We start from the raw sequence: 72089 nt of genomic DNA, 5'->3' as shown, positions 1-72089 counted from the left end.
AATTTCTACCCCATTTTAACAGCTATAAGCTTAAAATTTCACCGATTGCTTACGTATAAAGTATGTATTGTTGTGTCAAAAAATCATAGAGATAGGTGGTATATATATTATATACTTCATATAAACTGTCATTTTTGCCCCTTTTTTACGGCTAGAAGCTTCAAAATTCATCAAATTTCATCAAATAGTTACGTTTGCGTCATATATTTTTGAAAGACGTGATTCGTAGTCATAGTTTTTACATGCAGACCACAAAAAACGTGAAGCTGTGCATCCTCACACAGATTACCTACCTATTTTTATACCTTTCATGAAAATGAAATGGTATATTAATTTCGTCAGGAAACCGAAAATTGTAAGTCCTTAAAGGAAAATAGATAGAACCACCATTAAGTATACCGAAATAATCAGGTTGAAGAGCTGAGTTGATTTAGCCTTGTCCGTCTGTCCGTCTGTCTGTTTGTATGCAAACTAGTCCCTCAATTTTTGAGATATCTTGATAAAATTTGATGAGCGGGTGTATTTGGGTGTCCGATTAGACATTTGTCGGAACCGACTGGATCGGACCACTATAGCATATATCCTCCATACAACCGATTTTTCAGAAAAAGAGGATTTTTGTAATATCTTACCCAATTTAACAGATTGAAACTTCAAACTTCCCCATATACTTTCGTATATTGCACTTATTGTTGCCTGAAAAAATCGATGCGATCGGTCGTATATATAGTATATATCCCCCACAACCGGTTGTTCAGATAAGGAACTTTTCGTAATTACTGCCCTATTTTAAGAGCTAGAGGCTTCCAATTTCAACGAATGCTTACGTATATAGCATATATTGTTGTCTGAAAAAATCATAAAGATCGGTGGTATATATAGTATATATATGGTGGTATATATAGTATATATATAGGAAATATATATATATATATATTCGCAAATTTTAGCCCCATTTTAACAGCTAGAAGCTTAAAATTTCACAGAATACTTACGTATATAGCATATATTGTTGTCTGAAAAAATCATAGAGATCGGTTGTATATATAGTATATATCTCATACAACCGATTGTTCAGATAAGAAACTTTTCGCAATTTCTACCCCATTTTAACAGCTATAAGCTTAAAATTTCACCGATTGCTTACGTATAAAGTATGTATTGTTGTGTCAAAAAATCATAGAGATAGGTGGTATATATATTATATACTTCATATAAACTGTCATTTTTGCCCCTTTTTTACGGCTAGAAGCTTCAAAATTCATCAAATTTCATCAAATAGTTACGTTTGCGTCATATATTTTTGAAAGACGTGATTCGTAGTCATAGTTTTTACATGCAGACCACAAAAAACGTGAAGCTGTGCATCCTCACACAGATTACCTACCTATTTTTATACCTTTCATGAAAATGAAATGGTATATTAATTTCGTCACGAAACCGAAAATTGTAAGTCCTTAAAGGAAAATAGATAGAACCACCATTAAGTATACCGAAATAATCAGGTTGAAGAGCTGAGTTGATTTAGCCTTGTTCGTCTGTCCGTCTGTCCGTCTGTCTGTTTGTATGCAAACTGAGAACGGTGGTATACATAGTATATATCTCATACAACCGATTGTTCAGATAAGAAACTTTGCGCAATTTCTGCCCCGTTTTAACAGCTGGGAGCTTCAAATTTCACCAAATGCTTACGTGTATAGCATATATTGTTGTCTGAGAAAATCATAGAGATCGGTGGTATATATATTATATACCCCATATAAACTCTAATTTTTGCCCCCTTTTTACGGCTAGAAGCTTCAAAATTCATCAAATTTCATCAAATAGTTACGTTTACGTCATATGTTGTTGAAATACGTGATTCGTAGTCATAGTTTTTACACGCAGACCACAAAAAACCTGAAACTTTGCATCCTCACACAATGTACCTACCTTTTTTTTATTTTATATTTATCTTAAAAATCGTTAAGGTATGTAGATCTGTTCACTATATATTTCTTATCTTATACATCCGGTTATTCGGAGATTACGAGCGGGATAAGATTATTGTTCAGCCCCATTCATGAAAGGTATGAAGTCTTCGGCACAGTCGAAGACAGTCCCATTTTTACTTGTTATGATAGCTATTGTGCTCCCTTTGACAACCGAAATAATTTCGAGCCTTTAGCTTGCCAGGAATTTACAGTAAATCTATTGGTAAAATCCCAAATAATTTAGAATTATCTCGATATAAACGCTAGCTAGCGGTATTTCTTCTTCTTTTGATTCATTTTACCGGTGTATTGATCTAAGTGTAGGGTTTCAATTTTCCAGCCCAATGAGAACTGACTTAAAAATCGATCACCCCGATCTGTTAATATCTTGATCCTGCCCCATCTAGTAGAATGTTTTACCATAAGTATTGCAACTACAAGCTTTGTCTGAATTTTAAGGAGAGTTAATTAAAAGTCCTTTGCGTTCCTTGTGCTACCGAGCGAAGGTTGGTTTCCCTGTTTGCGCTGTCATCGCGCTCTGAAGTATGTTGCAAATATTTGGCTTTAGCTCTTGTATTTAAAGTGGATTCATATGATAACTTTAAAAATCCCTGTTGGAAAGTAAGTACAATTTTAACTACTAAAAAGTTTATGATTTACTACGACTTCGCTTTTCCGAAGTACCAACCCTGCCAGCTACTACCGATGCTACTATGCAGATATGTTACTATTTCCTTATATATACAAACTTTAGCTCATTCAACGCTCATTGGATTGCAATCAAATACGATTTAACTACAATTTTGTGCCATTACAGCATTGGTTAAACAGAGTTGGGGTTGGGAGGGACGTTCATACAATAAAGCATACAAAGTTAAGGCAATAATACAAGGCTATTGACAAAAAATTGCAGCAAATGAAAAAGAAGAAAAAAAAGAAAAGACATACACATATATGAATATTTACTTACATGCTTTGCCATTTGAAAACTGAAGGTCGTATACAACAACAATAATGGCAATAAAAGAAATTCCATCTAGGTAAGTACTAAGATTCATTCAATATGAATTTTAGTTATTTTCTGGAGGTTGATGTAAGATATTTCTTTACAAGTTTTCTTAAGAAGAGGTGAGTTTACACACCTACCTACAAATATACGATATGCTTAGATATCAAGATGTACATATGTATGCGTGCGAATATTTTATACACGCAAATATTCATATTCAAACGTATTTTGCATTTATATACATATGTAGGTATAACAACTTCAAATAAGACTTACAAAAACAAGATGATGCAAGAATGAATCCTTCATCTCTTAGTTTTCTTTATACTTATACTTTGATGGGCTTCTTTGGTGTTGATATCAGTTCAATATACATAGATGTATTGGCATGTGTGCTTGTACATAGCTATTTGATATGCATGAAAAGTAGATTCGTTCATACTAGAGAATATTGGTCCTATCCGAAGTATCTAGTATACGCTATTTTTCTTGCTATGATATATTAAAGATTATCGATATTTTAAGGCTGCTCTTCCAGTAATTGGATAACGGTAACGCGAAGTAGCATAAAAAAATCGAGTCAGATATAGACTTCCTTATACGAAAACATATTTTTAAAGAACCATGTCCGTCAGTTCGTCCGTTAAGAAAAGATTAGGATTGAAAATAAGCGAAATCGAACGATAGGTTAGGTTAGGTTGAACTGGCCGGTCCATGAGGACTTCACATATTATGAATAAGTCCGTAGTGTTACCAGAAGTTTGTTTTAACGACCAAACTGAAAAACCAGGACCTATGTTATAAAATAACTCCGTCCTCTTGACAAATACTAGAAGCTTCCTAAGGTTTAAGCCACTTGTTGCTTCTAGATCTGACAGCTGTATCACTCCTAAAAGCTGGAGTCTTAGCCTGGCAAGCGCAGGGCAAGAGCACAGAACGTGCCCGATCGTTTCCTCCTCCAGCCCGGACTTCCTACATCTTCTGTCACTGACCAAGCCTAATTTAAAGGCATGTGACGCCAGAAGCCAGTGTCCAGTCAGAATACCCGTCATGCGTCTACAGTCCTCTCTTTTTAATGATGGAAGCAGCTTTGTTAGTCTAAGATTGTAAGACCTGCACATAATCTTCGACACTTTACAGCCCCGCGCTTGAACCCAGGCCTTTCCTGCTTGGTCGATCATGTGCACATCTCCGCTTCGCTTAATCTCGCCCAGTCTAATTGGGACGTCTACGGAGCAAGCTTTAAGGGATGTACCCTTTTTAGCTATTTCATTCGCTTTTTAATTCCCATCTAATCCCATACGCCCTGGGACCCAATATAGATGTATGCTTCTCTATGAAATCGAACGGTAACCACGCCCAAATACCGAAAGATAAAACTTCATACGTGGGTTAACTTTATAACGAGAAATACAAATGTTACCGCGCGAAGAAACAAATTTAAAAGTTTTGCAATCCGTAAATTAAACGCCATTGAAGATATCGTGTGGAAATTTGGAAAAGAGGTTTTCCTTGCTGTTGGTATCGAAATTTGTGGTAAAAACACGATAATTCATTACCAACGTTGCATAAAATCACGAAACTTGACATGTAAGTTCACTTTATGACAAAACATGTAAATTTGGCGAAATTTTGAAAAATGGGTGGCACCACGCACTTTTACGAGAATAAAATTTAAAAGTTGTGCAGGCCGTGTATAAAACGGCATTGAAGATACATATTTGCTTAAATTTAGCATTGATGTGATCTATGCTATTGTGGCGATCATTAGAGAGATTTCACATACACGCATGTAGTTATCACATAAGAGCAGAAGTAATTACCCGCCCATACACACGCATATAACTAGAACAAAAGCGAACACCAGATACATAAAGGAGAAATAAATAACGCGCAGCTCGAAAGGAATGTTCGCGAAAATTCCAGACGTTAGGAGAAATGGGCGAACGAGATAACAGAGAGTGTAAAAGCATAGCAAGCTGTGAAATAATGAATCAGTTTGATCTTAACACGCTATCATTGAAGTACCCGAGTATTGTAATCGTGAAGTACTAGTATCAAAGTAGTGTAAATAAAGAACATCTTTCAACACTGAATATTTCAGTTATTTATTCAACAATTCAGTTCAAACCTATAACAGCAGATGCAGGACAAACAAGAGCCCCCTGATATTCGTTACACTTTTTTATATTCCCTATGTGAAAACTAGCAATATCGGTTTGCAAACCACGCCCAATTTAAAAACATTTTTCAAAACTAATGGTAACAAAAAATTCAATATATTTTCGGTAAATTGCTATACTATACCTTAGTAGTGTAACAGAAGTAGTGCAACAGTGTTGAAAAGTATGACGATCAAAAAAGGATTTTTGGCTTAATAACATAAGTGTCATCAATCGAAATATTCATTAAACTAGTTAAAAATTTTTTCTGAAGCAATTTCTTGAAATTGCAATATCTTAAATAATGCTGTTCCTGTCCTTCATGTTATGGGAGTATATACAAGTAGGCTTAATGAATAAAGCCCTAATGGTTAGGTTGCCAGATCATGTTATGCGGACGAACGAATGACGCTTCGGCCTTGTTCTTTCAATAACCTCCGGTATTTTTAAGCAGAGGAAGGAGAAAACTCCGCTGAGTTGTAAGATGCAGGTGGAAAAGACTTGACGTCCATTGCTTTTCTCAAATATGGTTAGCTGGCGTGGCTTGTTACGAAACAGCCAAAATCGCTTAGGCGATTAAGAGCCAATTAATGAATGATAAATGCTTCACCGTAGTACTAAAACGATATGTTCTAAGGTTCCCGGTTCGAATATCGGTTAAACCTATGATAACATTACGAAATTGCCTGATGATGATTACGTGGCGGTTTTCGAAATGGTACCATCGCAATATGTCAGTAAATGTTTCTTTCTTTTCAGTTTCTCTTAAACAAACATAATAATTGAATATTGTTATTGCTGGTGTTAAGCTCATGAATTCTTAGATGTTAAGTCTAAGAACCCTATAACTTTCATTTTTTTTGGTCACCTTGGGGTGCAGTGATCTCGTACATAGTGTTGCAGAGCAGTAAATAGAGGACAGGCCGCGGCGAAACCTCATCTGTAAGATGGAGCTTTTGAGCTACAGCTAATGTCTTGTATTCTGCCAACTGGCTTTCAAAGTAAATTGGAAGAGAAACTTCACCTTAACCTCTTTTCTATTTCATTTTCGGAATCAAAACCATTCAATGTTCCAGATTAAGTCTCAGCTTATTGACTATTGAATTGTCTCATTTGTTAAAATTTACGACAACGAAGTAATATCAGTAGCAAAGAAGCTTAGCTGCTAATTCATTCACAAGCGCATTTATGTATATATGTACTTATATCTATAATTGCAATTTCAAATCGCAATCTATTATTAATTACTTATTAAGTACAATCTTTAATTCTGAGAGAAATTCAAAAGCAGTGCAAACGGGAAAGACAATTACTTTATATTTGCAAATGCAGCAGCTAATTAGTTCTGCCAATAAGAACACAAATTGACTTTTAAGAAAACAGCACCAAGGCTTTAATTATAAGAAAATGTCAACTACTAGTGGAAAGCATCTTATGCTGGTTTGTTAAGAAACTTAATTGGCAAATGAGAGAGGATTATGCGGGCAGGTTGAAAAATTGTATAAATAAAACTGGACTCATTTCAATGCTGGTGTACTGCAAATTTACTAGTTTTGAATTGCTCGAAGTGCAAACTAATGACATTTCACCGAGTGAAGCCAAATTTGACATCGTATACGTTAAACAGCACGCCTTTGGAGCGTGTATCTGTCGTAAGTCATCTAGGCGTTCATATTGGTCCTAAACTGACTTTTAGTACGCATATTTCATCAATGGCAAGCAAAGCAACGGGTATACTCGGTTCTGTGAAGCGATGGGCTAAGGAGTTTAATGATCCGTATCTGACTAAGACCCTCTACACATCGTTGGTTCGACCAATCTTACAGTATTTTTCGTGTGTATGGTGCTCAGGGTATCAAAACTTTATAAAGCGTATTGAGTCAGTACAGAAACAATTCATTATAATTGCACTACGTGGACTTAACTGGGATTCTAGTTTGCATTTTCCACCATATACCAATAGGCTTCTCCTTATAAATCTGCCAACTTTAGAAGAACTTTAATCGGGGTAATGTTTATTCACAAGCTCATTATGGGCAATATCGACTCATCTGATCTTGTTAGTCGACTAAATTTTGCTGTTTCTGGTAGAACGTCTAGGCACTTTGTGCCTTTTAATTTATCATTTTACCAGCAAAATTTTGCCAAAAATGATCCACTGCGAAGCTGGTGTTCGCACTACAACAACTTGTATAACTGCATCAGTTTTGAATGTTCGTTTTCCGCGTTGCATAATTCAATACTGTCACGTCTGGCCTGATATTTTGTACTTTCTTTCATATGTATTAATTTAATTATTTTTAATTGTAACATTAACTTGAATTTAATTATTTTTAATTTTAACATTAATTTTATATATCTTAGTAGTCGACCGCATTGTGTCTGTGTCAACTTTAATTCAAATAAATAAATAAATAAATATGTGGGCGCAAGTAATGGGACGGAACCTCCAATTTGTAGAAAAAAAAGAAAAAAATATATCACCCGCTTTCTAAAATGAGTGTTGTCCACTTACTCACTTCCATAATTGGTGCTTAAACGTTTAAATGGTTTTGTCCGTCCAACAAACCGCGCCAGTTGCTTTTCACTATACTAACTGCTTCCGTTGGCAGAGAGAGAGGATTATGTGGGCAGGTTGAAAAATTGTATAACCATATGTAGGCGCAAGTCGTGGGACGGGACCTCCAATTTGTAGAAAAAAAAATAAAAAATATATCATCCCCTTTCAAAAATGAGTGTTATACACTTACTCACTTCCATAATTGGTGCTTAAACGTTTAAATAGGTTTGTCCGTCCAACAAACTGCACCAGTTGCTTTTCGCTATACTAACTGCTTCCGTTGGCGGGCTCCCATTCAAATACCTTCTTGGCTGAAGCATCACCTTTCATTTGCATAACATAGCCAAGCTGGCGTAGACATTGTTCATGTCTGCATAAAATTCGTATAGATCATATTTTAGATGCCCGTAATATTTTGAAGAACTTTTTTATCGAACACTTCCAATTCCGAACTTTTTCCATTCTATCATCATTTAAATAAAAATTCCAAAAAAAAAGTATAAATTTATACCTCATTTCGGAAATTCAGAGGCAAGAAGACGTGCAATTGTGCATAAAAATCGCAAAAATCGATCGATCGAAATTGAGAACACGTCGGTTTCCTTTAGGCCAGAATCGCTTTGTTTGGCTTGGAAAATATTTGACTGGAATTTTCAAATTAAGGTTTGTTATACTAAATAAACAAATAGCCCAGCAAAAGTTGTTATAAATCTTGCAAATAAAATGAATAATTTAATAAAATTTATTTGTGGAAAAAATAATGAAATTATCTGTGCTAAATAGGCTAATTACTTTCGATTCCGAGTGCTCAGAGGCAAAACTTTTAAAATTGACCAAGTCTGGTCGGAATTGATATTCAGAACATCAATCCATTTCGATTCCGAATAAATTGGTCAGAATCGAAATCCAGAACAGACACGGTAGTATTATATGGACATGAGGAATAATCGCCTTACGTGAAAGTGTAGCAGTTAGCCTGTTGTTCGTTGTGATCCTATGGTACTAAGTGTTGCATACTTCCCTGCAACTTGATACTGTTCCTGTTCCTTTTCTATTTCTGGCCATTGAGTTTTAAGATTAGCGAAAGTTTGAATTTGGGGCGGCGCAACTAAAAATTAAGTGCATTTATTCTTTGTTTCAATTCTCTTATTAATATATACAAGAGAACATTACATGTGAAACACTCCGAAAATGTCCTTAAACAAATAAATGCGACTTTTCTTTGTTACCTTAACCAAACGATTCAACTTTAACCAGAATTTTGTTTTAATATTTCAGCTCACTCGCTGCAGATATCATGAATTTTGAATGAATTCCATAAACAGTAAAATTCAAATTTAATGTGAGCTCAATGCCGAATTCGGTAAAAATGGTTCAAATTTACGTACAGTCGCATTAACTTTGTGCTCTGACGCTATGACAGTTCACAGTCGTGTGCAGTAATGGTTTGTGATGTGTTGTCGTTGGGTTTAGCGTACGTGCAAACACGTAAACATTTTACACAGCAATACTACTATTTTGTTTAGTAATATAATTTTGACAGCATACAATGTTGTAGTTTATAATATATTTTACTTGAGCTTTTAGCGCGTGCACTACTTTTCAACTTAGCATCCTTTTAGGAGTTAAACATTTACGCTGCCATAAAAAAATTCGTGTGGAACTAAATCAAAACAAAAATTTGGCGCATTTCCTACATCAATTTTTCTTTGGTTTTAAGTGAAGTTGGCTGTAATTCCATTTGTCAAAGTATGTCGCTTTTATAATTAAAGATCTCATTTACCTTTATTATCATCTTCCAGCACTACGTCCTAAGTCGCGTATTTGTGTTGTTGCTTTGAAGGTAACTTGGTAATACTTTATTTATAATGAATAATTTCATTAATTGTTTTTTATTCTAAGCTACTCCTTCCATGGCACTTACACTTTTGACTTGTGTGCCCGGCTGACTGTCCTTCCGGAATATTGGTTAACCTACATTTCAAACGTGAGCCTCGCTTGCCCTCTTCTCACTTTATACCTAAATTAACCTCGATTTTACTTCTTATTCTGGCCTATCCCTTATTCCATTGTTCTCCCTCAATCCAACTCTCCCAACCTGTCGCACTCCTATTCCCGCTCTAACTCTCACTCCCACCCAAAATCTCCCTCCCACTTTTAGTCCCACTCAAAATCTCACTTACATTAACACGTTTACTCCCACTTTTCCTCTTACTACCACTCCCACTCCCTGTCTCACTCCTTCTCGCACTCGCAGTTTAATTTTCTCTTGCACTTTCACTTCCACTCTCACTCCCACTCCCAATCTCGCTGACACTCGCACTTCCATTATCACTCTTACGTACACTCCCGCTCTCACTGTCATTCCCACTCCCACTTTTACTCACAATGCAACTTTTACTCCCACCCTCGCTTTCACTACCACTGCCACTCTCATTTCGACTCCCGATTTCGCTGCCACTCCCACTCTCATTCCCAATCCAACTCTCACTCCCACTCATATATTTAATCCCTTTATAAATTTGGGAATGGTTATGGAAATAAAGCGTTACAGTTATCAAATTAATTATAATTTGCAAATATACAAAGATATTATGACTTTTTTACAAACCATAATAATTGATTGTTAAGTGTCTCAGCCGATCTATTAGAAGCATAAGTCACCAGTTAGTTTTATCAGAATGCTTGAACAAGGTGGAAATATGGCGCATAATTGTCTCACTCGTGTCGATGGAACATCCTCCTATAGAAATCAGCAAAAAATAAATAGTAGGTACTTCATCAGCAAATTGTTAGAAGTTTTATTTTTCCGTTTGCCAAGAACTTTAAAGTTATTATTGTTGTCGTTGTTTCCAAACTGACCGCTTCATATTTTTAGTTCACAAGAATTTCATTTTTCCGTATTTCAATTTAGTTGAGTGTTGCTCTGCAATTTATTAAACAAACTGCATTGCGTAAATTCTTTCAAGTTTTTCGAACATGAAAAAAACACTGTTCAGTTCTTTACAGGTGTCTACACATACGCAATAAGCTTTCTACATTGTACTGACAAAGAACGATTTCAGCAAAAGTAAAGATACTTACATACGTATGTACATGCATACTTACATACTTACATACAAGCAAACAAACATTTTCGATTGTAACAATATTTGAGTTAGTTTTGTGTTATTTTTTTATATATCTAGAGGATTTTAACCATTTTACCAAATTCATTTCAATAAAGCAAGTACGAATGGCGAATAAAAGCAACCAGAGGAAGAATATAAAAAAAGAAAAAAAAATATATCTCCGCACAGGAAAGAAGTATTTTGTGGCAGTTGCTTTGCAAGAATTTTTGCAACATCTCATGCACTCAGGCATAAAAATATAATTAATAACATTTAGTTTTAAAATAAAATACGAATCGCTCTTTATTTCTATTCCCCGTTACACATTGTATATTTCCTTAACCCTTTTTGTTATATGAAAAAATAAATAAAAATGAAAAGAACATAAACAATTTTTAAATACTTCCTTTATACAAAAGGACCAAAAAAAAGAAAAATATGATTTTAAACTAAGACATGAACTTGTTGAACTTTGATATTCAAATTTTTACTTAACCACTGTAAAAATGTTTATGAGAAACACAAATGTTAAGGTCGAGCGCACATTGCTGGACTTAGGTAAAGATTATATCGAAAGCCTGTTTATTGCACCTTACCTTTATAGTTTTGTTCCTCATAGAAATTTTTACTGTGGTTATTTAAAATCCTGAATATCAAAGTTCAACAAGATTATGTTTTTTTTTAAACAGATATTTTTCGTTTCTTTTGGTCCATTTATATAAAGGAAGTACTTAAAACTTTGTTATCGTCATTTTATTTTTTCCCCTTATTGTATAGTCAAGTTGACCTGAACATGAAACCTTACACCCTGTTTCTAACTCAATAAAAAGTTACTTAAAAATTACTCGCAAAATTACAGAATTCTAAATAGCCTTTTTAATAAGTCTAAATATCTCAATCCCTTTCCAGTCTAGAAAGCTCTTTTATCCTTAATTAAAAACCTTATAAAGCCCAAAGTTTTGTTCAAAGTTTCAGGTCTCTGGGCTAACAGAAAGTTCCTTAAGACTCGAAAGCAAAATTTCTAGGCTAAGAAAATTTTTTGAATTTTCACGATCCCTGCAACACCTAGCGAAAATTTTGTACCTATGTTGCGTTGTTATGGAGTTCTGAATTAGATTCTAATTTTCAAGAATCTAGCTCTACGGTAAGATACTCAAATACCTTAAATAGCAAAATTACACATATTGTAAATGGACTTTCTAAATACCTCTAAATATCTCGATCCCTGTCCCATATAGAGAACCCTTTATTCCTTAGTATTGCTATGTAATAGAGCCCAAATCTTCGTTGAAGGTTTAAGATTTATGAGTTATCGGTAAGTTCCTTAAAACTCGAAAGCGAAATTTCAAAGTTCGGACGTTTTTTAGAATTTTCACGATCCCTGGACCTATGCAATGTTTTTTCCACTTAAGTTAAATTGCCACAGTGTTTCGATATGTGTTTCAAGTTTCAAGGCTCTAGCTCTCCAGAAAGTTACTCCGAAATTGATTGCACGAGTCTCCAATTTTGTATGGAAATTGACGAAAAAACATCAAACGAAACTAATATAAAGAAAGTAAAAGCGAAACTTTTGTAAATACATAAGAACACATTCACCTACAGGCGGAAAAGGGTAAGTATATTTCTCTTACTACAGAATATATTTAAAAATAAATGTGTACACATTAACAATGAATTGCGGAAAGATTACTTATGTATCAGAAAAACTCCATTTTTTATTTATTTTTTTTTTTTTTACAAAGGAACTAAAGAGAACTCCAAAATACTAAGATTTCTTTTGTTAGTGTAACGTGATTTATTAAGGAAATGTTTGATACCTATACGTCAAATGTCTAGATCGAAAAGCAGTTATGTAGGTTATCGCGGTTTTCGAAATCGCGCATACTACCGACTTCCTTAGTTCAAGAAAAATTTATCTCTAAACAAATACAAGGTTCAACTGCTCGGTCAATAACATAGACTAAGTGTATCCATAGCATTGTGCAACTTTCCCGCTGTATTCTATGGACTAATTTGGACGCATAAGCTTTCCGCTTATTGTACTGAATTGGATATCCTCGTACTAACTAAAAGGTAGAACACAAAAGGTGATTTTCAAGGACTGCTTATCTCACTAAATAAATATTAAGTTTGGTGTGCCGCGCCAGCCCTAATAGCTATCGCAGCCCCTTAATGTAGTGTAAATTCTTCACATGCAACTAAGACTTCCCACAAACACTTACAGTGACAAACAAATTTTTTTCAAAAAGCAAACTCGGCGTATCTTAAATCTGAGTCAAACACAACAAATTAACTTTCATAGATTTTTGACCATGATAAAAGCTTCACTTAAAGGACACATTAACATAAACCGAGCACTTTATTAGCGTAAGTGTAACATAGTGAAAGTGTTGTTGTCACTCAGGTTTACTTTTTTATAAAGACTGACATACTTAAATATTTGTATTTTGGCAAATGTGTGCACATACATATATATGTACATTCATTAATGTTAGTGAGAACTTATTTTACACATGTACGCACTTTCTCCCATAATGGCTGACGAATCTACCTACGTATGTATATGTATATGTTCTCGTATTTATAGCTTTTGTACAATTGTACCTTCTTTTTTTCTTTTTTGGGAGTTTTTTTATAATATACATATGTAGTACCTTAGAGCGGCCGCCGTGGTGTGGTGGTAGCGTGCTCCGCCTATCATGGCCCCGAGCAACATCAAATTTTAGGAACAAGTTTTTCAATTGAAAACTCATCTACCTTACAGATGCTGTTCAGAGTTGGCATAAAGCCTATTGGTCTCCTCCCGCTGGTTTGTAGGAAAAATTAAAGGGTAAATGGCGCAAATTGGCCAAAAATCTTTTTGGAGGCTGTCGCGCTTTGCATTTATTCGAATTGCCGAGGAAAGGGAGCCGCCGTTTTGCTCTGCTAGTTCCTATAAGAATAATTTTGTAGCCGCTGCATCATGGGTCATTCGCATAACATGACCTAGCCAGGGTAGACGCTGTGTTTGAATTCGCTGGACTTTGTTGGTGTCTGCATAAAGCTCCTACAGCTCATCACTAAATCTTCTTCGGTTTTTGTTGTTGTTCCCCGAAGGCTTTGGGGAGTGTTATCGATGTTGATGGTCCTTTGCCGGATGCAGATCTGGTACGTTCTGGTACCAAGCCCGATCATCTCAGGAACGATTTGTTATGACCACATGCGTCCTTCTTGGCCATGATCCGCTCTCCCACCTCCTAGATCCACGAGGAGTTCGGGGTCGCCAGAGCCTCCGCTGTTAATGAAACAGGATTCGACACGGATAGGTGAGGTTGACAATTGGGTTTGGAGAAGCTATATATTATGCTGGCAACCTGAGAGGGTTGCGCTACACAACCCCTTGATTCTGGTATTTTAGTGGCCTCTTACGATAGGAATACCTACCGCGGGTATATTCTGACACCCTAACCCGCTGGAGGAATCTTCTGCGGTAGTCGCCGTCGCTGGCCCGTAGAAACCCATTAATCTTTCGATTAACTTTTCTCTTAAACACCTTTAGAGCCGCCTCATCGGATGGTCCATGCTGCTGCATCATATAGCAGGACGGGTAACATAATGGACTTGAAGAGCATGATTTTCGTTTTCCGAGCGAGGACCTTACTTTTCAACTGCCTGCCTGGTCTAAAGTAGCATTAATTGGCAAGAGCTATAATTCGGTGGGATTCGATGCTGATGTTGTTTGTGTTAATGCTGGTTCTCAAATTAACGAATTCTTTTACTATTTCGAAATTACAGCTACCAACAATGGCGTGGTTGCCTAGGCAAAAATGCGCTCGATATCAGCAGGTGCTTCGATTTGTTCTCATTCACCATGAAACCCACCTTTTCCGCTTCATTTTTTAATTAAGATTGAGCAGGAGTTACGGTGCGTGTGTTCAAACCGTTGATATCAATATCTTCAGCATACGCCAGTAATTGCACAATTTTATAAAATATTGTTCTAGAGCAGTTAAGATCTGCAGCTTTTATAATTTTCTCCAGCATAAAATTACAAAAATCTCACCTGTCTGAAACCGTGTTTAGTGTCGAAGGGCTCGGAGCGGTGCTTCCCAATTTTACAGAGCTGATGGTGTTGCTCAACGTCATTTCGCACAGCCGTATAAGTTTTCCGGGGAAACCAAATTCAGACATAGTGGCATATAGGCAGCTCCTATTCGTGCTGTGGAAGGCGACTTTAAAATCAATGAAGGGGTGATGTGTGTCAATTAAATTTCGCAATACGCTGGACAGGACCTTATATGCAGAAAGTTGATTCCGCAGCAGTTGGCGTAGTTTGCCGGATTCTCCTTCTTTAAAACTGGGCAAAGAACATTTAGATTCCAATCGTCTAGCATTTACTCGTTCGATCATATTTTGCAAAAAAGCAGATGCATGCTTCTTACCAACACCTCGACACCGTATTTTCATGGCACAATAGGCAATGCGTCAGCGCACGTAGTGTTGTTGATTTTTCTAATCTGGTTATTGATATTCTGGCTTCGTCATAACCGGGTGGGGGACACTAATTCCATCATCATTAATTGCAGAATCAGCTTCATCACTCCTGGGCAGTACATCGCTGTCTCCATTAAGGAGAGCTGTTCCCTGTATAATCTGTGTACTCACTGGACGTCGGTTACAAGGTCACCATTTTCGTTCTTACAGGAGCTTGGCGCAGATTTAAAACCTTCCGTCTGTCCCTAAATTTTTCGATAAAACTTCAGGCATTTTTCCTGGTGGCTAGCCACCCATGCTCCTCTCACTTACGCCTTTCTGCTGTATAAATTTACCTTAATTATATATTTAGTTCAAATTTTATAATGATACCTCATCCCCGGAGGAGTTTAACTTCAAAGATATTGATAAATTTTATTCTAGATCGACACATTCGGTTTAAGAAATTTGTGTTTTTAAATTTTCAGTATCGAAAGAGTTTACATATTTACGATTGGATTTTGGCTATTCGAAATAAAGGGCCTGCTTTTTTTTACATATGTATACATCTACATTTGCGACTGGAAAAAAAATCCCATCGAAAATAACAAATAGTAGCACCAAAATCGAGAGTGAAGAATAGTGAAGACACACACTTTTAGTACTTCTTTTATGCGCAACAATTTCATAGGTGTAAATAAAGTATCACACTTAACAGTCCATATAAAGTCTAAGTGCATATGTATATACATGTTAAAAAAAACACAGCTAATATCTATGCGGGAAGCACGTAACCAGATGGACAAACAACCAGACATTTTAAAATCTTAAAATATTCGAACTGGGGAAAAAAAAGTACAATACATACACACCAGCCATGCTCCAAGTACTCGTACAAGTGAGTATAATAATTTGTTTAACTCAAAAACCTTAAATGATGTTTAAACACTTCATTGTTCCTTTTTATCGCTATTTATTTTTCAACTTAAATTTCCATAATTTTTTTGACATCTTAGAAAATAAATTTCAATGAAATGCAAGTCGCTGCCACAAATATTCCTTATTTGTTGTTGGAAAAAATGTCGATGAAGTGTCAATTCAATATACGAATGCATTAAATGAAAAAGTTTGGTGGTAAACTTTTAATGGTTGCTAAGAACGTGGCCCATTCACAATTCCCACAACGTAAACACAAATTTGTGTAGGCATCGAAGTGCAAATATTTACAAACCACATATCAATTGTATTGTATAGCAATTTTATGTTCAATTTTCACTTTTCAACTTTCCAAGTTCTTAACTTGAATATTGTTGTTTTTCTTAACTTTTTTATAATATTGGTTTTTATTTTATTTTATTTTTTTTTTTATAAAAGTTAAATAAACTGTTGGCAATTACTTTATTATTTGCATTCGGGGATTTCTTACTTGACTTGTCAAATTGTATGCCTTGAAACTTTTGCACACCGGCGGTCGAATCGGCCAATTTCCTACGCAACAATTGAGAAATGGTGGCAAATGTCAAGTGGCGGTAACTTTTATAAAACTTAATGGTTCGCAATAGTGTAGGTGTGGAAAGCTGTTACTCGAAAACTTTTGAAATTTGGGTGCGATTTGGTTTTGAATTAATTGATTGGAACACTGGTGGAACCGAAGGTCACTACTGTAATGTGTTTAGTGACATATGGCATGCAATAGACAATTTTTAAAAAGTTATTATTATTATTATTATGTATTTAGGCCTAAAAAAATAAATTTTAAGACTAACAAAAGAGAGCACTAGCTGCTATGGCTATCAGCTCATGAATATTTTTTTAAAAAAGTTTATAAACAGTTTTTGAGAGAATTTTGAATTTTCGTTATAGAATGTTTTGAATAAGAAAATGCTTCAATGTTTCGACATAGCGAGCATAAGTAGTGCACCGAGAAAGGATTCACCACACATGAAGCTGTCGAAATATGGAGCCGAATATTTAGTAAAGCAGCCATGAACTCTAACGGAAAATAGGGTTCAACGAATGCCGGTCTTCAGATAAGAGCTTAGGTGTGAACTGCCCAATCCAGAAGAAAAGCGATTTCGCAAAGCCTCACAAAACACCAAGGAATCAATCTGCTTAATATCTTGTATAACGTTTTATATAATTTATTGGGCGTTAAAATGAAGACCGGCGTTAACAAACTGATTTGGACTTATGAGTACAGCTTCTCATATCAAAATAATTGTCACGATAGACGCAATACTAGAGCAGACCCATGGTAAAAAAAAACTGTAAATGCACTATCTATTTATCCACTTCAAATCAGCTTTGGTTGGCGTGAAAAGTAACTGTCTGTATGAATTTGAGTTCCTCGCAAAACTTATACAACTCCTCCAAATGACATATAGCAACACCATGTGCTCCGTCAGGTTTGGAGATGGCAATTACTTTATATTCATATTCTTGGCCTTAGAAATATCATACTGAGTTCTGTCTTCGAAACTGTATGCGTTATAATTCTGTCGACATACCTGTTTGTACCAGCTGTAATATATGCAAACATCGTTGCACACAATATGAAGGGTTTAGATTGTAGGCGTAAGGTAATTGTAAGCGAATGTTTAGAAGTGGAATACTGTAGGTGGGAATACAGAATGTAAGCGTAGCCTTAATGTTTGGGAGTTACAACGATTGGAAAAATAAAAGGAGTGCAGAGGAAAAGTAAAGTCAGAAATCAAACCCGAAACCGAATGGCAAGTTATCGAAATGTGGGAAATTTGTAGTTGTGAACACCCGTTATCGACGAGTTATATGATTTTAATCGACATGTGTTTGGCGTGATATAAATTTATTTTCGGCAAGTTTTCGGCTTGTTATCCATTTGTTATTGATTCATTTTAGGAGTGTTATCGATTAAATACAGATGAGCTATCAATTTGGTATAGCAGTTTTTAAATTGTTTTATTGATAACAAACGTCACGAAAGATTTATTGAATTTTATAGACGAGTTATAATTTAATTTATTATATAATTATACTTTAATATATTATTATCGGTTTGTTATCAAACATCAAAATTAAAGTAGTAAAGTAATCAATTTATAACAAGCGTGTAAGAAATCAATAAGAATCCACCGACTCAGTAACTAGGAAATAATTACGCTATCGGTAATAAACGGATAACATGAAAATAACTCGACGATATAAAATGTTCTCTTAATTAAACCCTAATGTCTCTAGAATATTCCCTCCAGAATAGCTGAGCCATGAAATAGTCTCAAAATAATTCAGAAACCAATTCCGAAATGACCCCAAAGATACCAAAATGATGTCACAGTAAATTTCAATCCAGAAAGATCGAATACCAGGATGAGTTTATTTCGCAAACATTTTAAACTGACCCTTCAAAGATCCATACCATGTTCTTAAAAGTAATATACCATAGTAATATACCATACATTGCCTGCTTTTCATAATTCAATAAACAATTCCCTCAAACATTCTCGGAGCATTCACAATCTAGGAATCCGATAGCCAAAAAAGATCTAGCCAGTCCTAACCCCTATTACAATATAAAAATAAATGTAAGGCGCAATAACCTCTGAAGAGATTTAAGGCCGAGCTTCTCTTCCAATCTGCGTCGTGCTCCTTTTAATTTTTCCTACAAAATGGCGAGACGGGACCTATTTGTTTTTATGCCGACTCCGAACGGCATCTGCAAGGCAGATGAGTTTTTTTCACTTGGGAAGCTTTTCATGGCAGAAATACGCTCGGAGTGCTTTGCCAAACACTGCCGAGGGGCGACACCGCTTAGAAAATGTTTCTTCTAATTGAAAAAACTTGTTTCAAAAATTTTGGTATTGCATTTAGAATCACACGTATATACAATTGCTGGTGCCGCAAATTTGCAATTATATTGTGAAAGAAGTTCCCTAACGAAAATTTTTCCAGATTTGCAGACAATTTTTATTATCTCTGGGCACGTATACTCGTACCCCAAAAGTGCCATAGGTGATCCCGGAAATGATTTTGTCACAAAAACCCAAAAAATTCGCATCTTTAGTTCGCACTCAAAATGTTCAAATGCCCCTTGCCGGTCTATCGGCGTTTGGTCGATTATTGTAGCCAATTGCTGTTTGAATAGTTTCAGTCCCTTTGTCAAATTTATTCTTTTTTTTTTTTTTTGTTTCATATTATTTTCATTTATTTTATTATTTTGCTGCTTTGTTATGCAGTTTTGTCACTTTGTACAATTGTAACACGTTTTATAAGTTTTAAGTGCGCTTTTAACACTTTTTAAGTTTGAATTATTTCCCATTTTTCTACAACGGCTCGTAGATTGCCACAGTTTTGTTTGTTTATTTATTTGTATATTTAATCATTTTTTTTTTAGAATTCATGTTTGTGTTGTTATTGTTTTCTCGTGCAATAAATGTCTGCAATAACTTTTTTCAATAAGTCTGAAAACTTTTTGCGATTTTACAGCAAAGAAATACTCAGACAAATAAAATATATTGCATGATCAAGAGAAAGACGTACCTACATATTTATGGACCAGGCGATATTCGAAAAACTCATCAACATCGAAAGAAACTTTGATTAGGCCATTTCCGTCCTTTCGTCCGACTATCCTTTAACACGATAACAATCAAACTTGTTACACTGAATAATCAGAATGTATGAGACGATATAAGACATACATAGATATAACCATTACCACACTTTCGATATCAAAGCAAAAACGGAGCTAATTTGTACCAGGGGTTGTAAGGAGCCAAATACTCTGTAGTATTCCTGTGTGGCAACAGGCGCAAAGTTTTTGTCATAATTTTCCGACATATTGACAATTGAAGCAGTGATGCTTTCTAAGAAGAAAAATACACGCTCCGTAACAGTAGAAATCATCACACAAAACAAACAGCTTACATGGACCGACTCAACAAAAGGGAGCTAGACCGCTGAATTACTGTACTAAAGTGATGGCTGACACGAAAGCACGGTAACATAGCTCAGTTCTTAACCGGCTACGGATGTTTAAGGAATACCTTCACTGGTTCAAACATAGAGATAATAACATATGCGACCACTGCGGAGGCGAAACAAGGTCCAAGGTCTTTTAACTTAAATTAAAACTAATATAGTGGTGAAACTTGGCGAGAGAATTTATTTTATGACGCAAAAATTTTGTGAAATTTTGGTAAATGGGCATGACACAGACCACATTTAATAAACGCAAATATAAACCGTCAATCAGAACCCATTGACATCATGTGAAAATTTTGAAGATGTATTTTTTTTGGTATTATATATAGACAGATAGAGAAAATTCGATTGGCGAATACACAACAAGTATTTAAAAAAAAAAAGCTGCGCCGGGTTCTCATCTTAAAAATTCTCAACACTTTTCATCTTTATGTTTCTGTAGAGGTCGAGATCGATCTTAACCATTTTGGCGATTTAAGACCGTTTCCTAACAAGTCACGGCAGCTATTTCTGTTTAACGCCAATAGCTTAGCAGAGGTCTCCCTTGATCTGCTTCCAAACTGCGATGTCGACTTTTTTAGCAAGCGAAGCCTTTGGAATTTTATTCTCTACACTATCTTCATATCTATGTATAGCTCATAAAGCTCATAATTATACTACAGGCAGGACCAGAACTATTCCGGAGAACTTTTCTTTGGAACACTCCACTCTCTAGAAACCGACTTTGCTTTGTCTGAAATCTCGTTTGGTATCGAATGGATTTGAGAGCTAAAGACTAATTTCACATTCTCGTAGTGGGATACACATTTTTTATAGCGCCTTTCAACGTCACAGCACGTAAACATTTTTTTTAGTTTCCTTATTTCATATCATTGTTGATATTGTGGCGAATATTATCATGACTAAGCTGCTACTAAATAAATGTACAAGAACAATAACGCAGTCACTCTTATGTAGCAGGCGATGAAGAAATATCTCACACACACAAATACGTAGTCATCAGACGAAGTACATGCTCACACATGCACACGCATATGGCTATGGGAGAAGCGTGGACTACAGATATACATGAATATAGCTGGTAACGAACCACACATGAATACAACTGTTGCGAAATTAATAGACCTTTGGAGAAATATGCGAACGAATCAACAGAGAGTATAAAAGCAGCGCAAGCTGAGTTCTTAGTAATCAGTTTGATTTAAACACGCTATCAGTTGCGAAGTGAAGTATAATTGTGAAGTATGATTGTACTACTACCAAAGTAGTCTAATAAAGACCATTTTGCAATAAAGAATATTGGAGTGATTTATTCAACAGTTTAGCGATGCGAACGTTAGCAGAAGGTCTCAAATAAGCGGAATTTCCCTAAATTCGTTACAAGCTGCTACAGCTGAACCAACATCATGACATCGCATAAGCTACCTTCTCATAGACCGGGTCACATATAGTATATGTGCCCGTATGTCTAAGTAAAACAAGTCTTAAATTGTTCTTCTTCTTAATCTCGACAGCCTATGTAAACAAAACTTTCCAACATATGTAAGTATGGATGTGCCTCGGCGTTGGTTGGATATGTTAAGCCATCAATTTTAATTGTCACTCGCTTGAATCATCAAAAAGTTGTCACGGGCGCAAACAAATAAGCAAATTATCACCTGTTACTACACGTAAACTTCACAACATCAATTAATATAGGCAGTGTGCATATGTATATGTAGATATGTATTTTGTAAAATGTATTGCAAACGGCTTTTACCTAATAGTCAAATACCAAAAACAAAAAAGGGAAGCAAATAATTGAATAAATATTTGCTCAGAAGCGCGAGTTTAAATTCTAAATGACTTTCACACACACTACTTTATAGATATGTGTTCGTAGGTTTGTATATTAGGCTGGGCGATTTGCAATCCCTGCCCTGCCATTGAAATGAAGATTTCTTTTGTTGTTACTAACAAAAATGTTTCTTTGATATAAGTTTACAAACGTAGCAGTTTTCACTTTGGCATAATGCAAATATAAAGTACGAGTTTGGATAACTCGCCCGTGGTAGAATAGAAACACGTAACTCTTACCTACGCGCTTTTGTCTTGCTATGGAATTTCGGTATCCCGAGGAAAAATCTCTTGTGACATGAAAACTTATTCTATATGAAATACTAAAAATATGTCCTTTTCTAGGCGCTTAACTTTACGTGAGCCACTTATACATAAAAAACTTTAGAGTTTAGGCTATCCAAAAGTATAAAAATCTTTGAAATAACTTTATGTTCGAGGGAGATATGGACTCAAAGCTTAATATCTTACAATGTTCAAAAAAATAGTTATGTGTTTTTGTTCTATCACAGGAGAACTGTTATAGTTTTGAAGATATGGCTTAGGGTGTTTTGGTTTATTTCTAAACGTTTAAGTGACGTATCAAATTTTTCTTGAATATTGCTAAAGCCAATCAAATTTCCAAAATTTATGTGGGCAACATTCTCTGGACGTATGCAGACGATGTCAGTTGAAATATCTTACTCCTATGCTATTCAAAACAAACGAGATTATTAATTTTTTTTTCCAAAAATATCGTAATTTCGCCAGCGGTATATGTATGCTTGCTAATGTTTTCGAAATCACCACAGTCTAATGTATTGTTGTGAACTCCTTAAATTTTGTAGTGCATTAGCAAAGGTGGTGGCAACACCATTATCAGCAACAACAACCAGAAAAATGTAATCAAACGCAGCTGTTATATCCCTGCAAACAATTCGATTAGTCGTGAATAATATTTGATCGTTTTATATGTTTTGTTTGCTATGACAAATATGAAATACAAAAATTTATATCCTAAGAGGCTCCACTAAACATAACGGTGAAGGAAGTGTTTGAAAAGTATGATGACACATTGAAAGTTCAATCAAAGTAATTGTGTAAACACTGAATTCGACCATTGACGGCCTGCTCGAGCTTTATGATATTTGTACTATACCCCAGCTGTTAGAGAACCCATTAATATATAGTCGACCGAAATAACTTTTCTACCGATTTCAAAACACCTTTATTCGGTGGGAAAATGAACTTTAAGTGTTTTTTAAACTGGGGATTGAGAACTAAGGCTCTCATTCGACGAAATAATGCACTAACAAATATGTTTGACATCTTGCCGTACGTAAAGCTCGACGTGCATCGAAGAAAATTTAACAATGACCGTGTGAAGCCTGTGTTTACAAAGCACTTCGCACTGTTAGTGCTAGTCACGAGATGTATTATAGATGATACATACAAACAGCATACGCCTTAACATTGCAATGAAACAAAATTATGACCGTGGAGGTCTTTCGCCTTAATTTAGGTTTCCAGCACTTATTAAGGTGGAAGGTTCCGGGTTCATATCCTGGGCAAAACAGCGTCGAAAATTTGGAAGTAAGTTTTTTTTTTTAATTAGAAACAATTTTCTCGAAGCGGGTTCGTACCTCAGCAGTGATTTGGCTAATACTCCGAGTGTACTTTTGTCATGAAAAGCTTCTCGGTGAAGACCCGGTTCTGCCAATTTGTAGGAAAAATTAAAAGAAGCATGACGCAAATGGGAACAGAAATTTAGCCTAAATTTCTTCAGAGGTAAAACGTGTGATAGATATTATTTTATGAACACGTATGCTGCGAACTAAAGATGTTAAGGTTTAGTATATATATCCACAATTTGTTAGACAAGGTGCAGACGAGGCTACGCGTCATAGACGCGTACAAGATATTTCATGTAGCTAAAATTCCTCTACGCTTCAAGATCTGCATACGTAGCTACTTCCAAGCGTCGCTACAAAAAGAAAAATATTTCTAAAAAAAATTTAACAAATTAATTTATGCTGTATAATCGCAATTGTAGAAAAGTTTATTGTGTATAAAAGTAAAAAGGAAAGTTTTCACCACCACTCATAAGTGAAAAAAAGAAATTTCAGCAAACGAAAGCACATCACACAAGCTTGCACACGAAAAATTGTAAACAAACATCTTTTTCTTGCTCTTTTCTAGGCATATTTACGCCTTCCGACCAACATTTCTGTACGCCTTGCTACATGAAACTTGCCGCTTTCATACAGCTGACGCCTTATACGCAGCTCTCCATTCAAGTGCATGTGTTTGACACCAAAACGTACAGATTTCGCCTGCATCGTCTAATACGCGTCTTTGATGCGTAGCCTCGTTCGCACCTTGCCCTTTGATTATCTAAATTTCCTGCACTTTTCCTCGAATATCAGCAACATCCAAAGTGGGGAAAAAATACTATGCCCTCATCAAATAAACTTTTCTTCATCTCTTACAGATTCTGGTTATTTTTAACTTTCCTTTCTTTCTCTACCCCCTTTTACATATCCTGAAACCTTTCCATCCATACTGTAAGCGTAAGGCAACTGTCAGTTTAGACGGAATGATATGCTGTATGGAGAAAAAGCATTCTATAAAGGTGGCGTGTAGAACGGCATGTTTTCGAACTTTTATCGAACTGCTTCTTTGCATTTATTTCTCTCGATTTTACGGCGTGATGAAAACAGAATTAAAGTTTTGAATTTTTTTTAGTTTCTTAATTTTTTTCAGTAGTGTATTTTCTTCGTTCAGGGAGAACAAAAATGTATGAAGTAGGAGCAGGTATGGCCGGCGTGCCTTGTTAAAATCAACCAACTAGACTAGGCGGTTAAGCGCTAGCTATGAAAAAGTGTACACAAAATTTCGATGGGTTCAATACCAATAGAGCCTGTAAACAAAGAAGCTTATGTTTGACTAAACTGGACAGCAATAAACAACAGGACTTGTAATATAAAATATTTTTGTACTCTTGACAAACACAAGAAGTTCTCTAGGGCCCACAATCCTTGTTCCTTTTATATATCAGATATAACTGGTACCTCTTATAGCATGAGACTTGACCAGGAATTTGCAGTTAACAAACTATGTGATCAACACTTACAACTGTTGTCACCATCGAGGTCTGTTTCAAATAATTGTGAAGGCAGTGGCGAGTAAGAACGCCCGTTATGAGCCTACAGTTACTTTTTTACGACTACGAAAGAACTACATATGTAGAAAATTGTGGAAATGAACTACTTCAAATTGTCGAAACAATTTTATTCGAACTATAGTATTATGATTATTTGTGTAAAAAAAACACATAATTATGTCGAACTAATAGAAATTCTAAATGCATTAAAAGCTCGCTCGTTTAAAACTAGTAATTTTTCCTACAGGGAGTAGTTTGTCAGTCCTCATAGTTAGTAAATATGTTTGTTTTGGAACAGCTCTGACGCCAATAGCTTACTGTAAAAGGGTGCCAAATTGTTGTTAACCAGAAGAGAGAGATTTTATTTACCCTGTTGCTTGTTGTATTTATTTGCTTAGTAAATTTCTTTTATGCAATTGCGCCGCTGGTTTGACGCTGTCTCGTTTTACATTTGTGTTTGCACATTTACATGTGTATGTGTGTATGTACACATGTGTGTCGGTATATTAAAGCGTTGATATTTGATTTTACTTTAGTTTTAAACGTGTAAACAGAACAAATACTGATTCACATACATACGTGCAAATTTTTTTTGTCTTGTACATTTATTTGCAAATCTCTTTTACTCGCTATCCTCGCATCTCTTTACTTTGTGAAAATGGTTAATGTGAGTATCTACAAAATTGTTACATTGCAATACTTGACACAAGGGATAGATCTGTTGCATGTGAATAGTTCTTTAATGTGAATTTTGCATTCATTTAAGCTAAAAGCTGAAAATGAGGAGCATTTAAATAATGTTTATTAAATTTACGCCAATTCATTTTACTTGGTTTGAAGAAACTGAACGGCTTATACATGTACGTACATATGCGTTTTGATGCGTCTTATACTAATTTTACACAGACGGCTTATTGAATAATAAAGGCAATTTTCTACATTAAGACGCTTATTGAGCTCAATCTTCCCTACAAAATTCGAATCTATTATTATTTCATTAGTAGCTAATCGAATGCCTAATGAAGTCAAAAGCACAATGCAACTCTGTTGGCAGCGTTCCGCTTCCGTTTCCGCTTCTTAGTTTTCAAAGCAAATGTCATTGTCTGCATGGCGGAACGATACAAGGTGGCCGCATCGAACAGCTGATTATAACCTTTTTTATTTGATTTGATACATTAACTACTGGCGCAGTACGATTTTGACATTTGTCCATCGAATTTACAAGTACATGGAATTTTTTTTGTTTGTAGGTATGTCACCATGCTCCCACCTTGTATCGTTCCGCCATGATTGTCTGTCTCATCCTTCATACTAATCGAGCAGTTACTTCTGTGTGAAAGCAAAAAATTTACGATTTCATTAGCAGGTGAAATGAGATCATTAAGTTTCTGTGTGAAAACAGTATTAAATGCTTAAGCTTAAAAATGTTACTCATACGCCGTGTTATACGATTTTGTTTATGATGGAATCTCCAGAAATTTCATTGGACCTAACTAGCTAGAAATAGCACGACTAGTATATTAACGACAATGTCTTTGTTCTTTCGCCAAGTACTGCGATCAACTGACTTAAACATATTCGGGATTCTTGTCCAATAATGTTTGCTCTGAAGTTGAAGGAATAGTGAGCCTTTCTTTCCAGCAGCCTGCGTAGGCATTGTTAAGTATTTAAATTTCTTGCCAATAAAATATTAAATACGGACATCGTTGCATAAAAATGTGCTTTTATTGTTGTAGTATCAGTAATCCCTGCCTAGCGAAGACGTTCATCCTAGAGTTATCTTCGACATCATGTAACGAGAGTCCCAGGAAATCTGGCGCTGGTTTTAGGTCAGTTTCTTTAAAGCAGTGGAAGAGGTGCTCAACATTCATTCAAATACAGGATATAATTCTGAATAGGCTACTTTTCCGTCTCTGCGAATCATTTTCTATCACAATACATTTTCATATAAACGGGAAATTCGTAATAGGGCGCTTTTTCTTCTGAGGATTCGAAATCTTTTCTGCTGGCTTGAAAAAAAATTTCAATCGAAAAGCAAATACAAATTTAACAAAGCGCTTAATTTGTTTTTGTTTTCCAATTGAAATTTTTCTAAGCAAGCTGAAAAATTTTAAAGCTCTAGAAAAAAAAGCGCCGCATATAACTAATGACAAAACTCACAGTATGGATGTGCAAGGCGAATTTTCGGCCGGTTGTAACATACGGAGAACTTGTTTGGGTTAACGTCATCGATAAAGAGAAAAAAATGCATGGAAAGTTCAAAGATTTGTTAGTGTGCGATCAAAGGCGCGTTTAGGTCATGCCCCTCAAATGCTTCAAACGTGATATGCAATCAATCAAAAAAATGTGCCATTAATGTTTGGCAGCATGATCTCTGGAAACATAGTTAATAGGAGCACGGATGTATCCTGCTCAATGTAATGACTCCTCTATTACAGCCAAAGCGAAATATCTATGTACTATTACAGGCTTCAATCCTCATACCAATGAAAAAAACTTCTTTAGAACATGGAAAATTGAATTGATTTTTCGCATCTTTTCTCAATAGGATATGTAGGTTTCCTTGTTCTTTTGAAAAATTTAATTATTTCGAGCAAGAAGTGTTTATGTCTGAAATTCATTCCCATTGCTGAAAAGAAAAAGTTTTTTGCGTGTATACTATCCTCTTTCCTATAGATGGCTTGGAGAGATGAAGTTCTCACTCACTCAGCTTACTCGGACATTCAGCAGAAATTTGTAACATTCCCAAAAACAAATGTACCGGTTGCATAGTAGCCATCTTCCTCGTTAGCCAGTTTTCGTAGAGACGGTAGTTGATATAGCAGAAGCAAGTGAACATCTCAGACTAAGAACAGCTGGAACATTTGCAGTGTTTGGGAGTTTTAAAGAGCTTGAGGCCATCATATTTAAAACGAAAAAGGATAAAGACCTGTAAAGATAAATTAAAAGGCGTTATTCATTTTAGTGCGATATGAATAGGATGGGAATAAAATACTTTATGACGTAACTGCCACTTTTATGGGAAGGAAGATATGCTGATGCACCTATTGTGACTGTCCAGCGCGAGAAAGCCTACTTTTGTGAACCCACCAGAACTCAAATCTCGAGTGTATTTAGTTAGCTATTTGAATATAGTGAAACGGGGTTCACGTCGGGGCTTTTGAATGCTTTTCAGTCTTCTTGTAATGTTTCTAATTAGATAGTACACGAGCTGTGGTGATACCATGAGGGGGCTTTTGCACAAATTTTAGTCAAAATTTTCATAAATAAAGATATCTCAGTCAGAAAGTATTCACAACTGTTAACAACAGCATATGAAAGGTTAAGTTTTGTATGACTTTATGCCTTAGCTACAGCAAAATACAAATAATGAACGCTTTGGTGGACCGGATCAGAATAATCATCCCATTGATAGAAGTTAAATCCCTGTAACCTTTAAATCTACTTTAAGCTGTATCTTGTTGTCTATCTGAGTTACATGCAGACATCGGCATAGCTCAACGTACAAAAACGTTCCTCTCTGGGATAGTTAAAAAATGCAGTGCGAAATAACCTCCGAAGAGTGTATAAGCCGAACTTATCTTCCAATTTTCCTCGTGTTCCTTTTAACTCCGAGCAGAATCTGCGAAGCAGATGAGTTTTCACTAAGAAGCTTTTCAAGGGAGTAATACATTCGGCGTGTTTTCCAAATCACTGTCACAGCTAATACTTAGTTAAAACTCATCCCAAACATCTTCAACCCTCTTGAAGAGAATACATTAAAAATGCTTTTAAGTATCCAAAAACCAGCTCTAGAACTCGCGTCCCACATTTTTATGATTTGCGGAACATTTTTGAGCCAAAACATGCTTCTCCAACTAATCAACATTTGTCTCCATCAACAAAATCCCACCGAATACCTTCTTACATACCTTCTTATTTAATTGGCGCTTAACCATTAAAACGGTTACGGCCGTCCAACAAGGCGCGCCAGTCGCTCCTTCTCTCTGCTAACCGGCGTCAATTGGTAACACCAAGGGAGTATAAATCGTTTTCCAACTGGTCCTTCCAACGGAGTGGGGGCCGCCCTCGACCTCTGTTTCCATAGCCAGGTTCCGATAGAAACACTTTTTTGGCCGGAGCGTCACCTTTCATTCACATAACTCCCAAAGCCGCTTCATCTGCTGTTGTCATGATTCATGCTTCTGCACCATATAGCAGGACGGGTACGATAAGTGGCTTATAGAGTATGATTTTCGTTTGCCGAGAGAGGACTTTACTTTTCAATTGCCTACCTAGTCCAAAGTAGCATTTATTGGCAAGAGTGACTCTTCGCTGTATTTCAAAGCTGATGTTGTTGCTAGTGTTGATGCGGGTTCCCAAATAAACGAAATCTTTTACTATTTCGAAATTATGGCTGCCAACAATAGCGTGGTTGCCAAGGTGCATATGCGCTGACTCTTTGCTCGAATACCTTCACATTGAAATTTACCACAACTCCCAAATAGTTATCTTCTTAATGTATATCATCGTGTTTTTATGCTTCACTATCTCCGAACTTCTGTTCGTTCATTCAATATTATATATAACTCGACAACCTGACCTTCAAATTTGTTAATCTAAATAATTCACAAGCACAATTAAAAACTTTCGCTAAGCCTCTTAATTTATTCTAAGTAAATTGTTTTGTTGGGTTCTAGAAAAGTTGTTATTCAAAATGTGTACGCTAAGAGTTAACAAGATTTGAACATCCAACCAATTTGTTTGTTCATTTGACCTGATGAAAAAGTACTTCAGGTGTGAGGAAGGGGAAACAAACGCTTAAACTGGCTCACACTCAAAGTGGCAACATAAACAAAAGCAGTAAGGTCAGCAAAAGCAGTGAGCAATAATCAGACGTTAGGGCTTTTACTAAACTAAGATTTATGCAAACATACAAAAGTGGCGCAAAACTAAAAATAACAACAAAATATAATCGATATATATACATACATACCTGAGCATTGGTTTATGTAAAGCTCATCATCATTAGCTAGGTCATGTTCTGAATTGAAACTCTGGTTCAGAATGTTTTACTAACCACACCCTAGTTGTTAATTCAGTTAAGCTCTTTTTTTAGATTAACCTTTAAAGTTTCGGGCTAAATTGCAAGTTTTTTTCTGTTATTATTTCAAAATCTTCTATTATTCTTTTCTAGAACTGAATGAGTATTCGTATTTGACAACTTATTTATTTGTTTAATTATTAAAATTATATTTACATAGCAAACCCCTCCTCGTTGCGATATGGTACCAACTAATATAAAAGTAAATCCAAAGTAATCCGAGACACTTCATTATATTTCCCTTTGCAGATTTTTCTAGATCATCCTCATTTTATCTTTTGAAACTTTACTCTGACTGTTACTTTGACTCTACTCCAACTTTTACTCTTACTACAACTCCAACTCTTACTCTTACTCCAACCCTTGCTCTTATTCTTACTCCTTCTCGTACGTTTGAAAAAATAAATAAATGTAAGGCGCGATAAACTCCGAAGAAATTTTAGGCCGAGGTTCTCTTCCAATTTGCGTTGTGCCCTTTGGTTTCCCCTACAAATTGGCCGGACGGGCCCTATATGTTTTATGCCGACTCCGAACGGCATCTGCAAGGCAGGTGAGTTTTCACTGAGAACTTTTCATGGCAGAAATACACTCGGAGCACTTGCCAGACACTGCCGAGGGGCGACCTCGCTTAGAAAAATTGTCTACCGTTTACTCTTACATTTACTCTCACACTTAGTTTTACCCTACTCTTATTCTAATTTTAACTTTTAATCTTACTGTTTCTCTTGCTTCTATTCTTACTCTTATTCTCACTTCTGATTTTATTATTACAATTACTCTTACTTTTACTCTTACCCTTCTTCTTACTCTGGCTGTTACCTTTACTCTAATTTTATTCTTACGCTTACCCTTACTCTAACTCTTATTCTCACTCTTACTTTCCCTCTTACTTCTACTTTAATTAATTCACGCCCTTACTCGTATTCCTTTTCCCTCACTTCTTCCGACATTATCTTCAATTTTTTCACCAGTATGAGATAACAATATCAAATCCTGCAAGTGTTGCCCGATTTATGTATACATATTCTAGCAAGGGACGCATCACATCCCATTCTTCCAAACCGCATCATACCTTTTAATCTATAATACGAACATGTATATCCAGAAAATCTGAAATCGAGTATTAAAGACGTTACTTTTCTGGAGACACAGCACCGAACACTTTCCTTAAGAGGAAACATTTTCCAATATAAGCTGTTTAAATCCCCTCCAAATTTGTTACCGCCAACGTTTTTACAACAGTTTAAAAAAAATATTTTTTGGATTTCGGGGAGTGTTTTGGTCGAAAAATTGACCCTTTGGCCATTTTTGCGCAGGCTCGAAAATTATTTTTTTGGGTATGCGTAGTAGAACTTTTTTTCCTGAGCCCAAATCCTATCGAAAAATCAATGGCGCGATATCGGTTAACTTTCGTGTTTACAAATCGAACCAGCTTAATGTGTACATATATATAATTTCTTGGTTTCATTCATACATTGCATCAAGTTTAACTGCAATTCTAACGCATTCTTGGAGAATTCAAGAAGCGGTTTATGTGCAGCCATTCTCTTTCATATACAAACGTTTATGTAAATATTTTAAAAATTTGCAAGTTGAAATAAGTCGACAAATAAATTTTTCGTGTTTTATAATTTGCTTTCACAGTTAAAATATTTATAAACATTTGCCCTCAACGCTTACAAAATGTTTTCTGAAAAACATTAAAATATATTTAATATTATATATCGCTCAACACAGCAATTTTACTTTAAGTTACTTTTAAAAACATTTACAGAAATGCCTGTTGGGAATGTTCTCAATCCACATACAGCGCAACGGGAACGCCAAATAAATAGTTTAGACAACTGGTGACGCCATTTACAGTTAATTTATTATAAATACCTTTTAAGTTCCAAACTTAAAAGTATCTCCAAATTTTTCTTGATATGGTCAGTATTATGACGAATATTAGCATCACTATGCTGTTAGTAAATAATCACAACAAGAAATACAGTAAGCAGCCAAACTTATATAATTGCACACACATAAACAGCAGCTCGAAGTGAAGAGATATCTCACACACACACACATGTAGTCATCAGCCGAAGTTGTTACTCACGCATACACACGCATATTGCTCATTTACCAAGCAGGTGATACAACAATTCTAGAAGGTGAAACGTCTAGATCTTAGGAGGAGTATGCGAACGAGGTAACAGAGGGTATAAAAGCATCGCAAGCTGAGGAGTGACTAATCAGTTTAATTTAAACACGCTCAAGCACTCCCAAAGTAGACTAAATAAAGACCAAATTACAATACTGAATATTGGCGTTATTTATTCGTCTGTTCAGCGGTACGAACGTTAGCAGAAGGTGCAAAATAATAGGAATTCCCCAGAACACCAAGAAAAACGATGAACAGTTCCGAAAAGTTTACGAAAAATTATTGATATGATATCAAACATGCATCAATGTGTTATCGAGTGCTACCAGTTTTTAGTGGCGTATTTTGTACTTTCTATCGAATAATTAACGATTTGGTATCAAAAATTTATAAATTTGCTATCAAAAATTAAATCAGGTTACACAATTTTTTGTGGAAAAGTTATTGACTTTTTATCGAAAAGTTGTCGAATTTATATCGAAAACTGATAGATACGTTACCAAAAACTATCGATTTATTATAGAGTGTTACCAATATGTTATCACCGTGTTATCGATTCGCTATCGAAAAGTTATAGATTTATAATTTTCTATTAATCGATTTGTTGTCAAAAATGTACCAGTTTGTTATCAAAGTTTATATAGCAAATTCATGGGTTATTTATCGAAAAGTTATCGATATGTTATAAAAAGGTAGCAATAGACTTTCGAAGAGTTACCCAATTGTTATCGAAAAGCTATCAAAAGTTAAAGAATTGTTATCGTTTTTTTGATAATTTGATTTCGATTTGCTATCGACAAATTACCCTTTTGTTATGAGACAGTTACCGATGCAAAATCGAGGACACTTCTGTAACGATAAGCCGATAAGACCTAAAAACCGACGATAATTTCGTTTTCGTTAGTGAGCCAGTAGTATGACAATTACTTATCGGTATCGGTAAGAAGTCGACAAACGTCCTCTCAAACTATCAGAAATTATTTGATTTTAGTTAAGTTACCTCTTTTGTTGTTTCAATCCAACCACTTGACGAGCTGTAGCCAAGGTATGTATATTTACACATCGAACTACTTGTGAAGTGCTCACGCCCCTTTTTATTTCAATATATGTGCATACATGTATACTTAAATCCATTTATTTTTTGACCACTTGTAAGCTGCTTTTATTATTCTTATCCGCAACCAAAATAGTGTCGCAAATACCATGCATACTGATTATGCTACGGCATCTATCGTCCTCTTAACATTTATCCAGCTTAACTTGCAAAAATGTCTATGGCACTTTTCTAATATTCGATCGAGCATGTAATCAGTGAATTGAACCGAATGAAAGCTGCGGGCAAGAATTTTATTCTTCTACATTAAATAATACAAGTAAAAGAGTTAAAGATGTTCTAATATCTTTGGAAATTTTATCATTGCCTTCACACACAAGCATACAACTAAAAGTATTAGCTAGTGTAAGGAAGCTTGAGCGTAAAGACTACTTCAGTCCACTACATTGCATGCTAACTCACATACTTAGTTGTACATTGTACATTCATACGAATATCCTGCTCTACTTAATTTTTTTGTTCATGTATGTGTATTCGTTGCGTCTTAAAGCTTTTACATGGTTTTCTTGTGTAAATGTGACAATATTTATTTTGTCATGTCTTAGCAGCCGCAAGAGTGTTTATACTTTCCTTTTTCCTCTGCGCGCTAAGCACAATTTTGTTGCATTCCCAAACGTACATGCGCACACACACACACACCCAAACCACGTTCGCAAATTAGTCCTTTAGTCCCTTTGCACCTCTTTTTTCTTAAGCTCAGCGCTACTAATCTGGCTACTCTGAATGAAATTATTGTTGTTGTTTTGTTGCTGCTATTTTCCCAATCGTTGCTTGTGTACGGGTTTCAAAGCATTGCAACGAAGCGGCGTCGACCTACGCATTTATTTGGTTCAGTGCTTTTCAATCTTTGTTTTTTTTCTCTAAAAAAACATTCGCCTTTTTTGTTGCCCCTTGCCACTTTCTCCAATATTATTTTCCCTCCTTTCAACGTTGGTATAAGAAAATAAATTGAATATTGTTTGGGGATTTCCGGAATGTTAAGAATTCAATGGAAATTAGCTGAATGACTAGATTTTGATATCAGTCACTTTGTTATTTGTATACAAATGGAGTTCCAATTGAGTTCGTAGAGCAAGATTAAATATTTAAATTAAGCAATAAATATTTAAAGGATATCATTTGCGGGAACAAGACAAGCATCTTTGAAGGGTTAAAAGGAAATTCTAATTTATCAGCATTCTTAACTTTGCCAACTAATTAGTGATGTGCTAAGCTGAGCAGTTGAAAGACCAGACCTTTTCGGTTCAGTTTCAAGGCGACGTAAACGGTTTTGATGTACATCTCGGGTTAGGGGGTTGGAATATACCCGCGGTAGGTATGCCTGCCATAAGAGGTGACTAAAACACTAAATTGGTTTATAGGGTTGCCAGCGCAATATATAGCTTCTCCAACCCAATTGTCAACCTCACCTGCACATGGCGAATCCTGTTTCATTGACGGCCGAGGCTCTGGCGACCCATGGAACTAGGGGGTGGGGAGAGCGGTATGACCTAGAAGGTGGTCATATAAATAGTTCCCGAAATGGTCGGGCTAGTACCTAAATGGTGCTTTGTTACCGGAACGTACCGGTTCTATATCCGGAAAAGGACCATCAACATCGATAACACTTCCGTCGGGCAGTGTCTTTATCGTTAAGACAACAACAACAACATGTACATCTCGATGGCTAATTCACAGATATGACGATCTTTTAAGCCCTATAAATATAGGAGAGCTGATATTTCATTTAACAGAATTAAAAATAGCAGAACGAGTGCAAAATGCTGAAGGTAAATTGGATTTATTACCTGAAGAAGGAAGATATACAAGCATATACAGCCGAGTCGGGGTTCAACAAGAGTGGAAATGTCGATGAGCTAAGGAAAGCGTTCAGCCAACACCAATGAAAGCGCAAACAAATACATGATACCTCACAAGGAATATCAATTATCAAGTCAACAAATTCCGTCTACGTATTATGCGTATGTAATGGAACAAGCAAAAAAATTGGGAATCCAATACGACGGCAAAAGGGAGACACTGAGATTCGTCGAAGAAGTTGCAGAAAGATACGAACTCGACCTCAGCTTACTTCCGTGCATGCTATCAGAACTATTCAAGGGCAGAGCCCTGATATAAACAGGTTATAAACGCAACTTTTATCGTTTCTATTTGAGCACAACCTACTTAGGAAGGCTGGACAATGAGATACGTAAACGTTCGCAGGGACCACGAGATACATTCAATGACCAATTTTTGGAACCGCAGAGCCTTATGAGACACGCAAAACTCAGAGATAAACGAAAATTGCAAAGGATATTGCGAAACTACTGCAGTCAAGAGAACCGCATTTCAGATGCTCGAAAGCTTGTTAAGTCTAGTAAGTGACTTTGAGAACCTAACGAGTTGGAGGAATGCGCAGAGGCCAATGAAAAGGGCATTTGCATTACGGCGCGTGGATAAACGATATTTCCTTGTACAAGATTTACTAGACGGAGAACCCAGCAATAAGGATGCCAATACAATTGAGATACAACCAAGGGGCCCACCCGTAACGCAGCGATACGCGAACCCTAGAACAGCGTGTAAGCGATGCTGTAGGAACGAACTTACGTTGACACGTCTAGTGGCCTGTTCCCATAGGAACAGTGACGACGAACTTGGGTCTGGGAGAAAGTGGAGATAGGAACTAAGTCTCTTTATGCTAAATCTGCGGGCGCACTAAAATGATGTCAGTGACCGTGCAAGACAAAATAGTTTCGGTACAAACTTACCTCCTCGTAGATCGTGCTTTGGATGAGCTTTGATATGGAAACTGCATCTACTTAAACCTAAGTCGTTATAAACAGGTTGAGATGTTTGCATACTCGCGGTAAATGACTATGTGTGAGTGAAATTCATCCAAATGATTACTCGCATTTTGTCTGTCCATTCTAATTCGCTTACTGACCGTCGTCACAGTGGCGCTTGCTAATCGCTGTTTCAGTGGGGCCATATGTAGTGGTGCCTATATGAATAATGCGATGCATCTAAATACTTGCGATACTTCTTAAAGCGGCTTTATGATGACCGCGACTCTGTGAGCTTGAATAGTTTCTCCATAAGAACGGGAGTAGGTCTCTCGTTGAAAACTATCGGGGCATAGCTAAGCTCTCCGCTAATCCAAAACTATTTGAAGCTATTGTTACCAGCCTGCTCACACTTCCGATCTCTACATCAATTGTTGGCTGCCAACACGGATTTTGCAAGGGAAAATCCACAATTACCAACTTGCTTGAATTCACAACTCATGTCTCAAATGGGTTTCGAGAATAAATGCACACGGACGTTGTATATACAGATTTTAGTAAAGCGTTTGACAAAGTATGTCACTTGCTACTTATTCATAAACTGGACATTCTGGGCTTTCAACCAGGTCTCACGCAGTGGATATCGTCTATCTTATTGATAGAACCCAAAGAGTCATCTTTAAAAATGCTTTGTTTGATGCCATTGATGTAATTTCTGAAGTTCCTCAGGGCAGTCATCTTGGCCCAATTCTATTCTTGCTGTTTATAAACGATATTTCTACAACAATAAAATTTTCTAAAATCTTGATATACGCTGATGATGTAAAAAATTTTTTTTCCTATGCGTCAAGCGAAGAAAGGTCTCTTTTACAATCTGATCTGGACGCATTGCACAACTGGTGCACCATCAACTGTATGCCACTTAATTTTAAAAAATGCAAATTTATGTGATTTTCTCACAGATTACATCAGCCAGCTTCCTACTCACTTAACAATTATAATCTTGAACAGGTATACAGTTTTATAGACCTTGGTATTAAAATGAACAATAAACTTAACTTCAACCTTCATATTACTGCAACTGTTAATACGACTAGAGGTGTTCTAGCGTTTTTAACGCGATGGTCTAAAGAATTTAGTGACCCATACGTTACTAAAGCTCTTTATACAACATTAGTCAGGCCGATATTAGAATATGGTGGAATAATTTGGAACCCAAGCTACCAGGTTCATATTGATCGGCTAGAATCAGTCAAAAAACAATTCTTACTTTTCTCCTTAAGAGATTTCCATTGGGATTCTGCGTGTAATCTGCCACCTTATACTAACCGCCTGAAACTTATTAATCTTCCCACCCTTGCTAGTCGTAGGGAAATGCTTGGAATTGTATTCATGATTAATTTATTAAATGGTTCGGTCTCTAGCTCATTTCCGTTGAGCGAAGTAAATTTTAATGTCCCTTGCCGGCCTTCCAGACATTTTAAACCTCTCTACCTGAAACATTTTAGAACAAATTTTGAATTAAATGAACTCTTCCGCTGTTTGTGTCAGAATTATAACTCCAACTCTAGCACATTTGTTATTTCGGACTCGCTTTTTTGAATTAAAAAATCTGTTATTTCCTCTCTTAATAGTACTAACTATATTCATTATTATATTGAATTCATTTTCTACTAATTCTATCCATTATATATATGTATATTAATTACTAATACGTCATTTATTTCTTCCGTAGAAAACAGGCACGAGTTCGCGTGATCCCCCTACTGGGCATCCGGCTCGTTTATGAGCACGTCGCGTTAGCCCCCTTATGGGCACCATGCTCCTTTCTGAGCACCTCGCGTAAGCTCCCATCTGAGCTCCTCAAGATTGCTGATCTGATCAATTTGAATTGGTGAATGCATAAGTTTACTTTTATTCAATGTTAACCATATAATTTATTTTTGTACTAATTTTATACTTTACCAGTCGACCATTTTCATTTTGTGTCGACTTTAAATAAATAAATAAATAATGTCATATGGTAATGTGTTTGAAGTAAGAGTCCCCACTTATTTCATCTGGTGAAAAAAGCATCTGCTCGGACATACTCGTTAATGATAGTAGTAGATGCACGCAAGAAACTTCATCTACCCAAATCAAGTTAATAAAAAAATTGAGGCTAGGTTAGGTTTGGTTGAACTGGCCAGTCCATGAGGACCTCACATAGACTGATTGGGTACGTAGTGTTACCAGAAATTTGTTTTAACGACCAAACTGAAAAACCCTATCAAAAACCAGGACCTATGTTATAAAATAACTCCGTCCTCTTGGCAAATACTAGAAGCTTCCCAGAACTTAAGCCACTTGCTGCTTCTAGATCTGACAACTGTATCACTCCTAATAGCTGGAGTCTTAGCCTGGCAAGTGCAGCGCACGAGTACAGAATGTTCTCGATCGTTTCCTCCTCCAACCCGCACTTCTTACATCTGCTATCACTGACCAAGCCTAATTTAAAGACATGTGGCGCCAGAAGGCAGTGTCAAGTCAGAATACCCGTCATGAGTATACAGTCCTCTCTTTTTAATGATAGAAGCAACTTTGTTAGTCTAAGGTTTTAAGACCTACACATAATCTTCGACACTTTACAGCGCCGCGCTTGCACCCACGCCTTTCCCGCTTGGTCGATCATGTGCACCTCTGGCCTTCGCTTAGTCTCGCACAGTCTAATTGGGACGTCTGCGGAGCAAGCTTCAAGGGATGCGCACTTTTTAGCTAGTTCGTCCGCTTCTTCATTCCCATCTATTCCTATATGCCCTGGGACCCAATATAGATGTATGCTTCTCCCTGTCCCGATTCTCTCCAGAGACTGCTTACACTCTAACACGCATTTAGATGCTGTCCTATGCGAGATTATTGCCCTAATAGCTGCTTGACTGTCAATATAAAAGTTAACACGGTTGCAGCTTAAGCGGCTATCGAGCCTAAAGGCGGTAGAAAATAGGAATACTACATATTTTTTCTTGAATGTAGTAAACTGAAGGCAGGAGAAGAAAAGTACCATTACGTGTGCAAAACTTAGGGCCAGCGGTCGACATGCATAAACTTATTGCAGCCTGCACCAGTTCTAAGACTATAGGCACGCATGCTGAGAGATGACTGATCTGCTGTATGATCACTGCAGAAGCTGTAAGGACTACCAGCAAAAATGTTGAGTATTTTTGGTTCAAACACCTGCCGCTAGATAGAACATGACTAAAATTCCATGTGCCACTGTTTTGAGTATCTGCGAAAGTTTTTGAATTGAAAAGTCTAAATACTCTTCACTTAGCTACGAACTAGAACTGCTTGTAGAATATATGTTGCATCAAAACGGCTTCGCTGTAGCTAAGTGTTGGACATACATAGATAGCAGCAATTCTGCTTACTTACCTATCCACCTTCAAATAGACACCATTTGTCTATAATGTCACTCCCCTTGATATTGTGGTTGGCTATATCTGCCTCAACTAACTATGTATGGGACATACATAGATAGCAGCAATTCTGCTTACTTACCTACCCACCTTCAAATAGACAACATCTGTCACTCCCCTTGATATTGTGGTTGGCTATATCTGCCCCAACTAACTATAAATATTCTAAAATGTGTTTACTGTGGTAAAATATAAAATGTTCTCTGTTTTAAATCCAAACGCCTTCTAAGAAATTTCTTTTCAACTTTTACAGAATCTAATGAAAATTCGGAAAATATGAAAACTAAAATATACTTTTTATATACAGAATGGTCATTGAGAAGGCATTTCCAGGTGCAAGGGTAAGTATTTGTTTTCGCTACACCAAAATCAAATGCCCAACTACACAAAGCAAACTCTCCTCCATCATATCATATTTATTTGAGTTTTCATTGCACCTATGTATGTAATTTGTTTGAGTTATATTTGTGTAATTTTAGTTTCCTAGAAACAGATATTTAGTATATATGAATTTGTGCAGGTACAATATATTAGCAAATATGAATGTAGTTTGCACACTTTTATGATGAAAAGTTACAGAATTTTAATTGCTACAAATATTGTTGTCACTTTGTTATGTTAACAACACTTGAGGACATCTAGGAGGAGTAGCAGTGGCATTTGTGTTACTTTTAATTATTTTTGTTTTATTTATTTTGAGAGGCTCATATCAGCAACTGAATTTTTTACATATTTTTTACCTAGTTGTAGATGGTGAATGCAGAACGTGTTTGACTTCGATCACACTGAGGTGGGCTATGATTACAAATATTGTTACGAATATTAACAAAACTAAGGGGTGCTATCTCTAGGCCGATGCTAAGCAGTGACGTGAATTCACATCAATAATTCAATCATTATGTGTCTACATAAACGAAACAATAATTGCGTCTACACATATGTACAATGTACGTATACGAGCAGCGGAGAGTCAATGCACAAACACATGCATATATCTGAGATACTCGTGAAAGTATGCAATGAGAGAAGCTATAAAATAGTGCAATTGTAGTTACAGCTGAGAAGTTTGAGAGTTGATGGACTGTTAATGGAAGCGCTTAGAAGATGCGAACGTTGAAATAAGAGAGTATAAAAGGCAGCAAATGTAGAGGCGCTGGAATTCAGTTTGAGTTGTGCTATCAAGCAGTTATTGATTAAGCACGCAATCTGGCGGGCAAAAGTAGAGTTTCATTTGAACTATCAATCAGTTTGATTGTTAAAAAAGATAGTTGCAAAGTATAAGTGTTATTGTGAAGTACTTTAATAAGGGCCATTTTTCCATTATTCAATATTGGAGTTATTTATTCAACAGTTTAGCGATACGAACTTAGCAAACGGGCAAATAAGAGGATTTGCAAGTAAACTCGTTACAATATGTTTCTCCACAGGGAAAAATCTGAGGGCTTCTTTTAGTCCAAGAACCTCAGGTCGCTGGAAACACGGTTATTAAAAATACTGTAACGAATTTAGGAAAATTCCGCGTATTCCAACCCTTCTGCTAACGTTCGAATTGCTAAACTGTCGAATAACTCACTCCAATGTTCAGGTTTGCAAACTGGTCTTTATTTAGATTACTTTGGGAGTAGTACTTCACAATTATGCTTTACAACCAATAGCATATTTAAATAAAAGTAATAGTCCCCACTTGCGCTGCTTTTATACTCTCTGTTTCTTCGTTCATCCATTTTTCCTGAGCTCTGGTAATTTCGCCAACAATTGTAGCGCATTCTTGGTTACCAGCTATATAAGTACATGTATATTTATTGTTGTTGTTGTTGTTATAGCAGTGCTTCGCCCCACCTAACAGCCGCGACCGATCACAAATTGTCATCAATATCCTCTAACGGGAGTCCAAGGAAACTTGCTGTTTGCTAGAGGCGTTGGTTCCACATTACAGTTAAAGAGATATTTGGTGTCATGTGGGGACACATTGCAAGCGGGGCATACATTTTGTATGTCGGGGTTAATTCTGGATAGGTAAGAAATTATCCTGTTACGGTATCCAGAACGAAGTTGAGCTAGAGTGACTCGCGTTTCTCTGACGAGTATGCGTTTCTCCTTCGCAAGTTTTGGGTACTGTGCTTTGAGTACTGGATTCACCGGGCAATTCCTGGCATAAAGGTCCGACGCCTGTTTGTGGACTTCACCAAGGACCTGCTTGTGTTTTTTTGCTTCATACGGCTGAGTTCTCAGGTGCCGTATTTCCTCAAAATGCTTACGGAGATGACTCCTTAAACCCCTAGGCGGTGTTGGCTCATCAATCAGATGTCTGTTGGGATGCCCAGTTTTCTGGGTATTCAACAGGAACTGTTTGGTTAGCATCGCATTTCCCTCTCCGGTGGGAAGTATTCTCGCCTCATTATGTAGGTGGTGTTCTGTGGACATAAGAAGACAGCCCGTGGATATTCTGAGAGCAGTATTTTTTCAGGCCTGTAGCTTCTTTCAGTGGGTAGTTTTTAGGCTTGGCGGCCATATAGGGGACGCGTAGCACGCAATCGGCTGGCCAATTGCTTTGTATGTGGTAATGAGCATTTCTTTGTATTTTCTCCAAGTAAAGTACTGCCAGCAAAGGATTTGAAGATTTAATTACGGCTCCGGATTTTCGGAACAATTGCGGCTGCGTGCTCACCAAAATGTAGATCCTGATCAAACGTCACACCCAAGATTTTGGAGTGTAGAACAGTCGGTAGCGTAGTGCCATCGACGTGGATGTTCAAAATGGTCAACATTTGGGACGTCCATGTTGTAAATAAGGTCGCGGAGGATTTAGTCGGTGATAATGCCAGGTTTCGCGAGGCTAAAACTGAAGAGATCAGGGAGGTAGCCGTTTATTCTGTTGCAAATCTCATCGATCTGTGGGCCTGGGCCTGTGGCTATTATTGTGCAGTCATAGGCGTAGGAAACGATAGTAACTCCTTCTGGTGACGAAGGTAGCTTAGATATGTAGAAAATAAACAAAAGTGGGAATGGGACACCACCCTGTGGCACCCCTTGTTTAGTTCTTCTTGGTTTTGATGTTTCGTTTCTTAATTGCACCGATGCCTGCCGAAGACCCAGATAATTTGCGGTCCACCTTTTAAGACATGGTAGAAGGGTAGACCCTTCCAGGTCTTGCAGTAACGTGCCATGGTTGACCGTATGAAAAGCTTTTGATAGGTCTAGCGCAACGAGTACTGTTCTATGATGGGGTTTTTGATTTAAACCGCAATTTATCTGGGTGTTGATGGCATTTAACGCGGTGGTGGTGCTATGGAGTTTTCTGAAGCCATGCTGATAACAAGCTAGCTGCAAATTTGCTTTGAAGTAGGGGAGCAAAATGGCTTCAAGCGTCTAGGCTACTGGCGATAGGAGAGATATGGGGCGATACGACTCTCCTGTGTTAGCTGGTTTCCCAGGACCACCTTGGCCATTTTCCATTTTTCGGTTATGACAAAGGTGGAAAGAGACAGGCTGAAGACATGTGCTAAATATTTGAAACCCTCTTTCCCTAGGCTTTTAAGCATCGGCATGGCTATGCCGTCTGGGCCCGCTACTTTGGATGGTTTAGCATGACCGATGGCATCCTCAACCTCTCTGGCGGTGATGGTAATTGGTGACGCGCTGAATTTATGCTTATATGCGCGTCTGTTGGCCCTCCTTCTATTTTGTCGACCGTAGAACTCATTACATATTGTCGGCAGAAAGCGCTCGCGCATTTTTTCGCATCCGACAGCACTTTATCGCCAAAGGCGATGGAAACTTTGTCATTGGGTCTAGACGGATTCGATAGGGACTTTACGATGGACCAAAGTTTACCTACACCGGCAGAGAGGTTACAACCGCTTAGGTGCTCCTCCCATTTCGCCCGCTTGTTTTCATCCACATGCAATCTGATGCGTTGGTTTATATCCCTTATTTGGGGGTCGCCGGGATCGAGCTGTCTTATAAGGTCACGTTCTCTCGCTAAATTTGCGGCCTCCGCCGGGAAGTGGGCCGAATTTCGGGAATTCTACCAGCGGGAATGAAACGAGCCGAGGCGGATTCAATGACCTTGCGGAAAGCACGCTACTCTTTGCGGGCTTCAGTCGGGATAGGGAGGGCAGCAAAGTGGTTGTCTTTAAAGAATTTGTATTCGTCCCACTTTCTTTTTTTAAATTTGATTAAAGTGCGTTTTTCTGTGACGATGAAGTCGGCGGAACGTTCGAGCGAAATAAGAATAGGCAGGTGGTCGGATGCCAATGTTACCATAGGCTGCCAGTTGACGCAATTTACGAGTTCTGACCTCACGATTGAAATATCCGGCGAACTGTGACAGCTTCCCACCATATGTGTGGGGGCGTCCCCGTTTATTGTGCAGAACGTCGCTTCTTCTGTTTGATCCGCCAACATCTCACCCCTACTTTCCGCCCGCAAGTTTGAATGCCATAGGTCGTGATGGGCATTGAAATTGCCTAAGATAATGCGATTGTTGCCAGTGAGTAAGGCGCTAATATTAGGGCAGTATCCACTGGGGCAACAGGTGGCAGGAGGGATGTAGATGTTGTTGATTTCTAGGTTTGCATCGCCTGACCGGACAGATAAGCCTTCACGCTCTAAGACACTGTCCCTGCGGTCGATGCCGGGATTAAATATATGATATTGCACAGAGTGGTGTATGGTAAACGCGAGGCCGCCTCCATTTCCGTTCTCACGATCTTTTCTGTGGACATTATACCCAGAACAGGTATGCAGTGCAGATCTTGCTGTGAGTTTAGTCTCTTGCATCGCAGCAATGCGGATTTTGTGCCGCTACATGAAATCGGCTATCTCCGTGATCTTTCCAGTTAATCCATTACAGTTTAACTTCAGAAGTCTGAAGTGCATAGGGGGAGACGTCGCCACCCTGGGAGTAAGTGACAGGTGACTGCGCCTGCGTTGTGGAAGGCTTGGACGCAACTGATGCTGTGGCCCTGGGACTGGACATCCTTGGGTAAGCATTGGGGTACCCGGTGTAGGGCGCTAGGGCGCAGACTACGGGATGTCCTAGGGCGGGAACAGCAAGGAGCCACAAAAGATTTATAGAAGTTACGTGGACGTCTGGTTTTGGGATCTAGCCCAGAACAACCTGTCCGATGCAACCATCCCTTACACGAGACACACTGACAAGAGTATGACCGTCCTAAAAAGATTCTTATCCGGCAGATGCAGCAAAACCATTTCTCAGGACCGGGGTCAGGAGACGGACCCGGATTGGGTTCTATACCTCCCCGGAGCAAGAGAATATGGAGCAGTCCGGCTGCAAGGAGCTACTGGGAGGATGACAATTTGTGGGAGGGACGCAACAAATTAAATGGGGTTACACTGAAATTGCAGTCCTTGGTTGGGAAGAATTCCGAGTCGCTCCGGTACATAGAACCGACGGCCTTGGGAAGCGATGTATATTTGTAGTTTATAGCCATATGCGTGTGAGTAACTACTTCGGCTGATGTCTACAGGCACGTGTGTGAGATATCTCTTCGTCGCCTTCTACATAAGTATTGCTAGTTTTAATGTATAAATGTACATAAGAGTGTCTGCTTCATGTTTTTGTTGTTGCGTGACAGCCTAGTGATGTCAACATTCGCCACAATACTTACACTTAATTTCCGTTGTCTAATTTAAGTAACCAGTGGCGTAGCTATACCATCTGGGGCCGGTAGCAAATTGTTTTGATGGGTCCCTTTTAATAAAAATCGTCACGTTGTACTCAGTTAATTTTAAAAAATTTCGAGATTTTCAGCGTACTCAATTACACGTTGTATATGTCTCACTAATGGCCATAGGCCTATTCTCTTACCAAGAGAGAATTTTCGAGATTTCTGTTCCGCCAAAGTGTCTATAACATATCAAAATTTAAAGATCGGGCTATAGAATTTGCAATAGACAGAATAGCTAAGTTATATAACCTGTCTTGTCTCATAAAGTTTCTTGAGTAGGTTTTTATCAATTTTAATTTTGAAAATGATCGTTCAGCACAAGCTCTAGTCACAGGGATTGTAAGAAATAACAGTAATGCAGTGCATACGTCTCAAAAACTGGATGAAAAACATTTTATATAATTAATAAAGTAGGAAGGTCGCTAATATACAACCTTTTTCGTCTTCGTCTCTGAGAGTGGGTCGAAAACTGAGAATTTCCCTGGCAAATGATTCAGATATGTCTTTTTTTTTATAATCTCAACAAATCTTAGAGCTTTTTTTAATAGATTAGTGTCATTTAAAACTTTTAAAGTGGAAGGCATCACAACACTGGAATTTGCAACAATTACTTAGATTCGTTGGAATGAAACGCGGTCTCCGTTGGTTTATAATGATGTCCGATAAATGTATTCACTAACTATTGAACAAACTCTCCGGATCTTGGAGATGCTCATCTTCGCAAAGCTCATTAAAATGGCGTTTTACCATCGTCTGGCGAGTTTTAGAAAATTAAGAGATGATGAACCATTTTTCTGCTACACAAAAAATCGATCTCTAAATTTTTTAAATTTTCAAACTTATGTATGTCGATATCTTGACATTTTCATAAGGCATTTGAGAAATCGGTGGCTTTATACTAAAGTGCTTTAGAGCTTGCATCGATAGTAAGTAGGATCTTGCAATGGAAAACCAATAACCTAACAAAATTGTAGTTTTTGATCTTTTTGAATGAAAGAGCTTAATTTCTTAACCTCTCTCCTCTTATTTAGTTTGGTTGAAATGTTGAACGACTAACTTGAAATTATACTATGGTCTTTAGTTGTCCCACTTTGAATTTTCAGCATAATTTATAAAATGTAATATTTATGAGCTCGCGGCCTTTTGGCCAGGGGCCATCTTGGATCGGGGCCTGTGGCATTTTGCCAGCCCTGCCACGCTATTGTTACGCCACTGTAAGTAACGCAGATACTGTAAGCATTTCCCTCGAATTGGAATGAAAATAGATTGCGTACGTTGCGACGTATAAGGCCCACGACTCTCTCGATTTTCCTGCCTCATACTCAACTCTCATAAAATAATCTTAGCTTATACGGACATCAACCCAAGAGGAGAGCGTCTTTAAGATTTTATCTTAGTTAATCATCTAAGGTTAAGTAACCTCGACATGGAACCTACCTTCGTTCCCGCAAACAGAAAAGAAGTCCTAGATATACCGCTGCATTCTGCTCCCTTGGCGGGCCTTATTATGGATTGGCAAGTATCTGACTTGAACTTCTATTCTGATCACAGAGATATAAGTTTCTGTTTCCTTGTGAGAACTTCCACTCTTGCAGCTTACAGGAAACAGGATACGAACAGGTTAGCTCACTCTTAATGCAGACCTTTCAAACTCGCTTACCGCTAAGCGCTGACGAACAGAATGTATCTGCTTAATTGTCACAAGTCGGGACACCTTAGCAAAGAATTGCTCGATCTAGCCCCGCCTCCAATAGGGACGAGGGAACATATCCATAAGCACTATGATGAGATCCGGTACCTGGCAACACAGCCGTTTGATATGCAGATAAGCATATGGAGGCCCTTGGGAACCATCCCGGAAAACTTTCATTAGCTAGTTTATACATATTCTACTCTTCCTCGGAATGACAATGTGGGTAGTGGTATCTACTCAAAATATGTTTCGCTATTTTTAAGTATTACGCTGCTGAGCCACTGCAGCATATTTCAGGCAGGAATAAGAGCGATAAAGGAAGCTTTTCCATGACTACTATCTAAGAATCACACATTTGTTGCAATTTACTATCGTAGTCAAGCAGCAGCAAAAGCTCGTCGAGGCAGTAGCAATATCATCAAAGATTGCTATAGAATACAGAAAGTCGCTCACCGAACTAGCCTCTCGGTGCGCCACAAAAGTGGTATGCATCCCAGGTCACAGTGGTGTACCTGGCGACGGTCTTGCTGATGAGGTAGAGAGAAGGTCCACTGCACAAACTATAGTAATTCAGTTAAAGCACATCGATCCTCCTATTGTCATGTACAAACACTTCGTCATGGATCGAGATATTAACTTAACACTTTCTTATGGGAATACACGGCGAAAGCATGCAATTCCCAACGAATGACTTCACTCGAAGCTGTAGACGCCAAAAGGTGAAAGAAAGTGTTGTGCGTTTCTTCTACAAATTCCTGGCTCTAGCCAGAATTTGGGTGGAATATCTAGCAAGCACTTTGTCGTCTAGGGCCGCTTGGCTCCGTTGAAATTTAAGGCATCCTACGCTACACAAGATGTATTCTTACGTATATAAAGGAAGGGCATTGGCTCACTCAGCGCAGCTGACCTAAATGTGCTCCACGGTCCTGTGAAGGCAGCCAAGACATTGTACTACTCGAAGTATGTATTAATCTCAATTTTATTCGATTTTATGCGGTAGTTTAAGCTGCCACCGTGGTGTGATGGTAGCGTGCTCCGCCTATCACATCGTATGCCCTTGGTTCAACTCCCGGGCAAAGCAACATCAAAATTTTAGAAATAAGGTTTTTCAATTAGAAGAAAATTTTTCTAAGCGGGGTCGCCCCTCGGCAGTGACTGGCAAGCGCTCCGAGTGTATTTCTGCCATGAAAAGCTCTCAGTGAAAGCTCATCTGCCTTGCAGATGCCGTTCGGAGTCGGCAAAAAACATGTAGGTCCCGTCCGGCCAATTTGGGGACGGGTACATTGGGTAGTACGAAATTTCTCAGCTAGATATATTATGTCCAGTTTGATTTACCCTTTAACTTGCTTCGTTGCTTATTTGTTTTCCTTTCTGAGAGGGTTATGTCATCAACACAATTTTATTACCGATTTTTGTTTGTTTGTTTGTTTATTATTATCATACGAGATACAGGGTTCATAAGTACTTACATGTATATATATGTGTATATATTTGTGGTTACAAGTTTAAAATTGCGTTGGCTTTTTTCATGTTCTTCCATATTCAACAATTGAAATTTAAATTTGTCAAAGTTGATGAAAATCAACGAACCGCATGAAAGTGCATTTGTGTAAATTGCGTTAGCCAAACAATCCAGCAAATATCACAAAATATTGTTGCAAACATACAAATAATATTCATATGTACTTATAGTTAAATTGCAATGAAAGTCGTAACAATATGTAAAACAACAGGAGAGTAATAACGAAATAAATTCGTTGGCAAAATTTTTGCAATAAAAATATTTTGTTAAAGAGTCAAATAGATAAGAGTAAATAAAGAGTATGTAGATGTCCAGAATGTAAGTCTTTTCGTATGGACAAAGTAGCACTAGTCTCAGTGGTAAGAAAAAAAACATAGTACCAAATAAAACAACAACAACAATGCCTCACAACCCTAGCAATGGGCTAAATAAAACGTCAAAATATCGACACACAAAAAAGCTCTAACAAAAACCTTATATTTGAAATTGAAAATTGCAAGGCAGGTCAAATTTCAAAACAAAGGACGCTGAGCTAAGAATTCTTGAATACCTATGAACGCATATGAGTTTTGTGTTTGGGCTGAACGGAACAGCAAAACAATAGCATAACCACAATAAGACCGGTAAAGAGTTATTCCTGAATTGAGACATAAGTAAGATGTAGATTTGTATTTACATACATAAATATATACACGTTTATATGCAGTAGATAGACACATATGTATATTAACCTGGGTCGATTTGTATGGACGAAAGTTAACCGATATCGCGCCATCGATTTTTCTTTAGGATTTGGGCTCAGGAAAAAAAGTTCCACTACGCATACCCAAAAAAATAATTTTCGAGCCTGCGAAAAAAATGGCGAAAGGGTAAATTTTTCGACCAAAACACTCCCAAAGCCCAAAAACTATATTTTTTTTTAAACTGTTGTAAAAGCGTTGGCGATAACATTGTACATATATACTATGATAAATTGAAGAAAACTAATAGCGAGCAGGAAAAAGGATTTCGTTACATAACGAACTGACATATCTTGTTGCAATCCTTAACCCTTATGCTTATGCATAGGTCTGGCCAGACCTATACGAACTTCAACTAAATTTTTTAGAGAATGGTAAAGCTACAAATCTAAGATCCAACGATATGCTCAAGATATAAATTATCTGCAGTTCTAAAGCAAAATTTTTTTTAAAATACTTATAAATTAAGGTTTTATTACAAAATTTCAAAACTTATACTTTAACCGTACACCAAATGTCCAGCCAGACTACAACAGCTTTAAGGTTATTAGTGTAAAATCTGCAAAATTTGTTACTTCTTATGCGCCTTTACTTTGAAAAACAACGGCACAAAGACCAAGAAAAATTTAAATTGTTACGGTTTCGAAGAAACATTCTCCCAGCTTCACATTAAGCATTCGACACTTTCCTCATCTCTTCCACATGAGCCTTTCTTTGTGTTCATATGTTCCCATTAGAATTTTTCCTATAACTCCGCAATCCATCGACATTGAAAGAGACGAAATATATGTGACATAAGCCCTTGAAACATTCTAGGAGTGCTCACAATTTGGGAATACGATATGAATCCGAGGCATGTGAAAATTATGAGGAAATATAACCATATAGGGATGTTTATGATTCGGATATGATGAAAATTTTTAGTCTTATGCCAAGAGCGCTCACCAAACAAAGCAACTTTAAAACAGATATTCATATTTTATTTTGAAACAATTTTCGTTCAAATTTATTTTGAATATAATCCATGGCGAAACCAGGAACAGGTTACCGCCGCAAATCACTTGAGTGGTTATTTTTTAATATGATTTCACACATCAACTTCCGGCGTAGTACGATTTTGACATTAGTTCATCGATTTACAAAAACAAAGTAAATGGTATTTGTAATTATATTTGTGTGCATGTCACCATGCTGCCATCTTGTATAGTTCCGACATGATACATATAATCACGACGTGTCTTGCCGTTACCTTTCCAAATTGGTATGGACGCTTCTTATTTCATGGACGCTTCGCCGCACAAAAGTCTGTTTTATCCGCATAGGCGCAATGTTTGTAAATATTTCAATATATTTTGATTGTAACAACCAACATTCTCATATGACATCCTTATGCCCTCCCTTTAAGGAACTCCATTTCAAATAACGTAATTTCCAACAGGGTTTCCAATATGCTACCCAATCTTCTATGCCCAACGTCATAGATCCGCCCTGAATGAGGCAATCCTAATCCATTATATAATGCATGAAAATGATTCTGAAGAGGGTCATGTAAGAAGTAAATATGAAGCGTAACACATACACTGAAAGCAAAAAACATGTAAAATAAATCAAATTACACGTCAATAAAACTGAAATTTCTGACAGTTTTCATTCGTTGCAAATACCTGTTGAATCAACTTTCCAGTCAAATCAACAATACAAAGGTAACATAGATATGTATGTATTTAAATCATAGTTAGCTCTGTACACTTAACCGTTATTACCGTGACCCAATTTGCCAATTTTTTAAATTAGCTCTAAGATAAAAATATAACTTGCCGTTCTGCATGTGGGCTCGAGGATACGAGTTAAAACTGCTAAAACAACAGATTTTCGTTAGAGATTTCTGCGGCAACATGGCAACAAGAACAAAGTAGTGAGCGTCATGAGCGTGAGCTTCTCTTATTTGTATAAAACTTAGAGTTGTTTGCTGTTGTGAAATCCGTTCTTTTTAAGATAAAACTCAGTTGGATTGATTTAGAATCTGTAATTTTTACAGAATATTTTTAACTTGGTAGGACCACTTACTTTTAATATGAAGTGACTTACTACTACTGACTACTAATAACGAAGAGCTTGTACTGGAGTACCTCAACAAGCAGCACGGAAATATAAAATTTATAATGGAAACCGAAAAAGACGCAGGAATCAACTATCTAGACCTCACGATAAATATTGATATAGAAGCCAAAAGATTTAACTATGACATATATAGAAAATCAACGGCCACCGACACAATAATACACAATACCTCAAATCACCCTTAACAGCATAAAAATGCAGCATTAAGGCACTTGGTATATAGACTTGAAAGAACACCTCTTACACAAGAGGCATATAAGAGAGAACTTGAGGTCATATATAATATCGCTGCAAACAATGGATATAAAAAAGGACTAGTAGATAAGCTCAGAAGGACAAATGGAGAACCAAAAGGAATTAATGAAAAGGAAAATAATAGCTGGACGACTATGACATATACTGGAAAAGCAACATATAAGTTGGCAAACTTCTTTAAAAAATACAACATTAACACAGCATTCAAAACATCGAACAATCTACGGCGAAAACTAAGAATTAACATTAACTCAGAGGATCTGTTTAGCAGCCATGGCGTATACAAGCTTACCTGCGGATGCCAGCATAATTACATAGGACAAACAGGACGGCAAATAAGAACGAGGTTCAGAGAACATATTAGAGATTACAACAAAAAAATACGGAATCCAACCATTATACCCGAGTCTAACTTCGCGAATCACATGGTCGAGAATAAGTGTTCCCAAGCAAACATCAATAAAACAGTTAGGGTTCTTCACATACAAGAAAAGGGCCGACGTCTCAACGTACTCGAAAACATGGAAATTTACAAACAGAAAATATTCGACGGTAGAATAATAAACGAACAGGTAAACACAATTTCTGACACAATATTCGAGCCTTTAAAACTTGTTTACAGGAAACAACTTAATCACACAGGTACAACAGACAAACACACAACAACAAATAAACACAAAACAATTAACACACCAAAACAAAAAACCGACAAAGAAGGTCAAACGGCTAAAATCACAGATTTCTACCTACCCCAGTCAGCCACACAAATCGATTAGTAAACCACCCGCGGATCTGAATGAACACACAGCACATACACATAACTAAATATACACAAGCATCAATTTGACAATACCTGCTCATATACCTACGAACTATAAATACAGGACAAACGACAACAACAGGTCAGAACGAAAATCCACACTGATGATGGCACAACGCCGAAACCGGTTTGTCTCAAAACCAAATTTGGCAAGGGATGAAGGAAAATCGTTCCAATATACATCATTTACCCACCCTGTCGGAAAATCAACCAAACAAGATAAGTTTGTTCTCTTGATACTGCGCCCACTGTAACTGAATTATTTCAATACAAAAAAAAAACTTTTTTAATATATTCATTAAAAAGATTTCTTCTATTTTTATCGGTAAACTGTACTTATTCTTAGTAGTCGAATTTTTCGCCAAAGGGTATGCATAAACATTTGGATACACAAAAAAAAAAACACATTCAAAATAAAAATGTGGGCCTTTGAGGTGAACAAAACAATTTCATTGGCACTCAAGGGTCGTTCAGTTAAGATACGAACACGAGTAAACAAGGTGTCTGAAAAAACAGTTGTCAAGTGCTTCCCTTATTTAAGACATTACATATAAGATTTTAGGGAAGAGAAGCTGGTTGACAAGGCGATAAGCAAATATCGTGATAAAGCATCTCTTAAAATTAAAAATTAAAGCTGAAGTTCGAAAAGGCTGTTGTGAATAATATTTTTACTATACCAAAAGGAATACTTTTTTATTTATCCTAGCTTAATACATTTAACGGGCTGTCAAAATAGAGTGATATTCAATACGGAAGTCGACGTAAGGAGGTACCACAGTACACATTTAAGAGCAAAATGGTTTTTAGGTGTAAAAACAAGGTTTAAAACCTATATATCTCAAAATCCAAAAAATAGTTTAATTGGAAACAAAAAGGTTTCATTTGATCTGAAAAGAGTTTTTTTTTTTAATGAAAAAAGAGTTATTTAAAATAAAAAAAAGTTTAATGTAAAAAGAAAAAAGTTATTTCACCTGACTATTACTGTAGATTTCATCAATTATATAAAAGCTTTGCGGTCTATGAATAAAAACCTGGCCACATACTAGAAAATTCGCATGTTCGAGCATTCTGTACTACTCTCTAAACAATGGTTTTCAAATCTTCTGAAATCCCGACCTAAAAATTATTTTAAAAAGTTTGGTATGGCAATTTTTCAGTTACATTAAGTACTAAGGACGGTACTAGTTCTAATTTTTTCCCTTCCCAGTGCTTTAATGACACGTTTAATTTCGTGACTTTTCAGCCCTTTCAAAAGCGGTCGTAACTGGTTCAGTTGTAGTTGGTTCTGAAATAGTCGCAGCCTTTTAATAATTAAATTGAATACTTCAGTTCTGTTGGTACAATGATTTTATCGATAGGAGAAAATCAGAAAAGCTGTTTAAATGAACCTCGGAAAAAGTCTAACTTTTGCAACGTTCAATATGCATATGTATATAAAAGAAATTCAAACAGAAAAATTTTAAATACACTAAACGACCGAAAAACTTTCTTGGGGGTAAAATTTAATAATATTAAAAGTTTAAAGAGTTTAAAAAAAATCCAAACTTCTCTTCTAAATTACGTCGTGGAGGAAAATGTTTTATGCCGACTCAAAACGGCAAATGAGTTTTCATTGAGAAGCTTCTCATGGCAAAAAAACTCTATTGGAAGCTAAGAAAATTCTTAATGCCTTTAGTTGCAGCATGATACGTATATCGATATCATTTATGAAATGAAGGTGGAAATCGATGAGCAGGACCCCAGAGTTCCACTCGACAGACGTAGTATGTTCTTGAAAAGGTGGACCTTTCGGTACCCAAGCAAGCGCTATTGATATTGATATCATGTACATTCAAGTTCGCAAACTCCATATATAACATCGCTGCAAACAACGGATATAAAAAAGTACTAGTAGATAAGCTCAGAAGGACAAATGGAAAACCAAAAAAAATAGTGAAAAGGAAAATAATAGCTGGACGACTATGACATATACTGGAAAAGCAAAATATAAATTGGCAAACTTCTTTAAAAAATTCGACACTAACACAGCATTCAAAACATCGAACAAAAAAATACAAAGGGCGAAAACTAAAAACTGACACTAACTCAGAGGATCCGTTTAGCAGCCACGGCTTATACAAGCTTTCCTGCGGATGCCAACATAGTTACATATGACAAAAAGGACGGCAAATAAGAACGAGGTTCAGAGAACATATTAGAGATTACAACAAAAAAATACGGAATCCACATATTATACCCGAGTCTAACTTCGGGAATCACATAATCGAGAATAAATGTTCCCCAGCAAACATCAATAAAACACTTAGGGTTCTTCACATACAAACATGGAAATCTCCAAACAGAAAACATTCGACGGTACAATAAAAAACGAACAGATAAACACAATTTCTGACACAATATTCGAGCCTTTAAAACTTTTTTACAAGAAACAAAGTAATCACACAGGTACAACAGACAAACACACAACAACAAATAAACACAGAACAATTAATGCATAAAAGCAACAAACCCACAAAGAAGGTAAATCGACTAAAATTACGGATTTTTACCTGCCCGAGTCAGCCACACAAATCAATCAGTGAAAACCACCCTCGGTTCTGAATGAATACAAAGCACATACACATAACTAAATATACACAAGCATCAATTTTGACAATACCTGCTCAAGTACCTTCGAACCATAAATACAGGACAAACGACAACAACAGATCAGAACGAAAATCGACACTGATGATGGCAAAACGCCGAAACCGGCTTGTCTCAAAACCAAATTTGACAAGGGATGACGGAAAATCGTTCCAATATACAGCATGTATCCACCCTGTCGAAAAATCAACAAAACAAAATAAGTTCGCAATTTATAAGCTTTCCTTAATTACCTAAAGCATGTTTGTTTTCAATTACAGTTTTAGTTTTCTTTCCAATTACAGTTTGAGTTTTTAAAAAGCAATCAGCGAATTCTTCCAAGCAGGCTGAGAAAGAATGCCTCACTTTATGATCTGGCCTAAGGTCTCGTTGTTGTTGTTGTAGCGATAAGGTTGCTTTCCGAAGGCTTTGGGTAGTGTTATCGATGTGATGGTCCTTTCCCGGATACAGATCCGGTACGCTCCGGTAACACAGCACCATTAAGGTGCTAGCCCGACCATCTCGGGAACAATTTATATGGCCAATTTAAACCTTCAGGTCATCCCTCCCTCCCCGCCCGCAAGTTCCAGTTTGAGTGAAACAGTATTCGCCGCGGATAGGTTAGGTTGACAATTGGATTTGGAGAAGCTATATATTGCGCTGTCAACCTGAGGGATTGCGCTACATGGCCACTTGAATCTGGTATTTTAGTCGCCTCTTACGACAGGCATACCTAATGCGGGTATATTCTGACCCCCTAACCCGCTGGGGAGCCTGAGGTCTCATCTTATCATTATACGGCGAGATTCTCACCGTGAGAATGCAAGAGGAAATCTGATTTCGAGCACGTACCTCACTATATAAACGTGTAATTATTTACTTAATCGAAATCCGAGTTGCTCCGTGGGTTTGAGATCGGCACATTCAAATATACACGTTGGGACAAGCCACGAAAGTAAGCCCGCTTTTCTGATGACAACCGTAGAAATATTTTTGAGAACTTTGCTTTGAGTTCATATACGTTGAATCTGCGGAGCCTTTACAAGAAAGGTACATAGCGCCGTTGGTCTTCAAATATATGAGTGTTCATCACGCCCCGATCTACATAAAATCGAGGTTAAAAGTAACGTTTATCCATGCCTACGTACCGTTTACGTATTCCTAAAACAAAGGAGGTGTCCAAAGTTGATAGAAACTTAATTTACAATAAACAAGAAAAGACATACGATCGCCGCCTTCACGATAAAATCAAAATCTTGTGTGAAAGTACAACCTCCACGATCTAACATTTTCCAACAGGTTGCAGCTAACTGATTTCGCCGCGGATCGATATATGGTTTTACGCATACCAGATCTCAGCATTGAGAAGATACATTAGACGACTTGGATATATCAGAGCGGTATAAGTGCTAGAAAATCAGGAATGTTGGCTGAAAATCGGCAAATAAAAGATTTCAAAACCGGTGTAGAAACAATAGTGTCGACCTGGTAACAGACGCATAAATTAGCCTTAAGCAATGAAGGGAACACATATCTTATTTTGTTTTGTTTACTTTCCGACAGGGTGGATAACGGATGTATATTGGAACGATTTTCCGTCATCCCTTGTCAAATTTGGTTACGAGCCAAACCGGTTTCGGCGTTGTGTCATCCTCAGTGTCGATTTTCGATATCCTTGATTACTAGATGGCAAAGTTGATATCAATCCGGCACCAGAATCTCTGACGACGATAATGATGAAGTGAGAATTGTGATTAGACGTTTAGAAAACACCAACACACCTGAAAACCCCTACTATCGACCACGATTTGCCAAGTCGATCGGTTTCATTTCCTTTGTCGACTTTAAATCAGAAAAAAGTATTGCTTGTATGCTGTAATGTCTGTATATAAGTTCCATGCGGAGCAGGCAGTGCAAAGGACAAAATGTCCAAGGCGTGTACTACGAATGCAGGGGCAGAAAGCATTCCCATTGGCAACCCAATTTTTCAGCAAATGAAGAGGAACCCTACACTAAGTAGAAAAATATATATTAAGCAAGACTAGATCTGCCTTATGTGCGGGAATTTTGGTGTTTAGGACGATTTCAGCTTCGAAAAATTTAACAGCTTTGTACGGTTATACGTGCGGTCTTGGTTCTAGTATCGATTAATTCTGCGGTTTCACATCTCGCTATAAAGCTATAACTTGATATCGAACTTTTCACCCTATTATGGGCACGTAGATTTGTCAGTACATCCTTACAACCGACTGCGGGAATACAAGTGCAATTGTAGACTAGGTTACCTACACACTAAAGTGAATACTAAGCATTGAAGTTCTTAAAGCAAGTCGTTTCTTTTTGGCAACACAACTTGAATTTTCTTGCTTCTATGCCAACTCCCACATTGGTATGCGGTAGTTTGGTTGTAAACAAAAATCAAACGAATAGCAACCGGAAAATGTTATAAAGTGAAAATTGTGGCAACAGTCCAACATGATAATTCCCAAACAACATACAATTTTATATATATCCATTCGAACATAAGCAAACAGGACATTCGAATTCACTTTGGAGCTTTCACTATAAGTATGAAGTAGGTTTACTGTATGTGTGTGTATGTATGTATGTATGTATGTATGTGTGTTACAATATTTCTTGATTCATTGATGTAGCAATTTTTGGTTCATATGTTTCTAAGAATGTATGTATAAAAAACTAGACGTCTGTCTACCTTTCTTTTATAAATAAAAGGACATATCCGATTTGGGCGTACTTAGTTTATCGATCCTTTCGGTTTGTTGACAAATAATTTCTAGAGCAGTGAAAGTTGTTAAGCTTCCTGATTAGGCAGTTCGCTTCTTTTGCTTGATCTCATTGCTGCAAGCAAATTAGAGCCTACCTACCATTAGTTTATGAAGAGATTGTACAAAAATTGGCAAAAGAAATTTTGTAGAGTTTAATTACTGCACGCACATTAAAGCAGTTCTGTGAACATAAATCGTTATTATGATATCAAAATGTAGATGCTAGGAAAGGATATATTGATCTTCGTTTTCGATGGATCCTGTTTCGAAAATCAAAATGATATTATACTCAATGGGTGCATTAGTGCTAGGGGGATTAGATAGAGCTCTGCCGAGCGGTTGGGAGCGGGAAAGCAGAGTGAGAACTATTAGGGGTATTCCATAGTGATGGGTGGGATATTTAGGCCAGTATTTGACTCAAACTCTAATTAATTTTTCTTTAACTATTAATTATAGAAGTTTTGTCATTTTATCACATAGAAGCGAATACTAATTCAATACAAAGCTAATGCAATATACACCTGGTAAAAAGGCAAGGCGCGACAACCTCCGAAGAGATTTAAGCCCGAGGTTCCCTTCCAATTTGCGTCGTTCTCCTGTTTTATTTGTCTGCTAATTGGCGGGACGGGAGCTGCATGCTTTACGCCGACTTCGAATGACATCTGCAAGGCAGATGAGTTTTCACTGAGAAGATTTTCGTGATGGGAATACACTCGGAATGCTTGTCAAATCACTGTCGAGGCGGGACCCCGCTTAGGAAAATTTTTTATAATTGAAAAAACTTGTTTCCAAATTTTTGATATTGCTTTGCCTGAGGCGTGAACATAGGTGGCCGCCTATACAACTTAGGTGTGTAGTTTACACAAAAAAATATCATTTTCTAAAAGTGACGGGTGCGACAATAAAGTCATCAGTTTATGTAATGGATGACTTCACTTTCCAATTTCAGACAAACTAAAAATTTGTTATTTTTGATAAACTTAAAAAACTAAATAAAATAGGATGGCTAGAGAGCCTCTCACGCTTTAAAAGGCAATCATTTAATAGCAGTTTTTTATCCATTATAAATTTTCTGGCGAAACGACCCAATCAAAGATGTCCACTCTTTGCTTAACAAATTTCTTTTTTTTTAATTAAGAAGTTCAATTCTTCAAGATGGACTAAAAGAGAACTTCAAGTGGGAGCTCTTTGTACTCACGCCTCTCTACCTATAGTTTTGCATTTCTAAGAATACAGTTCGCTTTGATAACAAGTATCATGCCAAAGAACAGTTTCGCACTACATGTTCAATGGCTACTGCCAAACTGGTGCTAATCGGTTGCACAGCGGGACAGTTACACAGCCACATCTTAGAACCCTCTATGACTGAACTAGTTAAGAAAACATTCTAAAGCTCCGCAAAGGCGGCAGTTGCAATTTTGTAGTACATCACAATGTTAAAAGTGTTAGTTGAAAGCACTACAAAGGGACAGGATTAGAATTAGAACCGTATATTAATGCCACAGTTCTACTTTAGTTTGGAACTAAAGCGATTCGCTGCTGAGTAGTATCGCGACATTCCAATCGCATTGGGCTCATTTTCCTATCGCCGGTATCGAATTTTCCCTCAAAGGCTCTGCGATGTGCTCAAGAGATATTCTCATACTGATCATGCAACCGAGTTGCGAACCTCATTTGCTGTATGCACAGAAGTCCCAATTCAAATTTGTTTGGACAGTCACAAAGCGACAGTTCTACACTACACCCCATTACCGATCAGGTGTTTCGGCTATTGGGTTAGGTGGAAGTCAGTAATTTTAGTTGTTCGACCCATTTTTTTGTTTTTGTTGCTTTTTTATTGTTATATGTACACTTGTTTTTGTGATACCGGAGTGCTTGATTTCGTTTTCGTAACCCAGTTTAAGGGGTTTATTAAGGGTTACTAAGGGGAATATTTTGTGTTTGTGGGTGAAGTCCTTGCTTTTACAAGCATGTAATCCGCAAAATCCTCCTATTGCAGTCTCTAATATATTGTCAATAGTAATTCTTTCTTGTATTTTTGACTGAATTCATAGTACCAAGCATTGTCCTTTACGGATTTACCAACTTTTACGCATTGGCGGCGGCAAGTACCGAAGAAGATTTGAATATGAGAATATGAAACGCAGCGGCTACGCTGGCTAGACCATATTATGCGAATTAAAGATGATGACCCGGCTAGGAAAGTAATTTTATCGGAACCCGCCTATGAAAGCAGAGGGAGAGGGAGGCCTCCACTCTGATGAAAGGACCAGGTGGAAAACAATTTAAATTCCCTTTGGTGTGACTTTTTGGTGCCAGTTAACCCAGAGAAAAGGCGAAAGTTTCTATTTCTAGCATTTTTTTAAAGAAAGAGCATGATAGAGTGTCGACTCATTTGGCATTCAAGTTTTGAATGGAAACCAAGTGTTATGAATCTGACGAAAACATGATTTTTTCTTTTGCACTAAAGCACAATACGCTATATTAGAGATAATTAGGATATAGCCTTCAGAGAGTAATACGATCAGTCCAACGCTTCTTTAATTATTCAATACCCTTTTTGTAGTACGATTTGTCACTACGCCCACTTCCGCACTGCCGCACTTCTTCATCCCATCCAAACATATTTCCACGGACCTCGTTCTTTAGATGTTTTAGTAGATAATAGTCACAGGGAGCTAGATCTGGAGGATAGATGGGGCAGCAATTAGAACTCCAATTCAAACAATTTCTCTCTTGTTACAAAGGACTTGTAGCACGGTGCTTCGTCTTAGTGAAAGACATTGTTTTATGATCATTTCGAACAATTAAGGTGTTAGGTTAGGTTACACTGGCCGATCAGTTAAGACCTCACATAAACTTCAATTGTCCATAGTGTTCCCAGAATTTGTTTGACGACCAAACAAAATAACCCAATCACTTGCCATGACTTAAGTTATGGAATATCTCCGTTTTTTTGGCAAATTTTAGAAGTTTTCTGTGACCTAGCATAATTTCCTCCTCAAGACCTGGCAACTCTGCCACAATTAATAGAAGGAGTGTTTATCTGACGAGCTCAGGACACGAACACTGAAAGTGCTCAACCGTTTCTTCCTGCAGCTCGCACTTCCTACCTCTGATTTTACTAACTTATAAACATTTGATGCCAGAAAGCAGTGTCCAGTAAGTATGCCCATCGTGAGCTTTAAGTCTTCTCTTTTCAAAGATATTACCCATTTTGTGACTCTTATATCGTACACTTGATCTTAGAAATTTGGTAGCCCCGCGCTTATGTCCACTCCTTTCCTGCTTGACATGATACTATTAACTCTTTTTTATTCCTCTCAAACAGATTGGAACGTTGGTCATCGCTTCAGCGAGTGCTATACCACCATTGATCTTTTCATATTACCTTCTATCCCCATATGACCGGGAACCCAGTATGCCCAGGCATGTACATCCCGAAGTGCCTGATACATCAGAGAGCTGATCGTTATCTGCCACTTATAACGACTGAAAGTTCTCCATCGAACCGCCTGAGCAATTGGTTGATATTCAGCGTCCATAGCATTGGTGATAAAACCCCACCCAGCAGTTGAACTTGAATCGAGTGGAGACTGTCCATAATTGCTCTTTTCGAGACATTGTTGAAAACTCCGACAATGTCCAGAAAAACACCTAGGCCATATTTCTAGTGTTCCAGGGCTTTCCCCATGTTTATGACCACCCTATGGTATGCAATACCGACTGACTTGCCCTTGGCGTAAGCATGTTGTTGTGAAGAGAATATTTGATTTTATATATGCATCTCCATTTCAAAAGTTGTCACATTAAGAGGCCTGTAATCTTTCGGATGCAGATGACTGTTTTTTTCCGCTACATATATGAAGACTACTCAAGCCGTTCTCCAAAATTGAAAAATGTGGTTCAGTTTTAAGCAACCTTCAAATATTCTAAGCCATTCCTCAATCGTTCCACCTGCCATCTGCGGCATATCCCATCTGGACCCGGCCATTTGAACTTGGCAAAATCTTTTGCTGCCCATTAAATTTTGGTATTTGTAACCAATTCTGGTACCTCTTGATCCATTTTAGAAGTGAAGGCGTTGATACATAACTCTTCCGCATAATCTCCTGATGCGAAGTGCTTGTTAAGTAGTACCTCTTAACTACTGTGCGTCGTCCTTACTGGTAGCTTAGTAAAATAAGTCTCTCTTTCCGAAAGAAAAATTGATGCCAAAGGCTCATAGACCATGTAAATTATACTGTCATAAGATATCAAATGAAGTATAAATAATGCAATAATTTATGTAAATAATGGTTATTATTATGTCGTAAATTGATAACAATTACATTCTTATGAAAATTGTTGATCATGGAACAAGCAGTTCTGTTGGTGTATTCCTTATATGTACCTTATAGTCGCATATACAAATTCTCTTTGCATAAATATATACATTGTTGCATTTTAGATCCGATATAGGCACTTTAGTAGTTTTAAATTGCAGAACATAATCGTCCCAACTAAAAGTCGGAAATATAATACAAATTTCGAGAGCTCGCTACTGATTTTAGAAGCAATTTTTCGTATTGCATTGAATCGTATGCAGAAAGCGAGTCTGTTTATGTTTTCAAGTAGCATACACAAGTATGTACATACATATGAAAGTGAAATCAACGCAGGCGTCGCATTGACCTAAATTCAAAGGACGACAATATGCTCATGTATTTGTATGTTCACATGTAAAATTATATGGATGAATTTACGTATGTTCTTGGTCATCCCACAGAAATATCTCATTGGGAATTCTGTAAAGTATATGGCTTTGATATACAAAGCACTACATTGAAGGACCAACGGCATCATATCAAAATAAGAGCGTTTCAACTCAGGTATCGAACCTCCAACTATCTGTTCTAAGTACTAGAATGACCGAGAAGCGCATTAAAGCAATCTCATTTTACGGTAATCGATACAGAGCACAAACTTACCATTTCGACAGCAATATTCATATAGTATGTAAAATTAAATATATCCAATCTTAAATTCCGATAACTAAAATTTCGTAAATCATCTAGTATAAAAGGGAATTAACTCAAAAATATGAAACTTCAAAGTTAGGAGTACCACCGAGCTTTCCAAATCAATACCTATCGAATCGATAAAAGGTTTTGTAAAAAATAAAAATTGCATTGGCGCATTTGGAAGAGGTACTCAGTTTTTCGCGTTTTCTGAATATTCCAATTTTTTTTTTGTTGACCGCTGTTTTGGTCTAGGTGGGCGATAAAGCGAAACTAAAGCAATGAGAAATCATGGCTTTAATGATTATGGTGACAATGTATTCTACAAAGTTTTATTGAAATTTTTATAGATTACTGTGGTAATATTAACCGTGTTCACCAAAAATGCAAGCAATTTTATCGAATGTTTAAAATCATAAGCAAATTACGTAGTTAACAGCAAAGTGCTTAAGTACCCTACAGGATAAAAGTAACTCACTTCTAGTTAACTACAAGGAGTGAGCTTTAAACTTATTGGGATGCCATGCAGCGTTGCCATGTCATCATGTATTTTTAAGTCAAAAAATTATTTGTCCCAGAAAAAATTGTTAATTAAGCAAATATGTATTTGCGTTTTAAGTAAGTGAAACATATGAAAAATAATGGTGCCTTTCCTTCGTCCAGATCATGCAGCCCAAACAAAAGCCAACTGTCGTTGGTTTTTAGGTGTATTTGATACATCGCAGATGGGAAAGTTTTTAAGTATTACAGCGCCATCTTACAGTTATGAACAGCGTGACTTATATTCCGACCATTATGAATTCATACAAGTGAAAAATCTTTCTATTCCTCCATTGCCATACCTATTTGTCAAATAATAGATGACAGGAAGAACGGCTGTCGCGAATGGCCAGAGAAGGGAAGAAAGGTTTGTTTTTTGCTGACGGTTATTAAGTTGAAGTGCCATGAATTGCCCATTTGTGTCTCAAATCAGCTTTTCATTTAAATGTATATACAGAATATCAGACTACATATTAATATTCATTTCTAAAATCTAGTTAATAGATTAAATTTGAGCAGCCAGTTAAACAAACATTTTAAACTATGTAAATAATGCAATATACCAGTCGTCTACAAAACTGTTTGAAAAACACTATTGAGTAAATAATTTAAATATTCAAATAGCGATTGAACAGGTGATCGAGGCTGTTTACTATAGAGCTGCAAAAGTATCTATATAAATATCGATACATCGAGTACTAGGTTCATGGTGCGATTATCGATGTTTTTTCTAAATATCGAGTACTGTATTCCCATTTCTTATTCCTTTTTCTAGCGGCAGAATTACCAGCGTCGTAAACTTTGGTAAGACAAATAAAACATGAATAAATAAAATTACATACATTATGTCATGTTTGTTTTTTATTTATTTTAGATGAATACCTAACAAGTTTGTGGCTCTGAATATTGAAAAATTCTTACAAAATTCAATGTGAAAAGTACGTTATTTTTTCATATTATATACACTACACATGTATACATGTATTCGTATATGTATCCATTTTGACGAAATCAGTAATACTTTTCCCATATGCCACTATTGCAAAAAATGTTATAAAACTAGTGGTAATACGTCCAATTTCTTTAAACATCTAGAACGATCGCATACAACTGCAAATTTAGATTCACATAGTTCGCCAAATAAGATTGGTTTTTGTATGAAAAAAGCATATGAAGATCCATCATCACGTAAAAAGGCTTTTGACAGCACCTTACTATGGTTTAGTCACCGCAGACGTTCGACCTTTTCCCATAGTGGATGACAAATGTTGTTGTAATTTTGTTTATACACTCGTTTCGCTGTATAAGCTACCATCGCGCACAACTTTGCAGAATGTGTTTTCCGATAGTTTCGAAGTTATGAAGACAATATTACATATGTATATATGTGATCCGGTCTATGAAAAGGTGGCTTATGACTCAAAAGAGAAATTGGGATAAACAGCTGTTAACAGCTGTTTCTTGAATCATAAGCCACCTTTTCATAGACCGGGTCACATATAATTTGCATAAATGTTTGATATATACCTGATATTGCTTTTAAATTGAGTAAGCGCTTTTCACTATAAAAAAATTCGATGTACATATATCGCGATATATCGATACACTCCCCATTAAATATCGAAAATATCGAGTAAGCCGAATATCGATACTTTTGCAGCTCTAGTTTACTATTGTGAACATTTTTATCAAACATTCGCCACTTGTATGAATTCACAATGATTCCGACAAAAATTTGTTGACTGTTAGTTAGTTGACAAGTTGTACAGTAATAACAACCGCTGACTTTTTTAAGGCTATTGCCATACAAAAGTATTTAGATTGTTTCAAAGAAAATAAGCGTATAATAGTGCGTATCGGTTTATTGGAAATCAACTTGTAGTTTGCTCGTACGTAACTTCTTTTCCTACTGGGTAGTAACAAATTTCGCTTGCGTACTCGTTCCACTTGTTCAAGTGAATTAAATTGCTATAATTCGCCTCAATGCAATTTTTTTGTAATTATTTTTATTTTTTTCCAGATTTCATTCATTTCTGCCAACCCTGCATAAAGGTAGTGATTTTACGAATTTTTTGTAATTAATTTATTTAAAACTTCAACTATCCTAAAATAAGAAAGGCGGCCATCCTGATGTGGCGATAGCGTGCTCTCTTATTATACCAACAGGTGCTGGGGTAGGCAGGATCAAAATCTTTTGAAAAAAGTGTTTTGAATTAGAAAAACCGTTTTAAGCGGAATCACTCCTTTGCAGTGCTTTGGCAAACATTTCGAGTGTATTTATGCCATGTAGATCTTTTCAGCGAAAATTCCTCTGCTTGCGGATGTCGCTATAAAACATTTAGATCCCGCCCCGCTAATTTGTAGGAAAATTAAAAAGTAGCGCACGATGCAAATTGGAAGAGAAGCTCGGTCGAAGTATCCTCAAAGGTGTATCGCACCTAGTTTTTATATTTTTTTAGATATTGTTATTTAAAAATCTGCTTCCTAAGAAGGTCTTTCAGTTTAATACAGCTCAATATCACAAGAATGAAGTTTTAATAACAAATTTATCATAACAGTTTATTAATAGAATATTGCAACTAGTGAATTTCCCCTTCCTCTGCTATAAACAGCGCAATATTCGAAATTCTTGAAACAATTCTGTTAACCATTTGGTGTTCCAATTTTTAACATACATACCTATGTAATTGGCATTGAAACAGAAATGTATGTTAGTAACATTCGAAATCATCCTGGTAAGTAAACAACAGGGAATACAGAATACTTGTGTAAACACATACATATGCATTTTTATCTATATATGAATTTTCTTTTGTATAGCTTACTATCTTAGGCCCACTTACAGAAAGGCAAGTTATTCTTTCCGCTCAGAGTTAATTTGAAAAATTTGCCAGAAATGTATGAGTCAAACCCCCATGTCAGGTAACTCTGAGTTAAAAAGTTAACTTGCCGTTCTGCAAGTTGACCTAAGATATTGACAAAATTATCGTTATTAAAACGAGTTCAACTGTGATAAGCTACTTTTCAGTGTGCCCTATAAACTGCACAAATGCCTTAGATTTCTTTATTCTATTCTTAACTTGATATGACTTTGGGCACATGTACGGACTACTTCTGTTAAACTCGGCATGAAGGTTTCGGCCGTTAATTTTTTTTTTTGTGCCAGCTTATTTATAAGCGAAATGCGATATTCATAAAATCAAACCTTTTGGGGCAGTTTTCTGTATACGGGCACTCAAAGCTTTCGAACATTGTAAATATATCCCATTCGTATTTAATAAGGGATCACAGCGACCCTGTCAGCATCGAAAATGTCGATTAATTGTAAATGTATTGGGTCATTAAATACCAATAGCGAAAAATAAGACTTATAGAAAATTACTGAGGTGACGAGTATTCCTAGCCCGTCTTATTCAAAAATACTGTCAGGACGTATATTTACCAAACTCTTTTTTTTAAATAATTGGTGCTTTTTACTCCAGACGCTTTCCGGATAGGAAGGCTTAAAACAAAATTAGATGGAAATTTGCAAAGAAAATTTTATAAAAATCCAAGGATATACATACCTTAACATAAGTAATCGATACCTCCTATTATGCCAACGTACTCTAAACCGAAGGAATGTTTGTACGTGGTAGACGACTACGAAAAATAGTCGATACTTGAGTATGTACTCGTAGTTACGCATATAGGAAAAAAAACTACACATAATGTAGCACATACAATAAATAATTAATTTATTAATATAACAAGTCAGGAAGGCTAAGTTCGGATGTAACCGAACATTACATACTCAGATGAGAGCTTTAGAGACAAAATAAGGGAAAATCACCATTTAGCAAAATGATCCTAGGGTAACCCAGGAGTGTGTTTATATGACATGTGTATCAAATGAAAGGTGTTAATGACTATTTAAAACGTAGTGGTATAGGTGGACGCCTTTTCGAGATATCGCTATAAGGGTGGACCAGGGGTAATTATAGAATGCGTTTGTACGATATGAGTATCAAATTAAAAGTATTGTAACGAATTTACTGCAAATCCTCTTATTTGCCCTTCTGCTAAGGTCGAATTACTAAAATGTTGAATAAATAACTCCAATATTGAAAATGGAAAAATGGCCTTTATTAAAGTACTTCACAATAACACTTATACTTTGCAACTAGCTGGCTTAATAACCAAACTGATTGATAGCTCAAATGAAACTGAATTCTCGCCTCTACTACTCTCGCATTTTTATACTCTTTGATTTCCTAGTTGCATACTTCTAGGCTTTTCCATTCCAGAACTTACTAGTTGGTTTCTCAGCTACGACTACAGATGTATAATTTGTATAGTTTCTCTCACACCCCATGTGTGAGCGACACTTCCCAAATTATAATTGCCTACATTTAGGAGCATCTCAATAAGATGTCTGCATGTGTATGGGCATCTCATCTCCGCTGCGTGTACGCACATATGTGTAGACATAATGATTTAATTATTGATGTGCGTACACGTCACTGCTTAGCATCGGCTTAGAGATAGCAGCACCCCTTAGTTTTGCTAATATTCGTAACAGTATTAATGAGGGTTTTAAAAGGGAGTGGTGGTAGTTGTATATGTGAAGGCGTTTTCAAAATATCGACCAAAATGTGGATCAGGGTGACCCAGAACATTTCTGTCGCGTACCGCTAATTTCTTTATATATGTCATACCACGAAGAGTATTCCTGCCAAGATTCCAAGGGCTTTTGATTTCGCCCTGCAAAACTTTTCCATTTTCTTCTACTTAATATGGTAGGTGTCACACCCATTTTACAAAGTTTTTTCTAAAGTTATGTGTACCTTGCTGCAAAAAACCAACCCAATCACCATGTTTCATCCCTCTTTTCGTATTTGGTATAGAATTATGGCATTTTTTTTTTTTTCATTTTTCGAAATTTTCGATATCGAAAAAGTGGGCGTGGTCATAGTCGGATTTCTGCCATATTTTATACCAAGATAAAGTGACTTCAGATAAGTACGTGAACTGAGTTTAGTTAAGATATATCGTTTTTTGCGCAAGTTATCGTGTTAACGCCCGAGCGGAAGGACAGACGGTCGACTGTGTATAAAAACTGGGCGTGGCTTCAACCGATTTCGTAAATTTTCACAGAAAACAGTTATCGTCATAGAATCTATGTCCCTTCCAAATTTCACAAGGATTGGTAAATTTTTGTTCGACTTATGGCATTAAAAGTATTCTAGACGAATTAAATGAAAAAGGGCGGAGCCACGCCCATTTTGAAATTTTCTTTTATCATTGTACTTTGTGGCACCGTATCATTACTGGAGTCGAATGATGACGTAATTTACTTTTATACTGTAAAGATATTAAATTTTTTGTTAAAATTTGACTTAAAAAAAATTTTTTTTTTTAAAGTGGGCGTGTTCGTCATCCGATTTCGCTAATTTTTATTTAGCACATATATAGTAACAGGAAGTAACTTGCCTACCAAATTTCATCATGATATCTTCAACAACTGACAAATTACAGCTTGCAAAACTTTTAAAAGTGGGCGGTGCCACGCCCATTGTCCAAAATTTTTCTAGTTTTCTATTTTGCGTCATAAGGTCAACGCACCTACCAAGTTTCATCGCTTTATCTGTCTTTGGTAATGAATTATCGCACTTTTTCGGTTTTTAGAAATTTTCGATATCGAAAAAATGGGCGTGGTTGTAGCCCGATTTCGTTCATTTTAAATAGCGATCTGAGATGAGCGCTCAGGAACATACATACCAAATTGCATCAAGATACCTCAAAATTTACTCAAGTTATCTTGTTTACAGACGGACGGACAGACGGACGGACATGGCTAAATGAATTTCTTTTTTCACCCAGATCATTTTGATATATAGAAGTCTATATCTATCTCGATTAGTTTATGCCGTTACGGATTACCGCTATGCGAACAAAGTTAATATACTCTGTGATCTCTGCTCAGCTTAGTATAAAAATGGTAATAGAGAGATCATTTTCGTCTTCAAGTTTTACTTTGAATAGATGAAGGTCCCGTACCGCTGCTTTTTCGGAAAAATTAAAAATGGACACCACGCAGAGAAAAAGAAGAGAGACTCGCCCTAAATCTGTATGGATGTAAATGTAGCCAAGTATTTATTTTGTTTGTTGACATATCAGGGGCTTTCGATAACACAACGCATCAAGCTATCCAACAAACTACGATTGACAAGGACATAAGCCCTCTGATAATTCGATGAATGCTGTCCATTTTAAAGAGTAAAATCCATTTGGAACTGGGAGGGACAACTAAATCAATTGCGGCCACAAGATGATGCCCACAAGAAGGTGTGCTCCCCCTTCTCCTGTGGACCCTGGTCATAGATGATCTCCTTCACTTAATGAAAACCAAGGGATTTGTCACACAAAGGTATGCAGATGACCTAGTTATTTGCATCACAAGGATGCACGAGGAAACAGTATCAGATGGCATGCAACAAGCCCTTCGCATCATAGAGAGATGGTGCGATATCAAAGGATTGTCTATCAATCCTAACAAAACTGTCGTACTGTCTTTCACCCGGAGATGGAAAGCATCCATCCCAGAACCATCCCTGGAAGGAACAAAAATACAATTCTCCATGGAGGCAAAATACCTAGGGGTCACACTGTATAGAATACTCACGTGGTATGCTCAGTTGGTTTTTAAAATTTTTTTCTCCCATCTAGGTGGTGTGACTCTTAATCCCTATGATATGGAGTAAAAAGCCTGAAGAGGTACTTAGATACATCAAAAGCTTCCACATACAAAATTAGGCTGAAAAGTCAGACACAATATATCTGCACAAAGGTCACAGTGCTTCCAGGCCAAGTAATAATAATAATAATAATAATAATTTATTTTGTTCATTAAAACCGACCGGAAACGCAAATTTCTTTGATAATATTTAGCCTACCCTATATATGAATGGGCGGCTCGAAAAGCATTGTAAGCGCCAATCATAATTGTCTCGGGACACAAAAGAGACCCATTTTGTTATAGAATAATTTAATGGATTTTTTTTAAGTTTTCATATTATTTTAAACTGTTATATATGTATGTAATCTATGATAATATGAAACAAGTAAGGAAGGCTAAGTTCAGGTGTAACCGAACACTACATACTCAGCTGAGAGCTTTGGAGACAAAATAAGGGAAAATCACCATTTAGCAAAATTAACCTAGGGTAACCGTGAAATGTGTTTGTATGACATGGGTTTCAAATGGAAGGTATTAAAGAGTATTTTAAAAGGGAGTGTACCATAGTTGTATATGTGAAGGCGTTTTCGAGACCAAAATGTGGACCAGGGTGACCCAGAACATCATCTGTCGGGTACCGCTAATTTATTTATATATGTAATACCAGGAACAGTATTCCTGCCATGATTCCAAGGGCGTTTGATTTCGCCCTGCAGAACTTTTGTCATTTTCTTCTACTTATTATGGTAGGTGTCACACCCATTTTACAAAGTTTTTTCTAAAGTTATATTTTGCATCAATAAACCAATCCAAATACCATGTTTCATCCCTTTTTTCATATTTGGTATAGAATTATGGCATTTTTTTCATTTTTCGTAATTTTCGATATAGAAAAATTAGGCGTGGTCATAGTCGGATTTCGGCCATTTTTTATACCAAGATAAAGCTAGTTCAGATAAGTATGTGGACTGAGTTTAGTAAAGATATATCGATTTTTGCTCAAGTTATCATTTTAACGGCCGAGCGGAAGGACAGAAGGACGACTGTATATAAAAACTGGAAATAACTTCAGCCGATTTCGCCCATTTTCACAGAAAGCAGTTAGCGCCATAAAATCGATGCCTCTACCAAATTTCAAAAGGATTGGTAAATTTTTGTTCGACTTATGGCATTAAAAGTATCCTACACAAATTAAATGAAAAAGGGCGGAGCCACGCCCATTTTGAAATTTGCTTTTATTTTTGTATTTTGTTGCAACATATCATTACTGGAGTTGAATGTTGACATAATTTACTTATATACTGTAAAGTTATTAAATTTTTGTTAAAATTTGTCTTTTAAAAAATTTTTCTTTTTGGGTGGGCGTGCTCGTAATCCGATTTTGCTAAATTTTCCTTAGCACACATATAGTAATACGAGTAACGTTCCTGCTAAATTTCATCATGATATCTTCAACGACTGCCAAATTACAGCTTGCAAAACTTTGAAATTACCTTCTTTTAAAAGTGGGCGGTGCCACGCCTATTGTCCAAAATTTTACAAATTTTGTATTGTGTTATAAGGTCAACCCTCCTACCAAGTTTCATCGCTTTAGCCGTCTTTGGTAATGAATTATCGCACTTTTTCCGTTTTTCGAAATTTTCGATATCGAAAAAGTGGGCGTGTTTATGGTCCGATTTCGTTCACAGCAATCTAAGATGGGTGCCCAGGAACCTACATACCAAATTGCATCAAGATACCTCAAAATTTATTCAAGTTATTGTGTTTACAGATGGACGGACGGGCGAACATGGCTAAATGAATTTCTTTT

The sequence above is a fragment of the Eurosta solidaginis genome, chromosome 1 (assembly GCF_040869045.1).
Source record: "Eurosta solidaginis isolate ZX-2024a chromosome 1, ASM4086904v1, whole genome shotgun sequence".
In the NCBI taxonomy this organism is placed as follows: Eukaryota; Metazoa; Arthropoda; class Insecta; order Diptera; family Tephritidae; genus Eurosta; species Eurosta solidaginis.
The sequence above is the reverse complement of the archived record's forward strand: the minus strand, read 5'-3'. Positions refer to the sequence as shown.